The sequence below is a fragment of the Miscanthus floridulus genome, chromosome 7, assembly GCF_019320115.1.
Source record: "Miscanthus floridulus cultivar M001 chromosome 7, ASM1932011v1, whole genome shotgun sequence".
Lineage (NCBI taxonomy): Eukaryota > Viridiplantae > Streptophyta > Magnoliopsida > Poales > Poaceae > Miscanthus > Miscanthus floridulus.
Genome location: NC_089586.1, coordinates 44,289,811 through 44,361,899, shown reverse-complemented (window position 1 = coordinate 44,361,899; position 72,089 = coordinate 44,289,811). Strand labels below are relative to the sequence as shown.

The 72,089-nt window shown below is 44.1% G+C and overlaps 4 protein-coding genes across 6 annotated transcripts; 1 reads left to right on the top strand and 3 right to left on the bottom strand.

The window, feature by feature from the left end:
* Positions 1-37,595: 37,595 nt before the first annotated feature.
* On the bottom strand, positions 37,596-43,296 carry LOC136466945 (protein phosphatase 1 regulatory inhibitor subunit PPP1R7 homolog). 2 transcript variants are annotated; one of them, XR_010761511.1, is made up of 7 exons: positions 42,875-43,296; positions 39,906-40,136; positions 39,588-39,734; positions 39,374-39,516; positions 39,125-39,239; positions 38,629-38,723; positions 37,596-38,166 (listed from the first exon to the last, which is right to left on the bottom strand). XR_010761511.1 is itself a non-coding variant. In XM_066465479.1 (6 exons), exons 1-6 carry the CDS (start codon positions 43,190-43,192, stop codon positions 38,086-38,088), a joined length of 1,035 nt encoding a protein of 344 aa, XP_066321576.1. In that variant the 5' UTR covers positions 43,193-43,289; the 3' UTR covers positions 37,596-38,085. The 2 variants fall into 2 exon arrangements, 1 of the variants encoding a protein (XP_066321576.1); XM_066465479.1 differs by lacking the exon at positions 38,629-38,723 and having other exon boundaries at positions 42,875-43,289.
* Positions 43,297-43,321: 25 nt separating this feature from the next.
* On the top strand, positions 43,322-47,625 carry LOC136466946 (protein NONRESPONDING TO OXYLIPINS 2, mitochondrial-like). 2 transcript variants are annotated; one of them, XM_066465482.1, is made up of 3 exons: positions 43,322-43,600; positions 43,686-43,807; positions 47,329-47,625. In XM_066465482.1, exons 1-3 carry the CDS (start codon positions 43,488-43,490, stop codon positions 47,352-47,354), a joined length of 261 nt encoding a protein of 86 aa, XP_066321579.1. In that variant the 5' UTR covers positions 43,322-43,487; the 3' UTR covers positions 47,355-47,625. The 2 variants fall into 2 exon arrangements, with proteins under 2 accessions (XP_066321579.1, XP_066321577.1); XM_066465480.1 differs by having other exon boundaries at positions 43,686-43,874; positions 47,329-47,621.
* An 8,258-nt stretch (positions 47,626-55,883) lies between these two features.
* On the bottom strand, positions 55,884-56,798 carry LOC136463130 (uncharacterized). The gene has a single exon (XM_066462158.1). The coding sequence runs from the start codon at positions 56,759-56,761 to the stop codon at positions 56,117-56,119; it is 645 nt and encodes a 214-aa protein (XP_066318255.1). The 5' UTR covers positions 56,762-56,798; the 3' UTR covers positions 55,884-56,116.
* Positions 56,799-63,917: 7,119 nt separating this feature from the next.
* On the bottom strand, positions 63,918-65,390 carry LOC136463129 (uncharacterized). Its single transcript, XM_066462157.1, has one exon. It carries the CDS (start codon positions 65,169-65,171, stop codon positions 64,269-64,271), a length of 903 nt encoding a protein of 300 aa, XP_066318254.1. The 5' UTR covers positions 65,172-65,390; the 3' UTR covers positions 63,918-64,268.
* Positions 65,391-72,089: the final 6,699 nt, after the last annotated feature.

The following is a 72,089-nucleotide window of genomic DNA, read 5'->3' as shown; positions in this document are numbered from 1 at the left end:
CTCATTTGTGTCATCCATTAAACCAAAGAAGATAGAAGAAGCATTGATAGATGATGATTGGGTGAATGCTATGCATGAAGAATTGAACAACTTCACAAGAAATCAAGTATGGGAATTAGTGGAAAGACCAAAGAGACACAATGTGATTGGAACCAAATAGGTCTATAGAAACAAGCAAGATCAAGATGGGATAGTAGTAAGGAATGAAGCAAGATTGGTAGCACAAGGCTATACACAAGTTGAAGGTCTTGACTTTGGAGAAACTCATGCCCTGGTTGCTAGATTGGAAGCAATTAGAATCTTGCTAGCCTATGCTTGTGCCCACAACATCAAGCTCTATCAAATGGATGTCACGAGTGTATTTCTAAATGGCTACATCAATGAAGAAGTATATGTTCAGCAACCTCTCAGTTTTGAAGATGATAAGAAACACACCCATGTGTACAAGTTAAAGAAGGCATTGTATGGCTTGAAACAAGCACCTAGAGCATGGTATGAGAGGTTGAGGGACTACCTACTCTCTAAAGGGTTCATAATGGACAAGGTTGATACCACTCTTTTCACTAAGAAGATTGGCAAGAACTTGTTTGTGTTGTAAATATATGTTGATGGCATTATCTTTGGATGAACCAATCAAAATTTTTGTGAAGAATTTGGGAAGATGATGGCTAATGAGTTTGAGATGTCCATGATTAGAGAGTTGAGTTACTTCTTTGGACTTCAAACCAAGCAATTGAAGAATGGTACATTTGTGAGTCAGGGCAAGTACATCAAAGACATGCTCAAGAAGTTTGGCATGAATGAAGTAAAGGCCATTAGTACACCAATGGGAACAAATGCCAATATGGATAGTGATGTAAGTGTTAACATGGTGGATCAAAAGTTGTATCGCTCTATGATTGGAAGCCTACTCTATGTGACCACATCAAGGTTGGATGTCATGTTTAGTGTGTGCATGTGTGTAAGATTCTAAGCCTCACTAAGAGAAAGTCACTTGAAGGCTACAAAGAGGATATTGAGGTACTTGAAGCATACACAAAATGTTGCTTTGTGGTATCCCAAAGGAGCCAAGTTTGAGCTAGTTGGATATTCAGACTCCAATTATGCAGGATGCAAGGTTGAAAGAAAGAGCACCTCGGGCACATGTCAACTATTAGGAAGATCACTTGTTTCATGGTAATCAAAAAGAAGCAAAATAGTGTTGCATTATCAACCGCCGAAGCTAAATACATATCCACCAGTAATTGTTGTGCACAAATTCTTTGGATGAAGGCCACCTTGAATGACTTTGGAATCAAGTTCAAGAAAGTGCCATTGTTATGTGACAATGAGAGTGCTATCAAGCTTACCAATAATCCGGTCCAACATGCAAGAACAAAGCATATTGATGTCCGCCACCATTTCATAAGAGATCATCAACAAAAAGGGGACATTTCAATTGAGAGTGTAGGCACCAAAGATCAACTTGCCGACATATTCACCAAGCCATTGGATGAGAAAAGATTTTGCAAGCTAAGGAATAAGTTTAACATATTAGATTTCTCAAATATGTGTTGATGTACCCCCACTTATATGACGTGCCTCTCCTTTGAGCATCCAAGGTAAATTTTGTTTGGCATGCATACATCCCTTGCTAAGGACATGTGTAGTGCACCTAATCATTCCTCATGTTTTAGAGGCTTATTCATGAAAATCAAATAAATTTGATGCTTGTATGGTACCACTATTGCTTCTATGCTTGACTTGATCTAGTGGTAGCAAATGACATGTTTGTGGGCTTGTGAACCTAGTGTTTGATCAAGAAAATGAGCTATAAGTGTTTAACTCAACATGGTACAAGATAACCCTTGAAATGAGGTGTGAAGAAGCTTGTCCTTAGATAAAATTGAGTTAAATATCTTTGACAAGTATTCTAGATTGAACCAAATTTGGGAAAATGATCCTCACCCTATTGATTGACATTGTAATATTAACCTATCTAAAATTGCACCTTTGTGGTCACTGATGACAAAGGAGAAGAAATAATGCACAAAGATAGTGAAAAGATGACATAGGGGGAGGAACTTTGACATAGGGGGAGAAATATGAAAGTAAGGGGATCAATTAAAATTTGAGCACACAAGTAGGGAGAGCAAGCTCATAAACTTGGATTGATGCATTTGAATGTGCATTTCATATGTTTGCTTGCATGGCACAAGTTTTTTAAATTAAAATTCCATGCTTGTGTGGTGTATGCTAGTTGTAGGTTTGATTGATGAAATGAAAAACTAGTATGCATAGGTGATAGTTAGATATGCCTTGCTTACTTGCTTTGCTTTAACAAGTGGTGCTAGAGCCTTGCTTATAGTGTTGATCTCACGAGGTATCTAGTGTTTGTGTTTTGCAAGCAATTCCATGTGGTATCTAACTAGCAATGGTGCTAAGGATGGTATATTTGGTGCACTTCGATTGGTATCATGCTTCAAAGGTCCATATCTTATACCTTAGCATCATTTGGTAGACATTACTCTCCCACAATTCAAATCTATGCATATGTCCAAGCTTTCAATCCAAACTCTTAGTACATATGTAGGGGGAGAAAATGCTACCAATAGGGGTTCATGAAACTTGTCCAAATCCTTTTACACATGGTAAATATGCTTGGACAAGCAACATGGATTCAAATTTGAATTTATTTCATATCTTTGTAGAGGTTATCATCAATAACCAAAAAGGGAGAGATTGAAAGCCCTAGTTTTGTTTTGGCTAATTGATGAAACCTATTTGGACTAACCCTATTGTAACACCCTAAAATTTGCTCTTTCGAAAATAGGTGTAAATTGAGGTAATTTTGATTTTTTGTGCTCATGAAAACATAGGAAAATAAAATTTTTCATTAAATTAAAATTCATCCTAAGGATTAGCAACATGTTTGAGCATACATGCCTTTGCATTTGATGTATTTGGTTGAGTGGTTTTGATATAAAATTTAAAATAGTTAGAATTGCTTTTGCAAAAGAAATTAAAAATGGTTTTGAAGTAAAAGAAAAAGAAAATTTGAAAATAAAAGAATTTAAAAAGTTGTAAAAATTATTTTTGAAAACTTACTAAAATTTGCTCACTTTTATTTAGAATTGAAAAGTATATTCAAAACTTTATTTGAAGTTGCACTTGGTTTACATTTGAATTTGGTTTTTAAAACAAACTAGAAAAAGGATTTGGAAAAAAAAAAGAAAACCCTCTCTCCCTTTTGGTCTGTTGGCGCAGTTCTAGCGCCGACTGCCCACTCTCTCCCATGCTGGCCTGTTTTCCCCTCTTGTGCATAGGCCCAGCTGCCGCTCCTGCTCCTGCTTTCCTCTTTCGCATAGTCTGGCCCAGCTGGCCTGTTTCTCTCCTGCGCCCGCTCCTTCGCGGCGGCCTAGCCGAGCGCCCGGCCCAGCCGAAGCTACCGCATCGTGCGCCCCCTTTCCTCTCTCTTGCGCCGACAAGTGGGGCCTGCCTGTCAGCTCCGCCCCTCTCCTTCTGCCCATACCTGAGACGGACTCCACCGCCGCCATCACCTGGGAGTCCGTGCACGCCCCGTTCCATGTCGTTGCCGTGCACGCCAAGTAGCCCGGTCCGATATAAGCCAAGCCGCACCCTGTCGTGCTGCCCATGCCTCACCCGATTGAAGCCACCGCAATGCCCGAGCTATCCTAGCGCTGCCATAGCCACGCCGCTGTGAGCTCCACTCCTCCCAATCGCGCCCGAGGCCGCCACCGCGCTGTCATAGCTTCCCCCGAGCCATCCATCGAACTCGCCTAGAGCTTCTCTTGCTTCCCGAAGTCCTCCCGTGCCCTGTGGTAACCAGTAGCGTTGAAGCCGATGTCACCGGCAAGGTCTGGCCATGGCGCCACCATCTAGGTACTGTTCCGGCCGGCTCTTCTCACTTCCTTCCCTTCAGATCTAATCTGAGCCAGTTAGTGGAGATCCAACGGCCTCCAGTTGTTGATACCCCTTCGGCTGCTATTTTTGCATAAGAGCCCTTGAGTTTTTCTATTATTGAACCCGCGGTCCATTGCACAATCCGCAGATTACGCCTTGTTCTTTTAAAAAGTGTATTTTCTTCGGTGGACTTCTAAAATACGTTTTCAGTTATTTACATATTTGCCACTGATTTTGTTTTAGCCATAACTTCTCCGTTTTAACTCCAATTTGATCCGTTCAACTTGCGTTAGGTTCGTAATTTCATAACCTACATGTTCATACTACTGTTAGATATGTTTTCAGATTTTAAAATTCGTTATTAGATTTAATTTATTATTTTATTAAAGAAAATCTTGTTTATTTCATATCTTTTGCGTTTTAGATCCGTTTTAGTCCATTCAAATTGCGTTAGATTCATAACGACGAGATCTACGTGTTAGTGACAATGTTTATCATGTCACTAATACTAGAATATCATGGTTTAAATCATATCTTGAATAACAATTATGCAACTAGATTTTATAAATAGAATATGATTTGTTTCACTTTAGTTTTATAAATCAAATCCAAATTTGACTTAAATTATAATCTCTATAAAATATCTTATATATGTTTTTATATAATTAAAACACATGAAGCTAATAGTTTTATGAGTAGATCTCTCAGTAGTTGTATCTTTTCAACCGTAGTTCTAATTAGAGTGCTTCTCGCGACTGTGTGTTCATAGCGATGCGTAGAATCGTATTTCAAACTCTTTTACTTATTTTTCTAGGATTGGTGTATTGTTCTAATTTAGATCTATTGTTTGCTTTGTGTATGATTGTATGGATGCTTGTGTGGTGCTTTATGATTACGTCCAGTCGATGAGATATAAGTGGTGATTAAGAAGAAGAAGAAGAAGAAGAAGAAGAAGAAGAAGAAGAAGAAGAACGCTGAAGATTAAAGCTTACTGAAGGATCGGTGTTTTAAGGCAAGTATAGCATGGGATCTTCCTTGTTGTCCTATTCACCTATAATCATTTAATTCATACTACATGTGTCTACCTTGACTGTCACTAAGGATTTCCTAGTGCTTTGTTACCTTGTGCCTTGTTACCTATGGGGTATTGCATTGGGTAGTTTGATGATAGTGCTCAACTACAACTGTGATCTTGTAACTTGACTAATGGTATATGCAATAAACATTTAAAAGATGCTTTTTAGCAACATGGAACAAGGGAGCTAGAGCATTGGGCTGTTTTATGGTGCTCTAGATTCCTCTCCCTAAGGACTTATATGCAAGTGATCATCCGGGACTTACAGTACAGCTGTGAGGGCTATATGGCTTTGGCTTTAGCTCTGTATGAGGACCTTTTCTAGCTTGTTAGTGGTTACCTTTATTGGCGTAAGAATGGCTTGTCGAATCGGGTATAGTGCGGCCTCTGTCCCCTTGTGTATAGATTGCGCGTCATTGTGCCATCAGGAAGGGGGCTCTATATCTATTTGTCGAGTGAATCTAATAGCCCTAACTTGTTAGACAAACCTTTGAAAGGCTTCATAGTGAACCCTGCCGACCTTCCTTCGAAGTGGGTCAAGAGATTAGCTACCTCGAGCAAAAGGGTAAATCACGACTCACAGTGAAAGTGTACAACCACTGCAGAGTGTAAAACTGGTATATCAGCCGTGCTCATGGTCACGGGTGGCCTTGGAACATTTACGGAATAGATGATCACTAATGGTTAATGATGATGGTACTGATGATGAAGATGCTCACTAATGATTATTGTTTATGCTATTCATTATTCATGTTTACTTAATCATGTGTTTACGGGCTTGTGATAAACTTGTTGCTACCCAATTATTAAAAGATGACTCATTAAAAGCTAATCGTAGTTAAGCCAGTGTCAGCCTTTTGAGCCTCATGAACCCCATTTGGATAAAAATCCCAGATGGGTACCAGATTGCTAGAGTTTGGAGGAATTAGGCTTGTGATCAACCAGTTAGTTGCCCCTGTGGATTTGGAGTCTTCGCACGAAGATCGGAGTTGTCTTTCCATTGTTTGCTATCTAAGGTTAAATTCTTATACTAAGTATGTTATATATTGAGCATTGTCTATTGATATTACCCTTATTTGTAGCTATATGTGAGATTTGACTTCCTGGTCTCACATATGGTGTGTATCCGGTTTTGTTCTTAAAACTAGGTGCTACACATATGCTCTAAGTGTGGATGTGAGATAGGTTGGTCCAACCCAAGTGAAGGAGCTAGGTGGCACTCATGAATGGAGATGGCCACATGACATGAAGATCATGGTGATGGTGTGAACACATGTGATGATCAAGCTCCTAACTTTGAAAAGAAGAAAGAGAAAAACAAAATGGGCTCAAGACTAAGGTGATATCCATAGGGCTATTTTGTTTTTGGTGATCAAGACACTATAGAGAGTGTGATCATATTTAGGATAGATGGTTGTACTATTAAGAGGGGAGCTCTTATCGGATAACTCGATCATCTAGTGCCACTAGGTGTTGGAAAACATGCATATGCATTTTAGGCCTAGTGCACAATCGGTGAGAAAGTGATCAATCTTTGAAAAATGATTGTGAAAATGCTAACACACTTGCACGTGATGGTGAAACATTTGGAGTGTTAGCACATTTGCAATGGTGGTGAAAAAGGTGAAGAAAAGGAGGCGTTGTTGGGCTCGGGGTGCTGCCCCGAGGGCACCGCCATGCCCTGTCCGGTGCACCACCACCCTTGTGGTGGTGACCGAATGAGAAGACTGAGAGGTGGTGCTCTAGTGGGGCACCGCCACCCTGTCTGGTGGCACCGCCACCCCTAGGGCGATGCCCATCTAGATGTGGCTAAGATACAGGAGAGGTGAAGTGGGCACCGGTATGTCCAGTGTGCACCGCCGCCATGAGGGTGGTGCACCGCCGGGTCACCACTATAGGGAGGGTGGTGCCACCGCCATTTTCTTCCAGAGACTAGGTGAAATGGGGATGGTCACCGCCACGGGCACCGCCGCCCTAAGAGCGGTGCACCACCATAAAATTCCAGAGGCTGGGGTTTTCGGACAGTTGGTTGGGTGGTCACTACCACCCTAGGGGTAGTGCCATCGCCACCTATCCGGTGCCCCAATGGCTAGTAATGGAGGGGCAGTTGAAAGCTCTAGTTTGGTTTTGGTTAATTGATGAAACCCTAAGTGCTAACCTAGTTTATCAAGATGATTATGAGATAGGTAGCACTACTCCAAGTGATGAAGCAATGGCAAAGATCATGACAATGGTGATGGCATGGTGATGGTCAAATGCTTAAACTTGGAAAAGAAGAAAGAGAAAAACAAAAGGCTCAAGGCAAAGGTATAAAATATAGGAGCCATTTTGTTTTAGTGATCAAGACACTTAGTGAGTGTGATCACATTTAGGATAGATAGTCGTACTATTAAGAGGAGTGAAACTTGTATTGGAATGCGGTTATCAAAGTGCCACTAGATGCTCTAACTCATTGCATATGCATTTAGGATCTAGTGGAGTGCTAACACCCTTGAAAATATTTGTGAAAATATGCTAACACTTGTGCACAAGGTGATACACCTGGTGGTGTTGGCACATCTACAAAGGAGGTGGTGTTTGCAGGGTTGAGATGGGTTTGGCGCTTTCGGGAAAATGAAATGCCTATTTTCTATTGCGCCGAATGCAAATTCTTGTTGTTGGCACATTGGATCAAGGGTGAAGAAGTTAGAAGTGAAAACGAGTTGATCGCGAAGACGCTGGCGTCGATCAACTGACCGGACGCTGGGTCTGAAAGCACCGGACGCTGGTTTCTGCGTCCGGTCAAACTGATGGGTGTGCACAGTACCGAGGGTATTGCACCGGACGCTGGTCTGTGTCTGGTCAAGGTGGACCGGACGCGTCCGATTGAAAAAATATGCCTCGAGGAGCTTACTGGAAACGACCGGACGCTGGGGCTTCAGCATCTGGTCAGTTTTATCGGAGCGTCCAGTCAGCTTCGTAGCCGTTGAAATCTGACGAACAGCGTTTGAAGCTGGTGACGCATGGCATCCATCGGGCGACCGAACGCTGAGGGCCAGCGTCCGGTCAGTATGACCGGAGCGTCCGGTCAGAGCGCGTTTTGCCCAGTGAAGGGGTATAACGGCTCTATTTGATGGGGGCTCTATTTATAGCCCCATGGCCAGCTCAAGGGAGTACTCTTGCACATTTTCATTGACATAGCAACCTTGTGAGCTTAGCCAAAGCCCTCCCACTCATCTCCATCATTGATCCATCATCATTGTGAGATTGGGAGAGAATCCAAGTGCATTGCTTGAGTGATTGAATCTAGAGGCACTTGGTATTCGTGTTGTGCTACGGATTTCGCTTGTTTCTCTTGGTGGTTGCCACCACCTAGACGGTTGGAGCAGCGGTGGAGGATCGGCACGAGTTGGTGATTGTTCGTGGCCGTCTCCGGTGATTGTGAGGGGAGTTATACCTTCCCCGGCGGAGCGCCGAAAGGTAACTCTAGTAAATTGCTCGTGTCATTGAGTTACCTCACTTGTGGGTCGGTTCTTGCGGTGTCCAATCGTGTGGACGAGGTTTGTGAAACACCTCTTAGCCGTCGAACCACCAAGTGTTGGTCGACACAACGGGGACGTAGCGTGTTGGCAAACACGTGAACCTCGGGAGAAAATCGATTGTCTCTTGTCTTTGGCATTCTCCCGGTGATTGGCTATATATTTATCTTGTGATTGGTTCATCCCCTACACGTCGGTATAATCACTCTACTTACCCATTTACATTCTTGCAAACTAGTTGATACAAGCTCTTTAGTGTAATTAGAATTGAGAGCTTGCTTTATTATTTACATTCATCTAGTTGAGCTCTTTAGAGTAGCAAGGTTGAGAGCTCTTAGTGAGTAATTACATAGTAAGTTTGTGTGCCTAAGTATTCATTGCAACTAGAATTATTGGATAGGTGGCTTGCAACCCTTGTAGAGCTAGAGCAAGTTTGCATTACGCTATTTGTCATACTAATCAAATTGCTCTAGTTGATTTGTAGATTTTTAAATAGGCTATTCACCCCCTCTAGCCATATTAGGACCTTTTAGTAGTGCCACCCCATGTCTGGTGCCACACCAACATGTCTGGTGCCCCCACAGAAGCTGGCTCAACAGGGTAACGGCTCTATTTGCTTGTGGACTTATAAATAGAGGTGGTGGTCAGCCTTGGTCACTCTCTTAGCACTTCTAATAGCTGCATACACCCTTTGAGAGCTGAGCACACCACTCCACTCACTTGCACACTTGATTTGTTCATCTTAAGTGAGATTGGAGAGCCTCTAGTGCATTGCTTAGTGGTCTAGCATCTTGTGGCACTGGTTGGGCAATTTGGGCTGGCGGAGATCTTTTTACTCTTAGTGTTTACTGATACCTAGACGCCCCAGTGATTGGTGGATCGTCGAGCGGGGGAAGATGATTGTCTCCGACTTCGATCATTGGGATTGTGAGAGGTTCTTGTGTCTTCCCCCAGTGGAGCGCCAAAGGCAGTTCTAGTGGATTGCGCGTGGCTTGTGGATCCTCATCTTGTGTTGGTTGTGCGGCACCCGGTTGCGGGTTAGGCATGTGATGCATATTAACGCGTGAACCTCCAAGTGAGTGAATCGCCATAACGGGGACTAGCTTGCCGGCAAGCAAGTGAACCTCGAAGGAAAAATTGACTGTGTCATCACTTGTCTCCTTGGTATTCATTATATTTCTTGATTGATCACTTGCCATGGTGGTATATCATCTCTACCTCTCTTGCATTACTTTTCTAGTGTAGCTAAGCTCTGTAGTGTAGTTAGTTTTGAGAGCTAGCTTGTATCTTGTTAGTGGTTAGTGAGGCTCTTTAGTTAGTCTTTGAGAGCTCACTTAGAGGTAGTGACTTAGCCCTTTGTATATGACATAGAGATTATAGCTACTAGAATTGTGATAGGTGGTTTGCATACGCTAGCGCAAAACTTACTTCGCCTCATATTTTTCTAACCATTTGGCTCAGTGTTGTTGTAGTTTTTTTAATAAGCTATTCACCCCCTCTAACTATTAGGACCTTTCACTAGGCGCTAGGTTGGACACAATTTTTAGCCAGTTAAAATCAGGCACGTACACGTCATAGGGTCCCGTAGGGGCATGGGCCCACGCAGCTCGTGCTGCCTCGGAAAAGCCTAGCAAAGTGTCAAACATGTCATGCAGGGGACGGAAGATCCATGGCAGCTGTGAAAACACACGTACTGTATGGCAATTGACAATGCATGCATGGGCTGGTGGTTTGTATTAGATCTTAAAACCGCACCTTATACAGTAGTATCTTCTTCTTTGGTTATCCTGTATCGCCGCATCGGTGACCAAGAAATTATGTTTGTTCACTTATTATATTGTATTGCGTGTAATCGCCTCTGTTTTTTAAAATCACAAAAAAGTTTTCAAACTATGCCAAAAAAATAGAAAAATATTCTTTTGTTGAGGCAGCCATCTCACTTCATGCGTCCTAAGTCTCACATTTGTTGCACAAATTTCTCTTACTGCGTTCTTGAGTATTCAAACTCACGACCTCTGCCTTACAAGAGATTCTCCTACCATAAAAGTCACATATGACTAAGTATAGGCTGCTATCTTTTTGTATTAATTAATGTTATCAAATCTTGTTTTCAATATTTTAGCTATTAAATGATATCAAATAAATCAAAGTTTTAACTACAAAGTTTAGATCTCGCCAAGTACTATAATTTTAGTACGGGGAGAGTTTTCATCTGAGGTCTTTTGAAATTTTTGAAGATTTGTATTTCAAATTATGAGAATTAAAACATATATTTAGGCTTCTAAACAAACTCAAATCAAATGTCGCCGACTACAAAGTTTTAGTTCTTGTTAATGTATATAATTTAATATAAAGTTTCTCTTCATCTGGATCTATTTGAGAAAGTTGCGAATTTAACCGCTCAACAATTATTTATATGGATGGTTTGGTCAGCTACACCTAGAATCCACCTATTTTCAGGGGCAGTTTGTTTCCATAAGAAACTGTCTCTAAAAATGTGATTTTTAGGGACGTTTGTTTATGTCAACTGCTCCTACAGATAGGTAGATCTTTATGGGATGGTTTTATTAAGCCAACGAAAGTTGTGTAGAAAAATGTTTGTAGAGACGGTTTACTATATAAAGTGCCCTTAAAAAAGGGAGGCGATGTAGTAGTAATGGGAGGTGATTTTTTTTGTGTGCCCACGTCGACTTGTGCTAATATGCATTGCCTATGTTGGTGATGTGCCTAAGAAGCAATAGACACTTTAGATTAGATTCATGCATGGACCAAAATAAGACATTGATCCACAAGAAACATAATGAGTCTATACGATAGAAACTTATTAGTGGAGTCTATATATATATATATATATATATATATGAAAGACTGTGATCACCCAAACACTACCGGAGGCGGCTTCTTTGTCGAGTGCATGAGGTACTTGGCAAAGCCTTTGCCGAGTGTTACACTTCGCAAAGGACGTTCGGTAAACAGTTTATCGGCAAAGACCTCTTTGCCGAGTGCACTTTATCGGGCACTCGGCAAAAGCTTTGCCGAGTGCCAATCTGACACTCGGCAAAGAAAAGTGACCGTGACGGCGAGCGCCACCGCGGCGACATCTTTGCCGAGCGTCACGGTCAAGCACTCGGCCAAGGTACCTGCTTTGCCGAGCACCATTGACTTAGACACTCGGCAAAGGTGGCCACATTGCCGAGTGTCGCCGACAAGACACTCGACAAAGTGGCGACCTTTGCCGAGTGCCTGGACCATGGCACTCGGCAAACCTGTGATGTTTGTCGAGTGCAATGACCATTGCACTCGGCAAAGCATGTTCCCATGTTGTTCCCAGATGGTCACTTTACCGAGTGTCATGGCCATTGCACTCGGCAAAGTGACTGAAAATAGCCTTTTTTATTTGTTTTTTACATCCCATCCGAACAAACAGAAGATATATATAACAAACATCACCAACATCACATATATATCATCAACATCACATATATATCACCAACACCACATATATATCTCAAACGTCACATATATATCACAAATGTCACATGTCTCACAATATATCACAAATAAGTTCACAAGCAATCCAAGTGCTCCATCATCGTCAACCACAATTGCAAATAGAAGTATCATTAACAACCACAAGTATCATCACTGATTTGGTGAAGGATTCGCTGAAGCGTGAGGATCGTTCGATGCCGCCGATTGATTCTGCACAAAGGAGAAGAGATTGCATATGTGAGACAAGATAAATATATACCATACATGAATAAAACTTTCATACTCCACTAGGTTTGACCGTAAGCATAAACATACAAACTAAAACATTTATACTCACAGGAGTAGAGTAGTGAGGAGGTGGAGGTGGAGCTGAAGCGAATAGCAAAGGTGGCGGAGCTACACCCGTAGCGGCGCCAAGACTTTGCATGTACTGAAGAATCTCCGCCATCCTCCGCTGCTCAGCCTCCTGCTCGGCCTCCACCCTCTCCATCTTCGCCTGCATCTGCTCCCATATCCTCCTCTCTTGTTCCAGCTAGGCCTACAATATATTCACCCCAATGTTACAATAATGCAAAGGAAAGGTATGAAAAAACCAATGAACGATGAATAAACTAGGAATAACCTCGAGTGCCTCCACCCGGTGGTGTGAAGTGTCCTGCCAAGGTCGTATGGCCGGGCTCCTGCTCGTGCTGCTTGCTCGAATCTAGGAGAGACTGGGAGTAGCGGCCGAGTCGATTGCGCCATCGCCAATCTAGTACGGCCCATGCTTCTTGCCTCCTCCCACCCTCATGATGACTTCTCCATCAAGGTCATCGGTGCTCGGATCGTACTCTGACCCATGGACCTCCCTTGCCATCGATGTGTACTCACTAAGGTGGTTGTGGATGGTAGCATTGTTGTACGCCTTGGGCCCATCCTCTGGGTTGTAATCGATGTCGGACATCGCCTTGCCCTTGTGGGCCATAGCAAATGCCTTGAAGATGGAGCAAGGCTAGCCACCATGTGATGCTGACTGTGAGAAAAAATGCAAGATGATTAGAAATCATGCAGAATTGAGCGTTAGAACAAATAAATGAATTTGCGTACCCATGTTTCTATGTATCCGCTAAGGCTACGGCTGCCTTGATGGTGTGCTACACCTGGCATCATCAAATGCCGCTCCCGGCATAAGTTGTGCATCTCCTCCCACTCATGTGAGCACCACCTGTCCACCATCTGTTCCCAGCACTAGGGATGCGCGGCGCACCAATAAGGAATCATCTACAAGCCATCAAGTACATGACATATCAGAAGATGAAATTAAGCCTACTTAATCTCAAAAGGAATCAGTGTTAATGTTCTATATTTACCTACAAGTACTGGTCCCGGGTCAGCGGCATGGATCTTGCGTCCCTTTTGGTGACCTTCATTCCAAGGACGGTCCCGTGGTAAGTTAGGATGGCCTAGATACACGCCTCATAATGCATGTCCACGACGAGTTTTTTGCAGCATTTGGTAGCCACCGCATCCACCCTGGCCTCATGTCTGTCCTAGCATCTGAAGAAATCCTACATACAAACACGATGTATCTATTCATTATTTCAAGAATGTATTGAGCAATGTAGTGCGAGGAAGACTTACCCACAGCTCTTGCTTCACCCGCTCCGCCTTTTTGTTGAATACCCTATGGGCCCGATCTGTAGCATCGGGGGCGGCGGCGTAGTGGTCAAATGAGTAGGCCGGCCCCGTCACTTCAGCATACTCAACCAGGCCAGGGAAGTGCTCCTTGTACAGAAGACTGAGGATGTCATTGACTTGGCATGTGTGACCACCTCCACTCGCCACAATCATCCAGTTCCTGCCCAAGTGATTAAGAAAAATTATTAATTTCTATTTTGATTTTCAACATATCATATAAAGTAGTGATAACATCTAAAGTTACTTACTTTTACCCCTCGGGTCGAATCAGCGGGCGTCTCTCACGAGGTATCGGTCGCTGAGGGAGGCTCACGGGACCTCGCAAGTAGACGCTCGACGAACTAGAGGAAGCGAAACCCCCCATTGTCGCCTCATCCTCATTGTCCTCCTACGCCTCCTCCTTGTCCTCCTGTATGTCCTCCTGCGCCTCCTCGGTGTCCTCCTAGGGCACCTGCTCCTCCTCCTCCTCCTCCTCCTCACGCTATGGGGCAACAGGCGATGACTCCCTCCTGCGGCTGCTCCTCCTCCTACTCTCCCCCGGTGCAGCAGTCCTTGTCCTTTGGTACAAGGACATTAGCTTCCTTATCCCACCGCCCACCATCTTTGTTCAATCACCTGCAATTAAAAAGTGTAAACCAATAAGCACAGATAAACAAGAAGTACTTAGAAATAGATGCAAAATAAACAAAATGTAATTACAAAATAACATAGTATTACATGTATTAGAAATAATCTTCATGATCGGGATTAGCTAGATCATAAGTCTCATCATCACTATCAATCATGTTGAAATAATCAACACTATCCGAATGAGCATTGTTGTCATTGTCATTGTCTAAATGTAATCGCTCAAGCATTTGTAAGTCCTTCACATTTTGCACCTCATCTCCAGCGTCCTCTTCAATAACCGTTTCATTGTCTACTTCCATTCCAATCATTTCGGTTAAGTCTATCTCAAACCTCCCTTCTAGTCCCTCTTCTTGAAAGAACTCTTCGTCATATGTGTTTGGGTCTAAGTTGTAATCTTCATCGTTTGGGACAGTCACTTTACCGTGTGGCGATACCCTGTGCACAATATCCCAACCCTTAAGATGCCTTATGGTTTGACATGCATATGGGAGATAATAAACTTGCGTGGCCTGTTGGGCCACAATATAGACATCGTCTCCTGGTAAGATGGAATCATGTCGAATTTCGACTAGCCCAAGATTAGAATATGTCTGTCTCGTTACTTCAGGATCAAACCAATGGCATTTGAATATGACAGGATTAAAAGGTTTGGAACCATGAAACTTGAGTTTGTATATTTCTTCAATTCTTCCATAATACTCGACCTCATCAACGCCGGGCGTAAAAACTCTAGAACTTGTGGTTCTTCGATTGGGCCGACTATGCTCGTAGCTTGTTGTGCGAAAGCGATATCCATTCACGTTATAACCAAAAAATGACCTAACCCTATAGGCAAAGCCATCGGCAACCTGTCTCAAGCAGGATACATCGTTATATTATTCGCGCGTATGATTAACTTAGAATGTCAAACTAAGTACGAGCTAAATTGGACGGCACCTTCCGTTTGAACCAAGAAATGAAATCAGGCATTCCATTTCCCACACCCTGTCTAAGAAGGGTATCTACCTGCTACGGGGTAGGATCCCTTGATTGACGCCAGAATTCATGAAGAAATTCCCTGTACCAACGAGAAACAAGGGGGATGGATGTAGAATAGTGATGGTGTATTTAACAAGTTCGTTGAGAACTTACTACATGTACGGTGCCACTTCATCAAGGTTGGTCAACACGTATAGCATGATATGGCGCCACTCTTCATGATTCAAGGTCTTGGGGGTCGATGCACTTGTGCTTCCAAGTTGCCCTCGAAAAAGGCTGAGGTTCGATTCATTTTCGCCAGCATTGTAACGAGGGGGTGGATTATGCACGCTAGGGGGTTGTCACCATAGTATGTTGTTGTGAAGTTCGCTACCTCCTCCAGACTGTATGCCTCTACAATGGAAGCCTCAATTTTGCATTTATTTCTACATTTCTTTCAAAGAACCTTTAGACATCTCTCGATTAGATAGCACCAACGGCCCTGCACGGGCCCCCCATTCGTGCCTCATACGAGAGGTGCAAAATCAAATGTTGCATCGGATTGAAGAAGTCAGGTGGAAAGATCTTCTCCAACTTACAGAGCAACACAGGTGCCATTCTTTCCAAGTCAGCAATCACGGTCCGATATAACTCCTTGGCACAAAGCTGGTGAAAGAAATAGCTCAACTCTGCCAGCACCAGCCAGACAAGCTCAGGGACATAGCCTCGAACCATCGCTGGAAGAAGCCGCTCAATCCATATGTGGTAGTCATGACTCTTCATCCCTAAGACTCACATAGTAGATAAGTTCACTCCCCTCCTCAGATTAGCTGCATACCTATTAGGGAACATTAACGTCTGCATCCATTCTAGTACGTCCCTCCTTTAGGGCTTGCTCAAGACAAAATCAGCCTTAGGCCTTCTCCATGTCTTGCCACGACCAGGAGGCTTTATATGTTGGTTTGGTCTATCGCATAATGTTGCCAGATCCACTCTAGCCTTAACGTTGTCCTTTGACTTGTCAAGAATGTCCATGATTGTTGCCCAAAGTGCCTCGGCGACATTCTTTTTAGTGTGCATTACATCAATGTTGTGTGGAAGGAGAAGGTCATCAAAATAGGGGAGCCGAGTCAAGCCCGACTTATGAGTCCACATATGTTGCTCTCCATATCCCACAAAACCACCTTCTGGATTGACCACAAGACCATCTATCTGTTCATGAACCGTGACACCAGTCATTATCGGTGGTGCAGGGTCTGTCACTATGACACCTTTCATAAAGTTCTTGATGTCTCGTCTGAATGCATGGTTAAGAGGGAGGAATTGCCGATGTTTGCCAATCACAGGCTCCATGAGCATACCCATATTATTCCCCGGGTGTCCAAGAATTATCAACGACAAGAATACATTATGTCGTTGAAAGCATACGCCGGGAGGGAGATTGAGGGGGATAACGAACACGAGCCAACATGTGTATGGGGCAGCCATCATTCCATAAGGATTGAACCCATCTGTTGCCAGTGCAAGACATACATTATGAGCCTCTTTAGCTTTCTCATGATGAATGCCATCAAAGTGGGTCCATGCTTCACCATCAGATGCATGTACCATCCTGTCAGGATTGTATCATTTGCCATTTTTGTGTCATGTCATCTGTTTCGCGGATTCATCGGTCATGTATAGCCATTGGATCCTCGGTATGAATGGAAGGTGTCATAGGATTGTCATGGGAATGTTGAGCTGCCTCTTCTGGCCATCATCAGAATCTACCTCCAGGAACCTAGAGGATTTACACTTTGGACAGTACTTTGCTTCCACGTATTCTTTCCTAAATAGGACGCACCCCTTCGGGCAAACATGTATCTGCTCATACAGCATCTTAAGTGCACGAAGGAGTTTCTATGACTCGTGCATGCTCTTTGGCAGAAGGTGACCCTCTGGAAGCATGCTGCCAATAATTGTCAACATACCATCGAAGGCGTCTCGACTCAGGCTATACTGGGACTTTAACGCCATTATGCGTCCAATGGCATCCAGTTGAGAAACCTTTGTCTGGTCGTGAAGGGGTTTCTGTGCCATGGCAAACATGTCGTAGAACGCCATTGTGGTTGCCTCTGGCTCCTCCTCCGTACGTCCTTCAGCGGACTGTGCCTCGTGATAGTCATTTAACATGTCTGCTACCCCTGCATTAGCATCATAATCCTTGATGCATGGTTTCACCACCTCCTCTCTCATACGATCGGCTTTACCATGGTAGACCCACCGGGTATAGTCTGCCGTAAATCCATTCTTCCAAAGATGTTCCCCCATGACCTTCTTTATTTGTCTTTTCTTGTTTACACATTTGCTGCAGGGACAGCAAATTTTACTCGCTCCTTTAGTAGCCACACCAAATGCCCGTTCCAAGAAAGCATCGGTCTTGTTGATCCATTCATTGGTGACCTGACCCTGACTTGCGTGGCCCGTGTACATCCACTCATAGTCCTCCATCCTCTAACATATATAGAGATGAGTAATACAAACATCAATTGCATCTACACGATGTTCCTACTATCTAATAGGTGAGGATAGGTCCTAATCCCATGTGAGGATGCGTATGTGGGGTTAGTTTTCATGCTCTACTCCTATCCGAGACAGAATTTTGGTAGCACCTCCCTGTTGTTCTCCAAATACGCGTCCTACCAGGGAGAGTGTGTATCCGGAGAACAACAGGGAGATGATGCCGAAACTCTATCTCAGATCGGAGTAGACCATGGAAACTAACCCCACCTACGCATCCACAGGATGTCCAAAAAATGTGGACAATTCAAAACATATATGGTTTTAGATATGGAAATATCTGTATATTTCCAACCGTATCTCTTTCGAACGGGAGATGCTTAACTAGGTTACGTGATCTATGACCATGATACGGAAAGAGGGGTTATACCTAGGGTGGTGGTGGAGTTAGGCTAGCAAGGCCATGGCGGGTTGGTGTAGTGGCGAGGCGACGCGGTGTAGGCAGACCCACAGCGGCGAGGAAGGCGATCGGGGCCATCGAGGTACTCTAGCTCCGCTCCGACGGGCTCTTCTCTACAAAAAAATAAACATAAAACTATCAATACAAAATTTCTGTAGCACCTCCCCTGCACGGTGAGGTTTCCAAAACCTACAAGAAAACTAACGGCATGATGGCCGACATGCACATATATATGAACGGCACGATGACCGACATGCACAAGATTATATCCAATCACAAATATATAACAATGTCACAACCACTCCTACGACTACCACCACTTCTACTCTACCACTACTACTACCACAACTACTAGTAATACTACGACGACGACGGTAGGGCATACCTAGTGGGCGTTGTAGGGCAGCGGTGGTGAACAGGCTAGGGCGCCGGTGGACAAGGCGATGGCTAGGGAAGTATCGAGGACGGCGCGGGCGTGGGCGCAGCCGGCGCTGGTGCGGGAGGGGGCAGCGAGGGGCTGGCGCCTCCTTCTTCTTCCTCCTTCCTCCTCCTTCTTCTTCACTTCCTCCTTCCTCCTCTCCTCCTTCTCTCTTTCTCCTCCTCCTCCGGCGGCGCGGCGCGGGGGGCGGCGCGGGCGAGGGCGGCGGCAGGGCTGGCGCATCGGCGTGGGCGTGGGCCAGGGCGACGACGGCGCTGCCTCGGGCGGCGCGAGCAACGATGGCGGCACTGACGCGAGCGTGCGTGTGTGCGTGCATGCGGTGTGTGGACCGGCTGGGCCTGGAGGTTAAATCCCCTCTTTGCCGAGTGCCCCCGATCTGGCACTCGGCAAAGTTTTTTTATTTTTTTTAATTCTTTGTCGAGTGCCACCTGGTCCGGCACTCAGCAAAGAGGGGTTTTTTAATTTTTTTTAAAAAATCTTTGCCGAGTGCCATAGGTCCTGACACTCGACAAAGAGACTCCTTTGCCAAGTGTCTTCTTCTGACACTCGGAAAGAGGCTCCTTTGCCGAGTGTTATTTTTTTGACACTCGGTAAACCATATTTTTTCACTTTTGACCTCCAAACTTTTTCTGCAGTCCTCAGACAATACCTGGTACTCCATGTTCCAATGTGGCACATTTCTCGAACTTTTTCTATATTTTTTTAATTTATTTCATTTAATTGAATTTTCTTGGATAATTCAAATTATAACTGCTAGTCATTCGAATAGTGAAAAAATGAATGGAAAAATGATATTCATGTTATTTAGTATAATGTGAGGCCATATCCACGAACAGACCACCAATTTCGAACATCTTGTTCACGAAACATGACCACGAACTTGTGGTCCAGTTGTTTTTAAATTCTATAAAAAGCAAACGAAGTCCGAAAATCATGAAACTTGTCAAGATGTCAAGATATCATATGTGGAGGCTATGATAAAAAATTGAGGAGGTTTCGCACAAGTTGTCACTTACGATGCTTGTGGATCATCGAGCCTCATCTTGTGTTGGTTGTGCGGCACCCGGTTGCGGGTTAGGCATATGATGTCTATTAACGCGTGAACTTTCAAGTGAGTGAATCGCCACAACGGGGACTAGCTTGTCGGCAAGCCAGTGAACCTCGGAGGAAAAATTGAGGCCCTGTTTGGTTGAGCTGTGGCTGTGGGAAAAAGCTGCTGTGGGCTGTGAGCTGTGGAAAAGCTGCTGTGGGCTGTGAGCTGTAGAAAAGCTGAAAGCTGTTTGGTTAAACAAGTATAAAATATACCTTTTATCTTTATCTCTCTTGAAACAACTATGGAAGAACTTTTTATTCCACCAATTTCGAAAAGCAGAAAGCCAAAAGCCAAAAGCAGGGTCAAACCAGCTTTCAAAAATGAACTACGGAAAAGCAACTGCTTCTGAAAAAGCACCCTCCAAAAGCAGCCCCTTTGGTTGGGCTTTTGGCTTTTGGGGCCAAAAGCCAAAGCCAAAAGCCCAACCAAACAGGGCCTGATTGTGTCATCACTTGTCTCCTTGGTATTCATTGGATTTCTAGATTGATCACTTGCCACGGTGGTATATCATCTCTACCTCTCTTGCATTACTTTTCTAGTGTAGCTAAGCTCTGTAGTGTATTTAGTTTTGAGAGCTAGCTTGTATCTTGTTAGTGGTTAGTGAGTCTCTTTAGTTAGTCTTTGAGAGCTCACTAACTTAGAGGCAGTGACTTAGCCCTTTGTATGTGACATAGAGATTATAGCTACTAGAATTGTGATAAGTGGTTTGCATAAGCTAGCGCAAAACTTGCTTCGCCTCATATTTGTCTAACCATTTGGCTCAATGTTGTTGTAGTTTTTTTAATAAGCTATTCACCTCCTCTAACTATTAGGACATTTCAATAGACGGTAGGTTGGACACAATTTTCAGCCAGTTAAAATCAGGCACGTACACGTCGTAGGGTCCCGTAGGGGCATGGGCCCACGCAGCTCGTACTGCCTCGGAAAAGCCTAGCAAAGTGTCAAGCATGTCATGCAGGGGACGGAAGATCCATGGCAGCTGTGAAAACACACGTACTGTATGGCAATTGACAATGCATGCATGGGCTGGTGGTTTGTATTAGATCTTAAAACCGCACCTTATACAGTAGTATCTTCTTCTTTGGTTATCCTGTATCGCCGTATCGGTGACCAAGAAATTATATTTCTTCACTTATTCTATTGTATTGCGTGTAATCGCCTCTGTTTTTTAAAATCACAAAAAAGTTTTCAAACTATGCCAAAAAATAGAAAAATATTCTTTTGCTGAGGCAGCCATCTCACTTCATATGCGTCCTAAGTCTCACATTTGTTGCACAAATTTCTCTTACTGTGTTCTTGAGTATTCAAACTCACGACCTCGGCCTTACAAGAGATTCTCCTACCATAAAAGTCACATATGACTAAGTATAGGCTGCTATCTTTTTGTATTAATTAATGTTATCAAATCTTGTTTTCAATATTTTAGCTATTAAATGATATCAAATAAATCAAAGTTTTAACTACAAAGTTTAGATCTCGCCAAGTACTATAATTTTAGTACGGGAAGAGTTTTCATCTGAGGTCTTTTGAAATTTTTGAAGATTTGTATTTCAAATTATGAGAATTAAAACATATATTTAGGCTTCTAAACAAACTCAAATCAAATGTCGCCGACTACAAAGTTTTAGTTCTTGTTAATGTATATAATTTAATATAAAGTTTCTCTTCATCTGGATCTATTTGAGAAAGTTACGAATTTAACCACTCAACAATTATTCATATGGATGGTTTGGTCAGCTACACCTAGAATCCACCTATTTTCAGGGGCAGTTTGTTTGCATAAGAAACTGTCTCTGAAAATGTGATCTTTAGGGACGTTTGTTTATGTCAACCGCTCCTACAAATAGGTAGATCTTTAAGGGATGGTTTTATTAAGCCAACGAAAGGTGTGCAGAAAAATGTTTGTAGAGACGGTTTACTATATAAAGTGCCCTTAAAAAAGGGAGGCGATGTAGTAGTAATGGGAGGTGAATTTTTCTTTGTGTGCCCCCGTCTACTTGTGCTAATATGCATTGCCTATGTTGGTGATGTGCCTAAGAAGCAATAGACACTTTGGATTAGATTCATGCATGGACCAAAATAAGACATTGATCCACAAGAAACATAATGAGTCTATAGGATAGACACTTATTAGCGGAGTCTATATATATATGAGAGGAGGTGGGGAATGTGTGAAGGACTTCGATCACCCAAAAGTCCTCACCACCACCTCCTCTTGCCCTCCCACGAAACCCTAGCCACGCACGCAGATACTATGGAGACATTGTTGTTGTCACTGCAGTTTTGAGTAACAGCGAATGCGAGCGGGCAGACGTGAGAGGATGATTGCCTACTTCCTCTACACTGATGAATATACTAGCACTGGTAGAGAACCGAGCTTTACTCCCGGTGGGGAACCCCCTCTAGTCCCGGTTCCCCACCCGGGAGCAAGCATCCGGGACTAAAGGGGGGGTCCTTTAGTCCCGGGTCAGGAACCGGGACTAAAGGAGGACCTTTAGTCCCGGTGGGTAACACCAACCGGGACTAAAGGTGCCTCCTGACATGCCACGATGGCCGGCACCTTTAGTCCCGGTTGGTAATACGAACCGGGACTAAAGGTTTTTTTCTTTTTTCTTTTCTTTTCATTTTTTTGTTTTCTTTTCAAAATAGGTTTTTGAAGTCGTATTGTACGCTGCTAATTATACATTTATATGCGCATATAGTATGTTTCGGTTCAAGCACAATGAACGTATTAAATCACACAATTCAAGCATAGAAATATATATATATATATATGCATGCATCATATATATATTTACATGCATGCATGCATATGTGTATTTTACATTATATTATTTCATATGCATATATTACAAAAGATTGCATTATAGTTGTTGTGACATAACAAGTTTCTTCTCATCCTCTAGCTTGGCTTCAATGGCAGTGTTGGGTCGAAGTAGAACTCGCCCTTGGAATCGATGACCTGCTCATTAAAAAATCCGGCTATAGACTCTTGAATTGCTTTGATTTGGTCTTGCCGTATGACCTTTTCCTCCAACCATCGAGTCTACAGGTTTGAATTAAAGGAAAATAAATTAATATATGTACATATATATATATATATAAAGACATAGTAACACAATCAATAATAATAATTAAATGAATATATAGTGTATTTTTAACGTACTTTGAGTCTCTCTGTAGGAGTTCTTTGGGAGAGCACCTTGATAAACTTGCAAACATAGTAACCACAGTAGTTGTTCCCCTGTTCCTGCCTCAGACACCACTTTACGAGAAAAAGATTTGTCATCCAATCTGGTGATCCGGTGAAAGCTATATGTTTAATTAATAAAGATGATGCGATTCAGGGGACTTACTTTCAATGGGATTACATTCAGTGGCGCTTTGCATTTTTCCATGTGTTGCTTCTCAATAAAGGTTTTCCAAACACTGCCCAATAAAAAATTTGCCACGTCATCAGATATAGTTAATCATCATGTTTGTGTGTATATATAGTTGCTAGAGATCCCGAAATTACCTCTGGATAATATCTATCATATCTTGGTAGTCTTGTTGTGGTTTTCTCATCGAGTCATAGATTATCAAGTGACTTTTCACCAGATCGATGTCCATCAATATCCAGTGATTGCTGCATGTGTTTATAGGATATAACGCATAACACTCATTAATTAACTAGAATCAACATATGAGCCATTAAGGCTATGATCGACATGATTAACACTCACTTGAAGTTATAGGGAAAGAGTATATCCTTCTTGTGGCGTTGGTTCACTAAGAAGTTCATGATGTTACTCTCTGACTCAGACTTCCAATTAGTCATTGGAGTAATTGGGTCTTTGAATACTATATGGGGATCAACAAAACCAATTTCATTGCAGCCTTCCTTTCTGAGCTCTGTCATTGTAAATCTGCATATATATAGTACTTGTTAGGATAATTTATATGCATATGCACACATATGATGAGTTTAATAATAGATCGAAAGAATTATTACTTACAGGCAATAGCAGCTAATGATAACTTTGTCCAGAGAGGTAAGGTGGCATAGTTGATGAAATTCTGCAAAGTCAACATACATAACATCATCGCCACGGAACCAATGTTCGTCTCTAATTCTGACACCAACGCAGAAGTCTCCACTGGTAGACGCCTGCATGTACCACTTGTTTAGCAGGTACATTTGCGTCCCCAGATCAGATAAGGCTTGAGGGTTGTATAGACTCTGGCCTAGTACAAATTTTTTCTTCCAAATATCAACCTCCGCCGCACTCTCAATTTTTCCATCACCAAACATCTGGTAAAGGTCGAGACCAGTCTCATCAAGAAATTCACCAAGGTGATCCAAATCGACATCCGGAGGTATGTTTGCCTGATGCATTAATCCTAAATTCGAACCATATTCATTACCAACAACTAGCGGGGGGATTGATTGGTGCGCTTGTTGTCCGAGTTGGGCAACTCCTTTCCCTGCCCGCTTCTTTTTCTGTGCCGCCTCAATTGACTTGGTGAGAGTGCGGTCATAGTCTGATAACGTTGATTTGGACGGCTTACGAGATTCCCGCTGTTGATGCTGGTAAGAAGTCACCTTTTTTCTTAAAATATCCGGAGCTACGAAGAAGTACGGTTTCTCTGGGTTTCTCCTTGCTTCTTGATTCATTTTAAGTTTGTCATAGAATCTAGACATGTCTTTTTTATATGCATCAGTTCCTTCTTCCTTCTCTTCAGATATTATTTTGGGAATAGCCCTTGGTTTCACGGTGGCTTTCTTTGCAGGCGGGGACTGATTCTTCGTTTGAGGGGCTGGCCTCTTGCTAGGCTTCTTGGTAGGCGGGGGCGGGGGAGGCGTTGGAGACCTCCTTGGAGGTGTTGGCAGCGGCGTTGGAGACCTCCTTGGAGGTGGCGGCTGTGGCGTTGGAGACCTCCTTGGAGAGGGTGTGGATGCAGCCTCGTCTTCCAACACAATGTCATCGTACAGAGCACTATGATGATCTGGCGATTGAACAATTGGATTTAGGTTGGGGGAGGATCTGCTACAAAAAAAGGAATGACATATTATTATGAGCAGATTGTTAATTATTTAAGCCAATACAAATTAATGATGTAGTGTTTTCATCCGCACGTACCTATGGTGAGGTAGTTCAGAAGGAGGTGGAGCCGACATCCCTGGAATGATGATGTAGCGCTTGCGCCATAGAATGAATGTCTTCTCCGCTTCTCCTAGAGTCTTCTCGCCATCACCTCCAGGAATGTCAAGAGGCAAATCACTAAAACCTTTTTCAGCTTTATCTACCGAGATGGTGGCATATCCTTCTTGGATTATATTCCCATGAATCCTTGGTGTCTTGGTTCGGTCGATAGGATTAACAAGACCGATAGCCACCTTGATTGTGGAATTCTCCTTCGGAATGTGTAGCTCACACGTTGTACAAGGTTCAGTGACGTCATCCACAGGGAAGCACAGTCCTGTGTCCCCTTGATTTGGTATCTCCGTGGAAGCGCAGCTGCTTTTCAACTGAACAGATTGGCTAATGTTGATTCCTGGCTCTGATGCCTGCTTGCTTGCACTCACTGCTATTTGCACTTGCCTTTTGATTTCCTCCTGCATTCTCGCTTCAAGGTTTTTTTCCCGCTCCTGTGCTTCACGCACCGCTTCCTCCAACCTCTGGAGCCGGTGTGCCTCTTCTTCCTTCTTTCTCTGGCGACTTCTGTAGGAAGGTCTGTCCTGAGGGAATCCATGCTCCCACGAGACACTTCCTTTGCCTCTAGTTCGGCCACCATGTTCAATAGTCCCGATGGCGTATGTCAGCTCATCCTTCTCTCTGTTGGGCCTGAACTCACCACTAGCAGCAGCTCTCTGAGCATAAAACAATCTTTCTGCTGCTTCTTGCAGTCTTGCGCCATAAACGCACTTCCCTGTCTCCTGGTCTAGTGTTCCCCCATGAGCGAAAAACCAATTCTTTGCACGTTCTCCCCACTCGAGTGATTCTGGTCTGATACCCTTGGCAAGAAGGTCTGCTTCCATTTTGTTCCACTTCTTAATGGCAGTCGGGTAGCCACCTGATCCCAAGGTATGGTGGTATGTCTTCTGTTGGGCATTACGTTGGTTCTTTATCACCCGACTCACACCCTCTTCTGAAGTCTTGTACTGTACAAACTCATCCCAATAGGGCCTCTGCTTTGAGATCGGGCCTGGGACAGTAAAATCTGGTGCTATGTTCTTCTTGACATACGTCGTGTATAGGTGTTTCTTCCAAGTCTGAAACTGGGTGGCCATCTTCTTCATTGCCCAATCCCTAACTCGCTCCTTCAATTCATCACCATCTATTATATCATCATAATCATCTGTTTGGAGCGTGAAATGTACCAAGACATCATTCCAAATTAACGCCTTATCACGATCGGAGACAAAACTGATATGAGGAGCATTGGTCTTCTTCTTCCATTCACGGGTACTAATCGGGAGCCGGTCCCGTACAAGGTAACCACAGTGGTGCACAAATTTCATTTTATTCGGCCCCCCCGGTTCTCCTGTATCCACATTGAACTCCGAGATGATGAAGCGACCCTCCAATGGCTTTTTGGGACCTCGAACATTTTTACTCTTCGTTGTAGTTGTTGATGTCGATCCAGAGGGCTACAAAACATAAACATTATTTTTAATGTCATGAGCACACATAAGACATATGATAATATATATATATAGCTAATAATAAAAAATATATACTTGGCCAATATGTTGTTGCTCATTTTGTTCAAGAGCTAAGTACTGACTCCCGTCATCTACATCCTCTTGCACGTTATTTTTAGCACCATCATCGCCGGCAACTTGAGTGCCAGTGTTGATCAAATTCATCATCAACTCCTCCTCATCCATATTTCTCGGGTCGGCCATCTAGCTTCAAAAAACAAAACCAATATATAGTACGTCAAATCTTTGCTTATTACATGCGTAAAATCTACAAACAATATGCATTATTAAATCTTGCCCCTCGATCACGGACGCAATTCGCCACACTAGGACGAACTACGTCGGTACTAGGGCGAATTAGGGCACGAGAAAGGGCGGTGTGACAAGAGTGGCGGTGCTCCACTCCGCCGTATATATGTCTGTACACATGGGTGAACGAGGGCGGCGGTGCTCCGCCGTATACATAGAAACGCATGGACGAAATGCATATGAATACAAATGACGTATATATACATGTCGGCGCGGTGGCCGGTGTGCTGACGACGATGACGTGAGGCGGGCTGGCGTGCTGACGATGACGACGACGTGAGGCGGGCCGGGGCGGTGTCGGTGCGTGATGTTGTGATCCTATGTACCATGTGATCAACCATGTAGTCATTCATCATATGAGAAAATTCTATGTTAATAATATAAGTATAAGCCATTATGAAATGTAAGTATACGTGTCTTATTGCTCATATAACCATTACTATTTCCGAAATGATAAGAATTTATTTTCTTCTTCTACAGGCGATCTCTGATGCTATGATATAAAGTTTGAAGATAGTCTTCCCGGAAAAAAATATGTAATGCTCATATTACTTTAGCAACATTAATATATTATATCTGTATATTCAAAGTTCACAAATGAAGAAACATGTGATATTTTTGATAAACTAAAAAACGCTTAGTTTATAAACTGGGTATCAAAATTGAGTTCCTATTTGACCATTATATATCCTACAACAAATCCTTCAAAAAAAAGACCCTACATGAATATATTTGGATAAAATTTCGTTAACAAACATTGATCTATGAAGATAGAAAAAATTCTTCTATTGAAACTGCATCTTGAAATAATGGCATATCATATAGTGATGAATATATGGCGGTTGATGGGCTGGATCATTAGCGGATGGTTCGTAGCGTTGTTTCCAAATAATATATAGCGTGTTTATTATACAAGCCATGGATTTACATCGATCTAATTAATTTCTAAAGTAATTTCATTGGTGATCCTTAATTATACTTGTCATTTAGAGTTCCAAATATTCAAAACTTGCCTTAAGATATATTTTTATTTAAAATCATTTAGAGTTCCAAATATTCATTTTTAGTTTCTATAGATTTTGTGATTCAAAATTTGGAATTTTCAATCGACCTCGACCGTTGACATGGCTTACACCAAAGTTGTAGTTTTCGACGTGATCTATAACTCGGCAGTGGAGGGCTCGGACGAATGTACAAAGAGATCGACGAATATATCACCTCGAAGCTCGGCAGTGTACGTACTGGAGGGCCTCGGGCCGGCGCGGTGGGGCAACGCGCGGTGGAGGGCCTCGGGCGCGGAGGAGGGCGCGGTGGAGGGCCACGGGCAAGCGCGGAGGAGGGGCACGGGCGCGCGCGGTGGAGGCCGCACGAGGAAGAAGACGGCGGCGCCGGTGTCACGGAAGGCGAACGGACGCGGCGCGAGGTCGAAGAAGAGGCCGGGCGGCGGTGTTCGACGAGGAAGAAGACGAGCAGATCGATCTGCCAGGCGCTGGAGGTTATATAGCAGAGGAGAATTACTCCCGGTGCCAGCCACCAACCGGGAGTAAAAACCCTTTACTCCCGGTGCGTATTACCAACCGGGAGTAAAGGTTCCTTTACTCCCGGTGCGTGTTACCAACCGGGAGTAAAGGTATACCTTTACTCCCGGTTGGTAACACGCACCGGGAGTAAAGGCTTTTTTTGGCGGGCCACGAAACTGCAGCCCACCTTTACTCCCGGGTGGGCTTCCCACCCGGGAGTAAAGGTGGCCTGCAGTTTCGTTTCCCGCCTGTTTTAAGCAATAGTCTTGTTAAATACAATAGAAATGCAATAGTTTTTATTAAATACATAATAAATTAAATAAAAGGCATAAAATTATTTTGTTAAAAATATGAATTTTATTTTTGTTTATTGCACATAGGAAAAATCGATAACCTAACTTTTTTTATTTTTTGTTAGAATTATAAAACATAATGTAACTAATATTTATTATTTCGTTAATGCAAAAATGTAGTGTTTAATTAAAATTATTAAAATTATTGGTTTTGGACAGGAAATTTGTTTTCACATCATTTTAACGTTAATATTTTAATTTTTCATCACTCAGTATCCTAATTTACCTTTTTGAGAGAGAAATCCCACCAAATCAAACATTGATTTAATTTGAAATATGACATAATAAACATCTGAATTCACAATTATTACATAATATCTCAAACACACACTATATTAAATCACTATATCATCAAGTGGGCACAGCAGTGAACTTCTTCTTTACGTATGTCCCTTGGTTATGATCGCTTCGTAACCATGGAGTGTCCTCATCATTTACCAAGATGCTAGGGTCTTTGTTCACTTTGAAGGGCGGAATTCGGTCATCCTTTTCATATTCTTCTGACATGTCCGACTTGTCCTCAATTCCCACGATGACTCTTTTCCCTGAAAGAACTATGTGGCGCTTTGGCTCTTTGGTTGAGTCATTATCGTTTTTCCCTCTTTTTGGTTTGGTAGACATATCATTGACATAGAACACCTGATTCACATCCTTGGCAAGGACGAATGGTTCGTCTTTGTACCCAATATTACTAAGGTCTACTGTTGTCATTCCATACTCGTTGTCTACTGTTACTCCGCCTCCGGTCACCTTGACCCATTGGCACTTGAACAATGGGATCTTCAAAGTAGGTGCATATTCTAGTTCCCATATTTCATCTATGCGTCCATAATATGTCTGCTTATTCCCATTCGGGTCTGTGGCATCTATGCGGACACCACTGTTTTGGTTGGTACTCCTTTTATCTTGGGCTACTGTGTAGAATATGTTCCCATTTATCTCGTACCCTTTGTATGTGATGATATGCCATGATGGTTGCATAGCCAATAAATACAGTTGCTCATGGATGCTCTCATCACCTTGACATTTTTTTCGCAACCAACCGCCGAAAGTTTCCATGTGCTTATGCGTAATCCAAGCTTCAGTCTTGCCTGGAAACTCGGATCGTAAGAGATCCTTGTGTGTCTCAATATACGGATCTACCAAAGAGGAGTTCTGTAGAACTGTGTAGTGCGCTTTATTGAAATAATCATCATCCGTACCAATATATGTTTTCCTCCCTAGTGTCCCCTTTCCGCTTAGTCTCCCCTCATGTCTCGATTCAGGAACACCAATCGAGTCAAGGTCGGGAATAAAGTCAACACAGAACTCAATGACCTCTTCTGTTCCATAGCCCTTGGCGATGCTTCCTTCTGGGCGAGCACGGTTGTGAACATATTTCTTTAGGACTCCCATGAATCTCTCTAAGGGGAACATGTTGTGTAGGAACACAGGACCGAGAGTGAAAATCTCCTTGACTAGGTGAACTAGGAGGTGTGTCATAATATCAAAGAAGGAAGGAGGGAACACTAACTCAAAGCTGACGAGACATTGAACCACATCATTCTGTAGTTTAGCTAGATCAGTTGGATCAATTGCCTTCTGAGAAATTGCATTGAGGAATGCACATAGCTTTACGGTGGCTAGACGTACATTTGGAGGTAGAATTCCTCTTAATGCAACTGGAAGTAATTGCGTCATGAGAACGTGACAGTCATGGGACTTTAAGTTACAGAATTTCTTCTCTGTCACATTTATAATACCCTTTATATTCGAGGAGAATCCAGATGGTACCTTGATGTTGTTTAAGCATTCAAACATGATTTCCTTCTCCTCTTTGCTTAGAGTGTAGCTAGCAGGACGTAAGTAATGGCGTCCATCATCTGTCTTCTCTGGATGCAGGTTGTCTCTTTCTCTCAAACAACGCAGGTCCTGTCGTGCTTCAAATGTGTCCTTAGGCTTTCCATACACACCCATAAAGCCTAGCAGGTTCACACAAAGATTCTTCGTCAGGTGCATCACGTCGATCGAGCTACGGACCTCCAGGACTTGCCAATAGGGTAGGTCCCAAAATATGGACTTTTTCTTCCACATGGGTGCGTGACCGTTAGCGTCTTTCGGAATAGGTTGGCTTCCATGTCCTTTTCCAAAGACGACTTTCACATCATTGACCATATCGAGTACATCCTCACCGGTTCGGTTGCGAGGCTTGGTCAGGTGGTCTGCTTTCCCTTTAAAATGCTTACCTTTCTTTCTTACGGGGTGATTTGCAGGAAGAAATCGACGATGGCCAAGGTACACGACCTTTCGACATTTTTTCAAGAATACACCTCTAATATCACCGAAGCAGTGTGTGCATGCATTATATCCCTTGTTTGACTGTCCTGAAAGATTACTTAGAGCAGGCCAATCATTGATTGTTACGAACAACAATGCTCGCAGATCAAAGTGTTCCTGTTTGTACTCATCCCACACACGTACACCTTCTTTATTCCACAAAATGAGAAGTTCATCAATAAGTGGTCTCAGGTACACATCGATGTCATTGCCAGGTTGCTTCGGGCCTTGGATGAGCACAGGCATCATAATGAACTTCCGCTTCATGCATAACCAAGGAGGAATGTTGTAGATACTTAGAGTAACAGGCCAAGTGCTATGACTACTGTTCTGCTCTCCAAAAGGATTGATACCATCTGTACTTAAAGCAAACCTTAAGTTTCTTGCGTCATTTGCAAACTCCGGGAATTCTCTATCGATTGCTCTCCACTGGGACCCATCAGCAGGGTGTCTCAACATATTGTCTACCTTACGGTCTTCTTTGTGCCATCGTAACAATTTTGCATGTTCTTTGTTTCTGAACAGACGTTTCAAGCGTGGTATTATAGGAGCATACCACATAACCTTGGCAGGGATTTTCTTACGTGGACGTTCGCCCTCAACATCACCAGGGTCATCTCGCCTGATCTTATACCGCGACGCATGGCATACCGGGCATGCATCCAATTTCTCGTACTCTTTGCCACGGTATAGGATGCAGTCATTAGGACATGCATGTATCTTCTCTATTTCTAGCCCCATAGGACAGACAACTTGTTTTGCTTCGTAGGTAGTGGCGGGCAATTCATTGTACTTCGGAAGCATCTTCTTTTGGATTTTTAGTAACTCTCCAAATCCCTTGTCAGATACACCATTCTTTGCCTTCCATTGCAGCAATTCTAGTGTGGTTCCCAACTTTTTCTGCCCTGCATCACAAGTTGGGTACAACAATTTCTTGTGATCTTCTAGCATCCGCTCGAACTTGATCTTCTCCTTTTCACTTTCACATTCTCTTTGTGCATCACGAATGACCTGACAAAGATCATCAGCCGGCTCATCTTCTGCGACTACCTCTTCTTCAGCTTCTCCCATTGCAGTATCATTGAAGCACGCACCATCAGGAATAATATCATTGTCGTCCCATTGTTCTTCTTCATCTTCTTCCATTACAACACCGGTTTCTCCGTGCTTTGTCCAACAAATATAGTTTGGCATGAAACCCGACTTGAACAAGTGTGAATGAAGAGTCCTTGAGCAAGGATATTCCACCGTATTCTTACATATGGCACATGGGCAGCACATGAAACCGTCGCGTTTGTTTGTCTCGGCCGCACGTAATAAAGAATGCACGCCGTCAATGAACTCTTGTGAGCGGCGATCAGCATTATACATCCAATGACGGCTCATCTGCATTACATGACATAAATATCATATTAAAACCTAGATCATAATTAATTATTTATACAACATGCGTGCCACCACAAAAGATACAAATTTATGAAAGCATCGCTACAATGTAGACAATCCCAACTACCACTAAAAGAACTAAAGCTAAAATACATTTCAGGAGCACAAGGATTTCGCGACCAATCTCAACTAAAACAGACAGATCCTCCGATTGTGCAACATCTTTGGGCTTCTTCGACTGGATCACTGCCTCATTAGCCGCCGTATCTGCCTGTTGTGCAAGATATTTTTGCACGAGTTCAACATACTCTTCCTCCCAGTAGAAGCCTGAACATCGTCCACTGCCATCCCACTGAAATTAAAACAAAAAACTAGAACTTTAATCACAACCATCATGAAAATAGGTATAAACTAACCATAATCATTAAATACGATAAAATAACTCACATTGCGATCCGGACACTTGTAGAAGATACGATCCTTGTTGGGACCCTCCTTCTTCACTCGGTACTCCATCACAATCTTTATCTCATCACGACACTTGCCGCATGGAATGAGAGGAAGGCCCGGCCTAAGTCGCTTTGGAAACCCATGAGAGGCCGAGGACCCGGAAGCAGTTGCCATCTACTCTCTATACTCATTTTTTAATACACTATAAATTTCTTCTTTTATAAACAAATAAAATTAACAAACTATAAAATTATCTAGATCTCTAAACAATGATATTTTTAATGGTCATTGTGTTCTCGTCTTTTACTGCGGCAGGTAAGTAATTCATATGATATTTCCGCAAATTAACAGAAGAATGGGAATGTACACACATAACAGACTACTACGACGATATCGGGACGTGTGAATAAATAACCATCCGTACTAGTTGACCTTGCTTACGTGATCATCTCGGCGAGCATTTCTCCACCGGACAGCACCGTACTTGGTCAAGGAAGAGCTCCGATTCTATGAGGAAGGGAACACGGTCTCCCACGACCGTTGTCGCTCTCCCTCGTAGAATCAAAGCTCCTCCTTGATGTCCGTTACCGCTCGACAGAGAACATGCTTGCCGAGCTGAACACGGTCCGCAAGTTCAACTAGTACGGATTTTTTATAATTTTCTAACTATTTTCTAAGTTTTTATTTATATATACTACGTTTAGGTACGGTGATTGACAGACTACTACGACGATATCGGGACATGTGAATAAATAACCATCCGTACTAGTTGACCTTGCTTACGTGATCAGCTCGGCGAGGATTTCTCCACCGGACGGCACCGTACTTGGTCAAGGAAGAGCTCCGATTCTACGAGGAAGGGAACACGGTCTTCCACGACCGTTATCGCTCTCCCTCGTAGAATCAAAGCTCCTCCTTGACGTCCGTTACCGCTCGGCAGAGAACATCCTCGCCGACCTGAACACGGTCCGCAAGTTCAACTAGTAAGGATTTGCTATAATTTTCTAACTATTTTCTAACTTTATATTTATATATACTTTAACCTTCTTTCATGTAAATATGCAAGCTTAAAGTGATTTTGAGCTCAAATTGCTTACAAATGAAAAAAAAAACCACAATAAAGAACCATAAATATATATAGTGAATAAAATGGCATAAGAAAATGGTAAAAAATGAGAGTATGAGATTGGTAACCTTTACAACTGAAGAATCGACGGAGGAATCGAAGAATGGATGGAGGAACAATGGAGGGAGGGAGGAAGCAAGAACACTACTGCAGTGAGCTTCAAAATGTGCTGAGCTCGGGCTCGGGGAGGAAGGAGGAGACGGCCGATTTATAAAGGGAGAACATTTAGTCCCGGTTGATAGATCCAATCGGGACTAAAGGTAACTTTCCAACCCCGGGCGCAGCCACGACCCGGGAGTAGACCTTTACTCCCGGTTGGAGCCACAAACCGGGAGTAAAAGTATACCTTTAGTCCCGGTTGGTGGCTCCAACCGGGACTAAAGGTCCCTGCCACCTCTGTCTGGCGCAGTAGCCGTTGGGCAGGGACCTTTAGTCCCGGTTGGAGCCACCAACCGGGACTAAAGGTATTTCTAGTCCCGGGGGCAAAAAATTCCGGGACTAGAGCCCATTTTGGCCGAGGATCAAAGGTCTGTTCTCTATTAGTGTAGCGTAGCATACTCGTTCTCCTTCAGCCTAATACGACAAAATCTAGCATGCAAGAGCTATGTTGTAATGGGTCTATTTTGAGCATTGTACAAGTCTATATAAACTGCACTACTATATATGACAAGCAAACAGGCCGTATATACGTTAGTTTCTATACTATGCATGAGTGAGGTGGAAATAAATAAATACTCCTATTTTACACGTCTAATCTAATATATAAATTGAGCTAATTTGATTTAACCACAGCTCGATTTAAAAGAGCACGCACTCCATTTGGTTCGAGGACCTGTACGATACAAATACAATACCCTTCTCAACACAACAGTTAAATACGAAACAGAGAAACCCTCGCCCCAACAACAGCAAAGGACTCAACTATGCTCAAACTGAAGTCTGAAGGGGACGCACAATATAGTTTCGTTTTAGCGATGGGAGGACCTAAAGTTTTTTTTTTAGATGAGAAAGAACTGGGCTAGGTTCTCTCGTAAGCTGCTCCTTTTTTTTCTTTTTTTCTTTTTTTTTTTTTTTTTTTTTTTTGAGGGAGGCGAACTGCTTCAAATGGGGAGCGATCTCTCGATTTGGTCTGTTTACACTCGGCCCCAACTCTACAGGCCCATAAGAATTTAGGGTGGGCTTCGTAACAGAGAGTTCCGTGTGTTCTTTGGGCCGGGCTTTGAGTATATAACAGACTAACAGAAAGTTTGTTTGGTCCAAATGTGTTTCAGTTGCATGAGTTATCCATATCAATAAACTACGCCGTTTACTAATATGTATTTATTTATCTCCGTCAGCATACCTCATCATCCACAAAAATAATTTATGTTCTTTGCGGCAGCACGCGATATGGCTCTAATACTCTACTCCGTGGCACGAGTAGCAGCAGCAGGATCAGGTGTCCCGTACTCCCGTCCGTCCGTCCACCTTACTCTGTCTACCAACCGGCAACCGATGCACCTCGCCGTGGCACGCCGGCCACGTGCGGGCGACACCGCCTTGGGTCCCGCCGGCCGGAGCTCGCAGGCTCCACGCGCCCCTCATGCCATCCCCTTGGCCTTGACCTCCTTACCTGATGGCCACCGCACCGCGCCACTCCGGGCTCCGGCCCGGTAGAAATATCATCGCCCTGTCTGTCGCTACGGTCGCGCCGTCGTCACTGTTAAGTTAACAGATTAGTATAGTAGCTTGCTCCCGCCATTATTGCCTTAAAAAACAACCCTCGCTCTGTTTGTGTGCTTAGCCCATTAACTACTATTAGCAGCTATAAACACACACGGCGTCAACGTCTCTGCGCTCTGCACACCGCCTCCTCGTCGAAGCTATAAATTCACGGGGCCGCCATTTCCAGTCCTCCAAGACTAGAACAAGGCGTCTTCCCACTTCCGCACGAGAAGGAAACGACCACCTCCTCTCCTCCTGACTCCTGAGTCGCGCGAGTCGCGAGTAGTAGTGCATCCAATCCAATCCACAAAAGGAAAGGCTAGCTAGCCATGGCGCCGCCGACCGAGGACTGCGGCTGGCTGCTGTACCACCATCTGGCGCGCGATGACGGCGCGCTGCGCGGCGGAGGCCGCGATCTGGCGCGGCGAGAAGAGGTGCGCGGACGCGACGCGGCGGAGCGCGCGCCAGTAGGCGCCGTGCGGGGCGAAGCCGATAGCGCGGTGGAAGAGGAGCCCGTACGCGGACTCCTTGACGGGGCGGTCGGCGAAGGCGGCGCTGGCGAGCAGCTCCCTCGCGACGTCCGGGTCAGCGGTGACCACCACCCGGGTCTCGCCCAGCGACAACGCCATGAGCCGGCGCCTGCTGGCCTGCGTCTCGGCTGCCGCCGCGAGCATGCGGTGCGCGAGGCCGGTCATGAGCGCCATGCTGCCGACCACCGGCAGCCCCCGGGGCCCCGGGATGGCGGCGGCGCGGACGATGCCCAGCCCGGCCCGCCGCGTCCACCAGTACCACCCCCAGGCGGGGCCGCCCAGTGCAGGAGCGACGTGACGACGCAGGCCACGACGAAGACCGCCGCGAAGCCGAGCAGGCGGTGAGGGTCGCCGCATTTGGCGGCCAGGGAGAGGTACAGCAGCCAGCCGCAGTCCTCGGTCGGCGGCGCCATGGCTAGCTAGCCTTTCCTTTTGTGGATTGGATTGGATGCACTACTACTCGCGACTCGCGCGACTCAGGAGTCAGGAGGAGAGGAGGTGGTCGTTTCCTTCTCGTGCGGAAGTGGGAAGACGCCTTGTTCTAGTCTTGGAGGACTGGAAATGGCGGCCCCGTGAATTTATAGCTGCGACGAGGAGGCGGTGTGCAGAGCGCAGAGACGTTGACGCCGTGTGTGTTTATAGCTGCTAATAGTAGTTAACGGGCTAAGCACACAAACAGAGCGAGGGTTGTTTTTTAAGGCAATAATGGCGGGAGCAAGCTACTATACTAATCTGTTAACTTAACAGTGACGACGGCGCGACCGTAGCGACAGACAGGGCGATGATATTTCTACCGGGCCGGAGTCCGGAGTGGCGCGGTGCGGTGGCCATCAGGTAAGGAGGTCAAGGCCAAGGGGATGGCATGAGGGGCGCGTGGAGCCTGCGAGCTCCGGCCGGCGGGACCCAAGGCGGTGTCGCCCGCACGTGGCCGGCGTGCCACGGCGAGGTGCATCGGTTGCCGGGCTCGTGCACAGAAATTCGGTCGACTAAAATCAAAGAAAAGATAATTTTGGGTTCTCAACAGGCTGTAAATCATGTGTTCATTCAGCCTTGCAAGTAACACAGAGATGTCTACGTTCAGAACTTACACAAAAGAACTGCTAGCTGTTCCTAGCCTCATTTGGAAAAATCAACACTAATCTACAGGGAAAGTTAATGTAACATCTTAAAAAGTAGCAACATGGATATGGATCCTGTGACAATCCAGCTACACCTCTGATGTTCAAACATCTTTCCCTGATTATTTGATTACCAATCACTATTCAGCTCATTGGCGGTCAGGCCTGCAAACTCCTAACCAACGTCTTCCCCTGAACACGCGTGGAGCCTGCGAGCTCCGGCCGGCGGGACCCAAGGCGGTGTCGCCCGCACGTGGCCGGTGTGCCACGGCGAGGTGCATCGGTTGCCGGGCTCGTGCACAGAAATTCGGTCGACTAAAATCAAAGAAAAGATAATTTTGGGTTCTCAACAGGTTGTAAATCATGCGTTCATTCAGCCTTGCAAGTAACACAGAGATGTCTACATTCATAACTTACACAAAAGAACTGCTAGCTGTTCCTAGCCTCATTTGGAAAAATCAACACTAATCTACAGGGAAAGTTAATGTAACATCTTAAAAAGTAGCAACATGGATATGGATCCTGTGACAATCCAGCTACACCTCTGATGTTCAAACATCTTCCCCTGATTATTTGATTACCAATCACTATTCAGCTCATTGGCGGTCAGGCCTGCAAACTCCTAACCAACGTCTTCCCCTGAACACGGAGCAGAGTTGGCAATGAAAAAACGTAGGCCACAAACAGGTGCACCCATTAAATAACTAGCACCACAATGCCTACTACACCTTAATGATCAAATAATGTCTATTATTCGTTCACAACTTGATTGCTGCTAATGACTTCTCCGGGAAACCCCAAGCCTACTTCGCCTTAGTATCTGTGCAATGATTAGCTAGTTTTCATGCTATGATATCTGAATCGATTTGCTCGAGATTTGGAAATATTTTCTTCAATGTCGATGAGTAATCTGGAGTTTTTGCCTGTAACAAAGGAGGGAAACAAACATGGGTAAGTTCATCAGATAGAGGGAACAAATTCCAAAGGGGTCCTATTGAGTATATAGATTAACAGCATGGTAGTACCCTGGAACACAAAATATTGTACCAACAATCCAGCATTACCAGATGAGGCATCAATTTCCGTCACATTTCTCTGATAGCATATATTTTCAATGGTCTAAGAAAACCTTAGTGCATGTGACTTCCTTCTCACTAATGCCTTTATAGTTTATTTTCTGTTTCATTCAATAAATTGCAATGAAAATTTCAAAATTGTATCACACATCAAATAAATGGTACAATGAGTAGCACCTGATCCATGCGAAACTAACGGTGGATCAATATCTCAAGTAACATAGCAAAGACACTGCAAGAGTACAAGGATCCAAAAATACCCACAATCAATGGAAGCAACTGTCATTAAGGTCCCAGCTTTATAAGTACCTTGATTCAGTGTAGAGTTTTTTTCCCAAACTGATTCCATGCAGAGTTTCTTTTTTGAAACTGATTCAGTAAAGAGTTTGTACTAGCTATCTTAACTGTAGTCAAAAGAAGAAGAAAAAAGATTCAAGATAGCCAAAAAAAAAAGGTAGTAACTCATAGTTAGAACTTTTTTTCACTTTGGAATTCACAGTACCACTGAGTTTTGGAAGACACTTCCCTAATCAACAGTTTTACTTTTTACAATACACAGAAAACAAAAACATAGAGATACTATCAAATATAAACATCAACAATAGGGAACTTGTAATAGCAAACTAGCAATATTTTTTTACAAAAAAAAAATGTACTCTAGCAACAGGGCACAGAGCAATGGATGGCAACAGCTTAACCATAATAAACTGTGAATATGTTGAGCGCAAATGATATGAATCTTGGCTCTTTTCCCCATCTATATAGAAACATCAAGGATTATATGTAGAAGTTATGAAATACTTACACAGGGATCTCGCTCAAGATATATTGTCGTCAACTTCTCCCGCGAACCAGCCAAAGCAGCCTCTATCCCATCTAGGGATGGTATTTGGTTGTCATTCAACCACAGGTCCTCCAGCCTATATAGCAAGTTCACATGATAAAGAACCAGAAATAACCATTCTCTCCAGCTGTTTATATTCTTAGAATAGCTGTTTCTATTTATTTTGTTACTCTGAGAAGAAGAAGCTATCAGACACATGGTATCATTTACCTGGTTAAGGTTTCAATATTTTCTATAGTAGTTAGCTTGTTAGATGAAACATCCAAAATTCGGAGGTTCTGCAAGGTAGAGAGGCCTTCCATCTTTTGAATTCCATTATGGCTGAGGTACAGCTCCTCTAATGCAGTACATTCCTGAATTGCAAAACAGATATATTACCATGCAGCAACTACAACAGGCGATCAGGGAAGTAATGAAAGAGTACCTGAAACCCATCCATTGAAGTCAGTCTGTTACTTTGCAAACTTATTTTCTTAATTAGCTTCAAACCACACAAGTTGACAGCTCGAATTCGATTTCTTCCCAACCACAGTTCTTGTAGATTTGTCAAGGTTTCAAGATTTTCCATTACCTGAAACAAGATAAAACACATAAGGCTATAGGAAATAACAGGATCTAGATATAAACAAATTAGATACAGCATGAAGCATTACATATGACTCTATTCACTGACCAGAGAAGCTAACTTTCTAGACAACATGCAGTCACCAGGAGTCATACGCAATTTACTCTGAAATCTTACCCGTAATCTGTTGCTACCAAGTTCAAGAATTTCCAGCGCATGGAAATGCTCAAGCTCTTCCATCTTTGCCACTTCATTTTTTGAAACATAAAGTTCCTTCAATTTGCTGGAAACCTTAGACAGACCAGTCAAGGAAGATATCTCATTGAAAGATACATCGAACACCAGAAGACCCTTGAATATGCCAGCATCAGGAATCCTTGTAAGTTTGTTATCTCTAAGGATCAACTCCTGAAATATGAAAGGGAGACAGTTAAATAGCATTATAAAAAAGTGTTTAAAGAAAGCATCTTTGTTTCTAAGGTAAATCAAATTAATTTGCCAGCATCACTAATACTGGAGCAGATGCAAAGTTCATGCATAGAATCTTGGAAGTGTGAGCATCTATCCTACAGGGGCAGATCTATTTTGATTAACACCAGCCTGTCAAGCATTCCTGTGTATACAATGGGTTTCTACTGGTTAAACGAGAGGTTTGATTCAGATAGAGGAAGGTTCTTTTGGGAGGGTGTGGGGAACAAAAAGAAGTATCACAGTGGGGGCTCTGGCTAAACACAAAGAATTTTGGGGTTTAGGCTTCATTGGCACTAGGGCCATGAATGCAGCTCTTTTATGCAAATGGATTTTCAGCCTAGACAGTGGAGATGACAGTATGTGGATGAGGCTACTCAGCCAATTATCTTCAGGGCAAGAGTTTTAGTCAATCACACAGCGTACGTGGATCTCAATTTTGGCAAGGTCTTCATGCAGTTAAACCTTGGTATGAGAAAGACAAAGGGATGATAGTTGGATGTGGGCAATGGATAAGATTTAGGGAAGATGAGTGGATTGAGGAAGGTCTCTAATGACTCTATGTACAAACCTGTATAGGATTTCCCTGGACCAGGGCAAGTCACTTGCAAATTTGGGGAATAAGGAGGTGGAAGAATGGGAACAGATGATGACTATGTTAGAGGGGGGTAGTCTGACTGAGAGGACAGATACAGATGTGTGGATGCTTGAGAAGTCTGGTAATTTGACTACTAAAACAGTTTATAAGATGATCACTTTTCCGGAGATAGTTGACTTGAGAATGAAGGACATTTGAGAAACCAAGTTACCATTGAAGATTGAAATTTTCCTTTGGATGGTAGCTCATGACCAAGTACAGACCACTGAACAACTCAAAAAGAGAAATTGTAAAGAGGTAAAGGTTGCAGCTTATGTGGAAAGAAGGAGACCATTGATCACCTTTTCAGATGCCGCCTGGCCACTTTTGCTTGGTGTTAGATTAGAGATAGCCTAGGTGGGACTCAATCCCGGTAGATAGAGGGGATTTTGAGAGTAAATTCACAACCACCCCGGATAGTAGTAGTAGTCATTGGAGCGTGGTGTGATGATCATGGCGACCAACTCTTGGGCGCTGTGGAGAACTCGAAATGATTTAAAGGGCGTACCCAGTGCAGAGAGCTCCCGCTCTGTGCGGGGTCTAGGGAAGGGTGTCAGTGGCAAGCCTTACCCTCGCCTGTGCAATGTGAGGAGACCGCGACTCGAACCCGGGACCTTCCGGTCACAGGCGGTAAGACTCTACCGCTTGCACCAAGCCCGCCCTTCAGAACTCGAAATGATTTAGTTTTCTCAAATCATATTATTAAGAGACCAAAAGAAATTAGTTATGAAATCTTTGGTTTTCTTCAGCATTGGAAGAGCCTGCTGAAGGGGGTGCAACTGAAACTCATGGAAGGAATTCTGGAGAAGCTCAAGGAAGGCCTGTCAAGATGCTGAAGACAGGGAAGCTGTGAAGATGTGGATATCCTCTCTGATGGACGAATTAGGAAGTTGAAGATCGGTCTTTTGGTCTTTTGCTGTGCTAATCAGGTGTTCAGCTCAAGAAGGCCTCAATTGTAATTTCTCTTTTCTAGGGAGCATTTTTGTGGCTGGTTTCATTTTGGGTGCTGGGGTGTTTTGTTAGACTATGGAGGGGTGCAGTTTAAGAGAGGAGAGTTTAGCGTTTGTGGTTGATCGTTTGGATGAGTAGCTTGTGTTGGATGTGCTAGATTGTAAGCTGGTTTTCCCCGCAGCCACTCTCTATTCTTTCAGTAAAAGAAGGGCTTATGCAAAACAAAAGAAGGTACCAAAAGCCTATACTAAATATACTCAATACTACAGTGGCCTCCAGCTCACTGAAGGAAAAAGTGGTGACTCAACTCTGTCTGATCTTGACAATCCCTCAGTTCAAACTTCGAAGTGAGGACTCACTTAATCCATCTCTCCATAAAAGCTTCTAACTGTAAATGATTTGGGCACTTGGGGTATGTTGTGAAAGTATCAGGACTGTTACAATGCCCTCAGCTATTATGAGGTCCAGCAAATAGTCATAAGAAATACTCCAGATAGTTGTCCACACAGCTGTCAATTTTCGTGAAGTAGACCAAAATTTAGTCTACTCAGTAAGTTTACTTGTATTGTAGGAATAAATGAAATGTCATACATAAACAATATTACGACTGCTTGTTCTTACAGTAACTGAGCCAAGTTACTGCATATCACAATCTATTGCCTAATAATACCAATTACATGACTTGATATCTCAGTGAAGGGAACGAGATCATAACAGCACTAAACTTCAAGTTTCATGAAATTTCTATCTTTCACCACAAGATGATCATAAACAAACCCTCTCATTTTCCACTGATAAATGTCGCTAGGCTTTCTACATAAAAAATGCAAATTACGTGCATTTAGTTTTCACCCATTTACAGGAAAGAAGAATTAATAATAATAGACAAATAGTTATTGACCACGCTACCAAGTATTTGTAAAACATGCGTTCCTGAACAACACGGGTTTGGTAGTCATCATAAGATGATTTATAATCAAAGAAACTGCAGGAATGATTTAACACAAACATCTAGTAGGCAAAATTGGGCATCACGATCGTGAGCGATACAACAACGACTCGCCACTACAGATTCCAAGTCAGTAATTACCTGCAATCCGGCGATAGTCTCCCAGGACGAGAGCGGCGCGACGGCGCCGTCGTCCAGGAGGTTCTGGCGGAAGGAGAGCTTGCTGAGACGGGGGAGTTGGTCGATGCGTGGGTCGACGGAAGAGAGGCGGTTGGCGGTGAGGTCGATCTCCTCCAGCGTGGGCGGGATCTCCACCTCGCTCAGATCGTGCAGCTGGTAGCTCGTCAGGTCGAGGTACGGCACCGGCCCCTCCCGCTCCCCGTCCGTCTCCATCTTGGCCTCCGCCTCGCCGCCAGCCGCCCCGGACAGCTGATTAACTACACCTTCGCCGGAGGCCATGGGGACCGCTGGGTGAGGGTGGATTCAGGTCTCGAGAAAGTTCTGCGCTCGAAGAACGGGGAAGCGAAGGCAGGAGAATGAAAATACGCAATTGGTTTCGTCTGGGGAAAGAAGAGAGGTGATTTTAGTAGGCCGGGCCTGAATAGTATGTGGGCCAATTAAATGGGCTGACAATACTACCATTAAGGCCCATCGAAGCCTTTTCCTCAAATGGCAAGGTCCAAAACCCTAAAAACCCACACGACCTCGCCGCCCCTCCGCCGCGTGCTCGTTCCCTCCCTGTCGCCGGCAAGCCATGGCGTCGCGCCTCCGCTCCTTAACCCGCCCCGCCGCCGCCGCCTTCCTCCGCTCTGCTGCCACCCGGAGCCCCGCCGCTTCCCTCCCTCGCACCCTCGCTCCTGTCCCCATGTAAGGGGTCCTTCCATTTTTGTTCACGGCCTGTGAGGATGTTTCCCGATTAGGTGTTGTTTAACTGGGGTTTCATGTGGCGCAGGGCTTCGGCCTTAGGGCGGCGGATGGCTCTGGCGCGGTCATTGCAACCGCTGCACAGCGCTGTCTCGGCGGCACGGCTGACGTCGCGGCTGGGGCCGGAGGTGGCCCGGGCCGTGTCGCAGGGTACGCTCTGCAGCTCCTACCCGGGAGTCTGAGTCTGATACAGTCTACTAATCTTTGCAACGCTACAGTGAGTTGTGGCTGCCCGATTGCTTGCTTGCTTGCTTGTCTATTATTGATCATGTGTTGTCTGTCTTGATTTAGGATGATTTTGGTTGACTTGGTGAGATCCGTTCACTTGGATCGATGCAATGAATATTAATCTCTAGGTAGGAGTGGAGAGTGAAAGTTTGACATTAGTCACTGGCTACTTCTGTAGTTTCATTCACTGATTTCTCTACTGTCATATATGTCCATGATATAGCCCTTGTTTAGTTCCACCCCAACTTCCAAAAAGTTGCTACAGTACCTGTCACATCGAATGTTTGCGGCCCATGTATGGAGCATTAAATGTAGACTGAAAAGAAAAACTAATTGCACAGTTTGGTGGGAAATTGCGAGACGAACGTTTTGAGCCTAATTAGTCCATGTTTGAACACTATTTGCCAAATAAAAACGAATAGTGCTACAGTAGCCCCAAAATCCAAATTCCTGGAACTAAACAAGGGCATAGTTATAATGTGAGATGATTAATAGAACTTTTCAAGTTATGGGAACAATCTTGATAAACTTTTATCAGGATCGGTATCACGGGGAACATGGTATAGACATAGTACCACGTTCCTCGTCCCAGGAATGACAGAAGTCAGATTGTCAGAACATCATTCCCGTTGGAACAATGTCGTCCGGAACTTGGCAACACCTTTCTCAAGTGGTGCACCGCGTCCCTTGGACCCCCTTTCCTTGACCCAGAAACGTGGTGACTATGGTCAGGATATTACAACATAAACACTTTTTCGTTCATTAATATGTTAGAAATTGGTGCATGCTATACCTGAGACAGCCCATGCAAGCTAAAATGGGTGTCAATAGCTTCTGGATGTCATCGATTCATTCTTAATCTAGGATATTAACCTATTTGGCTTTGGATACAATAAGTTGACAATACATTTATTTTTTTTGTGATTGTCAATTGTATCCTTTATATTCCTCAGCAATTGAGATTATCAACTTTGTCCTTTAGGTCTTATCTCCTTTTCTCCTCCCATTTTGACAATGTAAGTAGATACAGGGTCAAATACCTATTTGGTCTCTTGACTAGTTGACCTTCGCCTTTGGTTCATTTTTAGTTCTAGACAATCCACTTTTGGTTACCAAAGTTTTAAGTTGGCCAAATATGACATCATATGGATTATCATACTGCTCAGCATGCTTAATCAGCGTGACGAGTCTTTGTTGATTCAGCTGATGCATTATTATTTGGATAAAACTCTATTTTTCAACCTCCAACTTGCACTGTAGTTTGATTTTCAGCCTTGAACTACGAAACAGAGTACCAGACACCCTCCAACTGCCAAAACCGGACAAATTTGTCCCTCTTGCTAGTTTCAAATGTGGTTTTCTATTTTGTAAAAATAATAAAAATCTGGTTTAGTGTTAAAATGGTATGTGCCTGTTTGAGATCTATTAAGAGTTATTTGGCATATTTATTTATGTTGCAATGCTTTATTGCTTGTAGTTGTGCACTCATGCTCATTATTTATTTAAAACAAATAATTTATTTTAAAGTAGAAAAATATGAAACCCGAGCCAATTTTGTTAAAATGGTATGTGCCTGTTTGAGATCTATTAAGAGTTATTTGGCATATTTATTTATGTTGCAATGTTTTATTGCTTGTAGTTGTGCACTCGTGCTCATTATTTATTTAAAACAAATAAGATCCATTCCAAATAGAGCACCAACATATAGATAACATGTTTTGAAGAAAATTGGTGCTAGTTTCATATTTTTCTGATTTAAACTAAATTACTTATGACTTTTTGGAGATTAAACCAGATTCTTATTATTTTTACAAAATATAAAACCAGCCAGAGGACCAAACTTGTCAGAGTTGGAGGGGGTTTCATAGTTCAGGGTTGAAAATTGGACTGCCATGCAACTTGAAGGTTTAAAAGTGGACTTTACCCGGACTATTTTATTATGCCATTATGCTACTTGCCCAATGATTCAGTCCACCAGGCGCTGGCCTTTCCTGTCTTTACCCTCGAATCATTCAGGCAGAGAATTTCTTCTAACGCTAATGTCGTGGGGGCGGCTTTACCCCTACCGGCCGAGTTTTTTTCCACCCTTTACAGGAAGAGATCACTTACCTTTGTGCCCTACTCTTTAAGTTATATAGAGACTGGAGCAACATCATCTGCCTCCCACTGGTTTCCCCAGTGTCGCAGTCAAACTTCTTGAGCATTTATTATGTTTTATACATATGGTTTGTCCTTTTTTCATGTTAGTCAGTTTTTTTGTGCTGAAAATTATATTTCATTCTATTTGATTTGAATGGGTTCAAATTTCTTGCACATTGGTCCCAAGGTCAGGCGAGGTGTGTTGATTTCAAGAGCTCGATAATGTAGATGTTAGGAAGCATAGCCTGCCAAGAATGAGATTCTTGCCTGACCAGCACTTGGATGTGAGTGGGTGGGTCTGGAGTCATCACTCAGTTGTCTTCATGACAAAACATGTCACTTAACGGGTTTTCTTGCCAAGAATTGCTTCATGGTCAGCTCAATTGTCTTCATGATCAAAGTGGTCGTTGACCCATAATAAAACACAAAATAGTGGAAATTAAGTAGTACAGGTATATACAACATGGAAAATTACATTGCTAGCATAATGTAATTGTAAATCAGTCGTAACTGCATGATAATTCCTGCCAATTTGTCAAGTCAAATTGGTGGTTGCTTAAGTTCTACCTGTATGTAGTATATTTAAGCTATGTCCTTACACATATCAACTGTCGCATTTACTTTTGCTATGTCCATCTCAGTTTTGATTTCAGATCTAACTGTACTGAGAAGATCCTTTTATTCGACCCATTTCTTTTGGTTCTGATTTTCAACATACGTCTCAAAATTTGATTTTTCTTGTCTTTATAATTTAGGAAAGAACAATGTGCTCCTGCCATTTGTGCCCTCTGCACCGTCATGAATATGTCAATCGTGTTAAATCCTCCTCTGGCACTTTCATTGTGCATAAGCCCCAATACTAATGTGATGTTGCCAAAATGCTCCACTTGAACTCTATTGCTGAACTGAAGTTCATGCGATTTGGTTTCGCATTAGCCAAGCCACTCCCTGGGGAAAAGAGTTACAGTGACAAGGACATTTGGTTCTTGGTTTTTGAAGTCTGAACTTGCACTCTTAGGCCTTTTTGGATGCACATGTATTCTTCTCAATCCACATGTGTTGAAGTGGATTGGAGTGGAATTAAACTAAATTTCATTCCATTCCACTCCAACACATGTAGATTGAAGTGAATACACATGCATCCAAAAGGCCTTATATGGACTCGTTCTATGGTAGCTTCACTTATATTAGCAACTTCATTGCTTGTGTTATCCTTTATTGTGCCTTGTGTGTGCATGGGTATGTTAGATAATTTTACTGCAGTACAACCAAAAACTCATGTTTTCCTTGATAATATCTTGCAGAGACAGGTCTCAGTGTCCCTCGATAATGAAAGAAACTGCTCCACATGGCAGCGACATCAGCAGCAGATAGTTGGAAGACTTGGTTGTCATAATAATCATACTTGTTAAATGGTTTCCTTATTTATTTAGGGGCACTTATTTTGTGCTACGTGCCAGTGGCGCATGTTTGACCTATTACCGTAATACATTCCTGGTAACGGCTATTCTTTTGAATTCCGTGTGAGGTCGAGGTTTTAGAGAACATAGTCATTTTTCTTGTAAGTGTTCTTGCACGCCGTCTGACTAGAAAGGATGAAATATACCTAAAGACTTAGCTTTAGATAGGAGTGTTTGAAAAATAGCTATTTACATGTCTGAACCTTTGCTTCTGTTGGGTTTCAATTCTAGTCTATCTCAACTTGTCTGGGACTTAAAGGCTTTGTTGTTATTGTTGTTTTTGCACAGCCGTCTCCATCTATGTGGGGATATGGGCATCAGTTGAAAGTTGAGAACAAATTTTTGGGTGGCATCTCGAGAAAATGTGATATTTTGTTGCAAACATTGTTTCAGTACGCTAAAGTGTTTTTCTTGAAATGTTGCGAAGATTGAATTGTAGTTGATGTTGGAACATTCAATCTCGCGGCACCTCCAACTGTTGTTTTTTGGAAAATCAAAACAACTGTCATGAAAAAATCTCCAAAATTTTAACATTTATTTAGATCATTTTTACTGGAGATGCTTGGCGTCATCTGACTGCAAGCCAAATACACATGCGGGTGTTACGACGAAGCACCATGAAGACATGGCATGCAAAGTGTTGTGAAATGGTGTTTCCAGGCGAGGAGGCACCTGCACAACACATCTTCTACTGGTGATCTCAATCTGTGGGACAGTTAGATTAGCAGTTAATCCTGTCACCAAGGAGCCTGTCCTTTGGTGGACGGTTGTCTCTTGGAGACAACCCCTCAAATGTATATAATCTATTTTACAGATCAATGAAAAGCAGTTGTTTTCAAATCTTGTTCATTTCATTCACTATTCAACACGTTATCATGCACATGCTCTCCCCTGCAAGCTGAGAAGCCAAGAAGAGTTCGCCGGCGCTGTTGCTACCCTGCAACACGAGAAGAATGGTGTGTCGCTGAGTTCGCCAAGAACAGAAGCCTTCTCTGTCACAAGTCATCGTTGAAGCAGTAAGACATCTTTGGTTTTCATCTATCGATGATGTTCTTACCTCGAGATGAAGTCGATCTGCGCCTTGCACGGCTCGTGCGGCAGCAGGCCCCAGCGCCCTATGGCCAGACCGACGGATAGTTGTTGCCGGCAGCCCCAGCGCGGCTCTGAGCCCGCGCGGCCTGGCGACCCGTGCGCCCATGGCCCCTGCGCCCGACAGAGGCAACCCTGTGCTCGCCTCACGCGTCCGGCGGCTCGCGGCTCCACGTGCCAGGCCAGACTCTAGCGTCCGGTGGCCGACGGCGGCTAGGATCGAGGCGGCTAAAGGCCCCTCCCGCACCCACGGAAGCGGCTCCGTGCCTGCGTCTCGCGCGCGGTGGTGGCTCCGTGCCTGCGTCCTCGCCCCGGCACTCGAAACTGAAGACCGACGGCGGCGGCTGCTTTTTACATGGCTGCGGCGGTGGGTGGTTACCCTAACCACCGGCTGAGCCCCTTTTAAAGGCCGGCGGCTGCAACTAGGCCGGCCCACAGGCCTATGCCTTGCCACCCCCTCCATTTCCACTGTGCGTGCCTGCATGGACCCGCATGGGCCAAAATCAAGGATGCCGATGGATTCAAGTTTGGTAGATCAAGCTATTTACTGTTTTTGTCAATTTAATATTTTCAGCATTAATTCGTATAAGACTCTGTTAGTCTCTTATAATTATGTGCTGTAAAATTAAGTACTCTTGTGTTTAATCGCTGACTTTAACTATAGTTGTACTTGTGATATTTTATCATTGTAAAATATCCATTTATGATATTATTCAAAGTATTTGTCCCTGTATGTATGGCAAATCCAATAAATAATATCCTTGTTATTACGACCATGATCTTGCAAATTATTTATTCATTAATCAACTTTGCAATCGATCATTTTATTTAAGCCTCTTTTATGTTTTTTACTTTAAAGCACTACTGCGCTTAAATAATGGATGCGACATTTTATGTATATTTTCTCATCAATTGTATAACGCGTATGTTCCCTATTTGTTTGTTGGCCATACACAAGGTAGCACCATTGTTGCTACTACGGGATCTACAGCTAAGTAAACACTTAGTGACTATCCTCAACGGGCGTACCCAACATCACAAATGGAAACATTTGGTCTACATCTTTTCACAAAGATGACTACCATTAATTCGAATTCCTATTGGCCATACACAAGGTAGCATAATAGTTGTTACTTGTGGGATCTACACTAAATTCACAACTTAGTGACTATCCTCAACGTGTGTACCCAATTTGTTTGCGAATTGACTAAGGTCTACATCATTCTTTATGACAACCATAAGACGTGTTTATACAACTTGCATAATTACTTGCCATCTACTGTTAATACAGACTATGCTCAATTTGAGGTCTACACTTTTATGGTGACTACCTCCATTATTTTATTTTGCACATGAGATCTTTACATCATTAATAATACAAGATTTATCTTGTCTCTATCTTGCATCCCATAATTACAACACACCACAACATTTTAATAACTTAAAATGTTTTGATGGTTTGCCTCGTGTAGGATCAATGACCATCAAAGAGTTTGATTTGCTTGCTCTAGATGGCCACAATTATCCCAGATGGGTTGTGGACGTAACGGTTAGTCTTACGTCCCGTGGACTTTTATCGAGCTGTGTTACCACCCGAAGAGGGTGTTGCACCTCTTGATGGTCAACATGTATACACGGCCCTATATCTCATTAGGAGCCATATTCATCCTGATCTTAAGGCTGAATACTTGTTGGAAGAGAACCCATAAAATCTATGGAATTCTCTTAAGCAACGCTATGAACAACAAAAGACACTTGTCCTACCTGTGGCCAACTATGAGTGGACGCAACTTCGCTTACAGGATTTCAAAACTGTGAGTGATTACAATCATGTTGTTCATACGATTTGCTCAAAGTTGCAATTGTGCGAGAAAGAACCTACAGATGCGGATAAAATAGAAAATACTCTGTCTACTATGCTTTCCTCTGAAAGGATTCTTCAACAACAATACCATGAAAGGCGTTTCCAAGTTTATTCTGAGCTTATACAAACTTTACTTGAGGTCGAAAAACATTCTGAACTTATGGTTTGGAATAATCAGCAGCGCCCCGTAGGGTCTGCTCCATTGCCTGAAGTACATGCTTACACTCAGAATAAACCCAAATTTGATGGTGGATTTTCTAAGACCCATCCTCAGGGAAATTCCGAGAAAGGTAAAAAACAACTGCAGACGCAATAAGAAATCTCAAACTCGTGTTTCCAACAAGGGTAAGAACATTTCCAAACACAGCAATGACAAACCTGTGTGTCAGAAGTGTGGTTGTTATAGCCATATTACAAAGAAATGTCGTACCCCTAAGCCATCTTGTTGATCTCTACTTAAAGTCTGTGGGTCACGGACGTGCTGCACCAGGACAGAAGTATGAAGCCCACTTCAACATTCGACCTGACACCACCAGGAATGAGGCTGGTTGTTCGCAACAAGTTCCAATGGAACCAAGCAGCAGCAACATATGAGGAGGCGAGGATCTTGTTGATACGGGGAATATGATCGTGGAATATGCATCCAACGATATATTTGGAGACTTTGAATAGGCTCCCAATCCCTTAGATGCTAGTGTCTTTATGTCCTAGTGATTATAATAGTTAAAATAATTTATGTCCTATGTGTTGTAAATATTTAATAATGTCATCACTATTTGGTTTGAATATCCAATAAATATAATGTACACATTTGATATTCAATAAATAAAGTATGTATTCTATATATCATCAAAGAGTTTTATATCAAATTCTTTATTGATATATAGTTTCTACGGGGGTCAATCTGATGGAGGAAGAATTATGCCTAGTGGACAGTGGTACCACTAATTCTATACTTAGAGAAACAAAATATTTCCAAACTCTTACAAAAAGACAAGGACATGTTTTGACAATCGCCGAGCGCGATGCTACGATAGTTGGCTCTGGTTGTGCCACTATTGTACTCCCCATTGGTACCCAAATTACAATTGAGGATGCATTATTGTATCCCGATTCAAAGCGTACCTTATTAAGTTATAGAGATATCTGTCAAAATGGTTTCCATATCGAAACACGTGATGACAATAATGAGGAAATTCTCCTTGTTACTAAAAATAGCGGATATGACAAGCGAATTGTTGAGAAAATTCCATCTTTTCCGTCTGGATTGTACTACACATACATCAAACCCATACCGCATGTTGCGTACAAGGTAAATTTTCATAATGTTGACGCATTCAAAATTTGGCATGAACGCCTTAGCCATCCTGGTATAGGGATGATGCGAAAAATTATCAACAATTCTAAAGGTCATGAGTTAAATACTACTAAATTCTCAAAATCTTCAGATTTTATATGCACTTCATGCGCTGCAGGGAAATTGATCGTACGGACCATCGCCTGTTAAGATCCAAAATGAGCCACTAAAATTTCTTAAACATATTCAAGGAGATATTTGTGGTCCCATACAACCAACGTCTGGACCGTTCAGGTACTTCATGGTTCTAATAGATGCATATACTCGATGGTCTCATGTGTGTCTTTTATCAACACGTAACCATGCTTTTGTAAAAATTATTGCTCAAGTTATTAGACTTAGAAGCACATCATCCTGAACATCCAATTCAATCAATTCGAATGGACAATACTGCTGAATTTTCCTCAAAGGCTTTTAACGATTATTGTATGGCTTTGGAAATTCAAGTTCAGCACTCTGTCCCATATGTCCATACACAAAATGGTTTAGCAGAATCTCTTATTAAGAGAATTAAACTCATTGCAAGACCGTTATTACAAAATTGTAATCTACCAACTTCATGTTGGGGTCATGCAGTCTTACACGTTGCTGACTTAATTCAATTGCGACCAACTGCATATCACGTAGTCTCCCCATTGCAATTAGTACGTGGGAATATGCCAAATATTTCCCATCTGTGAAAATTCGGTTGCGCTGTATACATACTGATCTCACTGCCTAAGCGTACTTCTATGGGTCCACATAGGAAACTTGGTATTTATGTGGGATATCAATCTCCATCAATTATCAAATACTTCGAGCCTCTTACAGGGGACTTATTTATGGCCTGATACGCTGACTGCATATTTAATGAGGACCATTTCCCGGCATTAGGGGGAGAAGTACCAAAACGAATGCCAGGAAATCATCTGGAATGCCCAAGGCATTCCCCCCTCAGATCCACGTACTCTAGAGACTGAACAACAAGTTCAGAAAATCATAAACTTGCAACATATTGCAAATAACCTGTCAGAAGCATTTACTGATTATAAGGGTGTCACTAAATCCTCTTATCCTACTCGCAATGTGTCCGAAAGAGTGGAGGTACCAATAAAAACCATTCAACTCCCACTTCCAAAGAAGAGGAGGAGAAGTACGGGCACTTCTAAGGATAATGCTACAAGTAAGCATCCAGGGATATCGAGGGCTAAATCCTCCAAATCAATAAATCCAAGCCAACCTCAAGTTGGTAGACACCCAATAGTAGATAAAAATCCAACATCAGGAACAAATCCACAACCCGGATCAACAGTGCATCCAAATTCTGATCCTGGAATATTGGAACACCCTGACTCCATAGTTTTGGGAAATGTTGAGTCAAATAATGGGGTGAAAGAAATTTCTATCAATTACATAGATTCTGAAGAATCATACGATCGTAAGACTACTGTTGTCGACATGTACTTCTCCGCAACAATTACAGAAATCTTTCTCAATGATCCAGATCCAAAGACCATGGCAGAGTGCAAAAAGAGCTCAGTGGAAAGAAGCAATTCAAGCTGAGATAGCCTCGCTTACTAGAAGAGGGGTATTCACATCTGCAATACCTACACCTTCCAAAGTCTTTTCTATAGGCTTTAAATGGGTTTTCGTCCAAAAACGGAATGAGAATAATGAGGTGGTGAGATATAAAGCGAGACTAGTAGCACAAGGGTTCACAGCAGAGACCCAGCATTGATTACAATGAAACCTATTCTCCAGTAATGAGTGGAATTACTTTTCAATACTTAATATCATTGGCAGTTCAAAATCATATATCTATGCAATTGATGGATGTGGTGACAGCATATCTATATGGGTCACTTGATTCGGACATATACATGAAGGTTCCCGATGGAATCCAAATTCCGAATCCAAACGCAAATCGCAACATGTATCGTGTAAAACTACAAAAGTCATTATATGGCTTGAAGCAGTCGAGACGAATGTGGTACAACCGACTGAGGGAATTCCTTCTAAAGAAAGGATACTCTAACAATGATGATTGCCCATGTGTTTTCAATAAGAAATCTCGAACAGGATTTTGTATTATATCCGTGAGCGTGTTCGGCTGGCTGGTTCTGCCACTCACGAAAGCACTGTTCACGTCCTGCCAGAACTAGTATTTTTCTCTCACAACAATCAGCCAAAATAGTATTTTTTAGTCCTACCGAACAGGCCCCATGTATGTTGATGATTTAAATATCATTGGCAGCCCAAAGGATATAGATGAAGCACACAAACATCTAAAGAGGGAATTCGAGATGAAGGATTTGGGTAAGACCAAGTATTGCCTAGGCTTACAACTTGAGCACCATCCTTCAGGGATTTTAGTGCATCAATCAGCCTATATCCAGAAAATATTAGAGAAATTAATATGGATAAATCATACCCTAATAAAACTCCGATGGTTGTTCGTTCCTTAGAAATAGGGAAAGATCCATTTAGACCATGGGATATTGGGGAAAAGATGTTGGGACCAGAGATCCCATATCTCAGTGTCATTAGGCGCACTTATGTATCTTGCAAATTGCACCAGGCCTGATATCGCATTTGCAGTGAACTTACTAGCTAGGCATAGTGCTGGACCCAACTCGCCGTCATTGGACGGGAGTGAAGTGTATCCTCAGATACCTTAATGGCATAAAGGATCTTGGTCTATTCTTCAAGAAAAAATCATGATCCTAGTATGATTGGTTATACTGATGCCGGTTACTTATCTGATCCTCATAACGGAAAATCCCAAACAGGATTTGTATTCCTATATGGAGGTACAGCTATTTCATGGAAGTCTTCTAAGCAGACTCTGACATCGACCTCTACTAATCATTCTGAAATTATTGCTCTATACAAGGCATCACGAGAATGTGTATGGACTTCGCAGAATGATGAACCACATACAAGAGTCATGTGGTATTGGTTCAATTGAATCACCTACAATTGTCTATGAAGATAATTCCGCTTGTGTTACACAGATGCAATCAGGTTACATAAAGAGCAATATCACTAAGCATATTGTTCCTAAACTATTTTATCCCCATGAATTACAAGAAAATAGGGAAATAAACATCTTGTAAATCAAGTCATGTGATAATCTCGCTGACCTATTTACTAAGTCCTTACCAACTTCTGTGTTTCAAAAACTTGGTACATGGAATTGGTATGCGGCGACTTCGAGATTTGCCAGAATTTGGGGGAGACATCTCCTAAATGTTGACATGTACCAGCATCATATTATACTCTTTTCTTTCACAAGTTTTACTTATAAGGTTTCTTGTTAAAGTTTTTAATGAGGTAATATTAACATAAGCATGTGTCATATCTCCTATTTTCCCTACCGGGGTTTTTGTGGGAAATATCAAAGACACATATTGCCCTTACAACTCATACATGGTTTTTCCCTGAAAAGGTTTTTCATGTGAGTTATCCAAGAGGCAATACCAATAATATGTCGTCATATTTTCTCCTAATTTTCTCACTGGGTTTTTACAGGAGTTTTAACGACATATCACTTTATATTGCTTCTCATATTTTTCTTGAAAAGGTTTTTGGGGAAGTAATCTATATGTCGTATCTCTAATATTTTTCCCCACTGGGATTTTTAATGGGATACCAATGACATAGTGATTTATTTAAATCACAGTCATATATGCTATTTTCTCCTTATTTTCCTATAAGGTTTAAAGGAGTTTTTATAGCATATCTATACATACATATTCCTCAGATTTTTCCCATAAGGTTTTTTGAGGGATCCAAGCTTACGGCTGCATTGATCTCAAGAAAGATTCGATCAAGGGGGCCAGTGTTGTGAAACGGTGTTTCCAGGTGAAGAGGTACCTGCACACCAACAGACACCTCTTCTACTGGTGATCTCATCTATGGGACAGTTAGATTAGTAGTAGATTAGCAGTTAATCCCGTCACCAAGGGGCCTGTCCTTTGGTGGACGGTTGTCTCTTGGAGACACCCCTCAAATGTATATAATCCATTTTACAGATCAATGAAAAGCAGTTGTTTTCAAATCTTGTTCATTTCATTCACTATTCAACACAAAGCATGTGTAGATGAAGACATGAAATTAGCTTGGGATGGGAAGATGGAGCTCTTTACACTCCCAGCTCAGCTCTCAGCTAAAAGAGCTAGCTGAAAGAAGGAAACAAAAGCCCATCCAAAAAGTTGTATACTCCAACAGGCACTGAACCTGGAAACAAATCAATCTATACATACACAAGGTGTACCTACGTTACGTACACCCTGAAGTCGCAAACGGCTTACTGTCTGGCTGTACACTCCTTAGCCATCGATCTAGCTGGTGACCACCTGATCGTTGCGTACGCCGGCAATGAGCGCCATGCCGTCGACGGCGGCGGTCTTGGCACCTTCACCGATGACGATCCTCGTGCCAGCAGCGCTAGACTTCGTTGGCGACCTTGGCCCGGACCCCGAGAGCTTCCTTACGATGTCAATGACGGCGTCCGCCTGGAACAGCGCGGGATGCGTCCTCCCGAAGCCGTTGAACCGGCGGCATACGGCCATGTGCGCCGCCAGCGCGGCGCCGCGGTCGCCGCCGTTCTTGGCGGCCTCCTCGGCCACGGCCTCGGCGCACAGGCCGCACACCCAGCGGCCCGAGAAGCGGCGGCGCACCGCGGCGATGTACGACGGGGTGCACTCCTCTGACATGCCGCAGCACTCGCACTCCGCGTCCTCCACCTCCGCCGCCGAGTGCACCGTGGCGCCGGCGTCCCGCGGGTCGTCGGGGCCGCTGGCGTCGTCGGGGCGGCTGAGCAGCTCCACTTCCTTGTGGTCATCGCCCGCGACGCAGCTGCGGAGCTCGTGGCAAGACGGGACCCTCTGCTGCCGCCTGTGCTCGCCGCTGCCGAAGCTGCCAATGATCGTCGCCAAGAGCGGTGCCACGGCGGTCATGGCGGGTGATTCTCCATTGAGTGCCATGGACTGAGTACTGACTACTCTAGCAGTTTGCGTTCTTGACGTGTGTTGTGCTTCGTTTTTTATGGAAGAAGTCGTACTAGTCTGGCACCTATTTATAGAGAGGCAGAGAGAGATTAGAATAGAAAGTGACCTTCTTGACCTCGTGATCACAATTAGTATTGAGGACGGACGAGATTGTTGCAGAAAACCAGGTACCGAGTCGATCTTGGACGTCTCTCTAACTAAACACAGGATTTGATACGGGCACAACTTGTGGTTGTGATGCGTGGCGCGTGCTTATCAGTTATCAGCTTATCATAACGGTCGTGTGTTACCTCATGATTGGTGGCACACGAGTAACATGAACATGAAGCTACCTTTGTGCAAGTATCTGCTTTTTTTCGGCCTGAGGTTAGGTTTTAATCTCACGTATGTGATGACGCCAGCTACGGTGTTGAAGGAGGAATATGCTATATATAGATGCCCAGATACTTCACCAGGCAGCGTACACGTATTGGATACTCCAATACCCGATACGTACACCTCCGATATGGTATCGGAGTCATATAGGGAAATATCATCAACAAAAATAATCAAAGCTTTTTTTATGACCATACAACAGCATTAGAGATTGCATGCCGCAGGTGTCCAAGATGTACTAGGAGGGGAAGTTTCACCCAGGCACGATGTAGCAAAAGTGTTCATAAATTTATTCAGTTTTTAATATAAAATATTCAAACCGGAAGTGGCAATCAAACCTATGAATTCAATTGTTGCCATATATTTTTGCCAAAACATGTATTGCTAGTTTTGACATGTATGTTTTGATCCATTTGGTCAAACAAATTTCACTAAGGGGCTGTTTGGATCCTTTTTCATTTGGAGGAATTGAAATCTACTTAATAAATTAGGCTACATGGCTTAAAATTTGACATTCCACCACTTTCAAAAGTTCACATATAAGTTTATCTCAAATTCATAGGGTGGGAGATGGAAATTGATTCTATAGATCATCATTCTATGTTTCTATTTTACAACTTATAACACGCTCTTCAACTCGCTCCCCTACGGTAGAATTGCAACACATATGTATCTCTCTTGTATAGCCAATAATAATGTACAAATATAATCCATATGCAACAATATTAGCTTAATTAATATGTGTCTAAATTATGATTATTAAAATGAATTCAATTCCAAGAATCAAAATGGGGCCTAAAAGTGGATTGGAGTGGCACGATATGTAATTAATTCAGGAGGAGAAATGAAGGGCTTGTTTGCCTCCTAGGGCTTATGCAATTAGCCTCTCTTTTCCCATGCTAAATAGGAGAGCTAAATGACCTAATTATGGTCTAATAAGAGCTAATGGGGACTAAATGGTAGTTAGATCCATTTAGCCCTTATTATCTTATATTTAGCCCATGTTTATCCCATTATCCAAACATGGGCTAATTTTTAGCCCTAGAATCAAAACACCCCAGAACCCAGAAGTAATAACCATGAAAACATAACTCAATAACCAACTACTTGCATTCCTAACTAAGTAGAGTAGCTGGGAGAGAGAGAGTGCCATTTACATTTTCCGGTGTAATCTAATGATGATTTGCGGAGCTACCATTTATAATCTCAAAATTTATTGGCTTAGTTTTAGTCTTTTAGAGGTGTTCATAGGGGTATGATGCGTGTGCGTGTATTTATAGGGGTGAGTGTCCATGAGTACTTCGTACGTCCCAAAATCGACGATATTTTAGGTTTGAACACGAAAATTAAGGAAAAGTTAAAAGGTGGTGTGCACAGAAAACAAGGATAAGAGAGAGAGAGACGTACTACTAGGAATCGAAAAAGGTGTATTGGAAGAAGATAAATGTGTATTGGAAAGTGAGAGTGTCAAGCATTTTGGGATAAAATTTGAATGCTACGGAGTTAAGTATCTTGGGACATAGGGAGTATCTGTATCTGTGCTGTGATTTGTCAAAAATATATAGCACGGTGGTTTAACTTAGAAGGTTTTGAAGGTTCAGAAAAAAGATTCAGCAATTCAAGTTTGCGAGACCAATAAATACGTACCTGATCGAGTGATGTGATGATCAAGAAGATGTGTTGTATCTAATAAGGGCGCTAGGTGATCACAATTGTGTTCGCCATCATGACGACCTTATCAGGTTTGCCTTTCTCATGACTTATCACTTGAACTCTCTACCAAAAGTAGTGCTAGCTACTGCGCGCACGCCGCAGCTGATATTTTTAACGGTCCAGCTGTCAGTATTACTCCTTTAATTAATCCGCAATGCATGCATAGGGGTTCATCTATCAGTCATGCGATGAGGAGTGTGTGATCCATCAACATCAAGCACACCTTTAATTAATTTGATATAGTCAGTCACGTGGAAGCTATTCCGACCAGGTGTGTGTGCCCTCCTTATGTATCAAATGATGATCATCATCGCTAGCTACATCGTTAATTATCTGATGGTCGACACTCGACAGCGTTGCTTTCACGGTCACGGTGTCGCGTGTCTCGTGACATACTACCACGGCGACGGTGGTACATACGTACATATGCAACCAACAAGTAACTTGGAGTCAACGATAACGTACAGACGGCGCTATAGCAGCTGGAGTCATGCATATCACTATATTAGAGGCTTAGGGCAGTCCAAATGTGAAAAACTATATATAGTTTCTATATCTATTAATTTTTATAGACACTATATATAAAAATTATAATTCCAATGGATAGTTTCTACAGAACCATTTTTTATCAATCACATACATTCTCTCTCCATTCTCTACCAATCATATCCTTTCATGTCTTGGTTCTCGTGTAGACATAGTTTCTAACTTAGACCTGGTTTCTATAATTTTTGCTCTCTCTCTCTTCAATAACTACTTTGCCACATTAGCAAAACGCTTATGTGGCAGTACAATTAATGTCTATAGAAACTATAATGGTTTCTGCATTGGGAGTGCTCTTGTACTGGAAATTAAAGAAGAGGGGTATTGTAGCTACAACAAGTGATAAGCTAGTGACCAGCTGGATCTCGTGTATATATATGCGCACGGGCAATAATCAAGAGAGTGTAATTTGATCCTAAGAGCAACTCCAACAGAGTTGGTAAAAATAGTTGGCTAAACTCATGATTTAGCCAACCTCTAAAATAAAAAACCCAGCCAAAAAACAGAAAACTCTACCAACAGCCTTTCCAATAAGGTGAGGTGAATGGCTAGCGGCACATGCAAGCTATATCTAGCATGCGAGAATTCCGGAATACATGACTTGCTATTTTAGAAAGCCAGATACAATAGCCGTTGGGCTCTTTTTTTAAAAAAAATAGTCAAATATAGATTACACAATATGGATAGTTCTTCTATTGGAGTTGCTCTCATGGATTTAAACTTTAATTTGAAAAATCCAGGTCCAGACGGGCCGGGCTGGAAGGAGCGAGGCCATCGTCCATGGATACGTATCATCGATAGCTGTTGCGACTGTAGGCGCAGTCGACGCTCCTCCGATCCATGCATGTCATTGTCATCCAACGTGACGATCTGGGCAGCGTCCTGCGTTTGACTAACAGTAACAATCGCTGCCCCGCCGCCCACTTTAATTATGTGATACTAGTACACAGGTCTGGACAGCGTAGGTTGCATTGCAGTACAAAATAGCTACAGAAACTACGTTAGTTTTTGCGTTGGGAGTGCCTTTATACCTCGCTCTCGATCGTGTGCTCGGACGAAACTAGTCAACGACGTTGTACGTGCCAACCAGCAAGGCATCAACGATTCGGTCGTGTACGTGTTCGCCACCACCACCACTCCGGTACATGGTAGATGGCGTGGTCGTGCTCACTCTGCTTGAAACCGGCTGGTCGAGTGTCGATACTGAGCGTGGTGCCAAAGCTTTGTGTGTTCTGTTTCATGCCCGCAGCGCCTGCCCGTACCTACACCATATATAGAGGGAGGGCTAGCCAAAACGCAAAACCTTGCCCCTCGTCTCCGTGCGCGGCCGGTAACCACAAACCCGAAGGTTGCTTCACGTGTTATTATGGAATGGAAATATGGACTGGGTCGCTACTCGCTTAGTGGGCCTTCTCTTTTATGTGACGTTGAATTGTTCAGAGCAGCAGGCCGGCTTCCGTCCCGTCTCATGTGGGTACTGACATTTTTTTTTTTTTGCGAAACTCATGTGGGTACTGACAGGATCGAACATTTTCAACCTTTGTGCACCGCACCTATATATATATATAGACGACCATACATGTTACGATCCACACAATATTTGAGGTCTCAATTCGATCGGTTTCATATTTGGCACATGCATTGCATTTAGATCTGAATTTTTCATAAAAAATAATATAGGTCTCTTTTTTAAACCGGGTGAAATTTAAACCTCAAATCTTACATAGAACAACAACACACACGTTGGTGATGTACCCAATAGGCAAACATGCTCGTTGTGGACTGAATTCATAAGTGGTCTAAAATATATAGTACTGATGGGCTTTTTTTAGGGCAACTTTACCATTTAAAGCCCATGAGTGAAAGTGAAACACAACGTTGATGTAGAGATAGAGAGTTCACCTCCCTATATAAATGTAGCAACACCCCCATGAAGAATAGAACGTAGCCATTCTAAGCCTAAGCTTACCCCCCCCCCCCTCTCTCTCCCTCTTGGACGCGCACCAAGAGTGCTAGCACAGCACACCTAGCATTCTAGCTCCGTAGACGTTGTTGCTGTTGCTGTTGCTGCTGCTGGGGCGTTGATAGGTGACGAACATGAGGCAAGCCGACATGAGTGGACGTGGTAGGAGGTACACCTACTTTCACTATATCAGTGTGCGCACGATGTTGGATCTTACTACTTTAATTAACTCTTCTTCTCCTCCGTTGCGCGTAAGTGTAACGATCCACGGCCTCTTACTCACATATGTTTCTGGTCAAACACGGTAGAAATAAATTGTTATATATATATATATATATATATATATATATATATATATATATATATATATATATATATATATATATATATATCATTGCCTAACCACATGTTTTTTTTCTGGTCGAACGCGGTAGAAATAAATCGATATACATCTATAGATATGACTATCACAGCCTAACCGCTCCCGTACGACACCGTGGGTCCAAATATGCACCCTGTTCCATCTATGAATAGGAGCTGAACACGGCCGGAACCCATCCGAAACTAACACATGTCATGCTCCTACTCTATGATAAGTAGTAGATGGAACTATGGAGGGAACATGTAGCACTGTTGGTACTTGGTAAAGATGCCATAGCCTGTCTACTACTATCGTAGCGTCATCGGCCGGGCGGGAAAAGGTGACTCCAGTCCGGTACGTACCCAGCCAGCTTTAGGTAAGCTATTCGCTTTATCGTGGATTATAAGTTAAAATAGTATTTATTATGGATTATAAATTAAAATAGTATTTTTCTCTCGTACTAAATCAGCTAACAATAAATAATTCGCGATCATTTACGACGCACCGCAGCGATCGAGTCAGCCTGTACAGCGGTACGGAGTACTTGAGCGCGGTAGCTAATACTCACCGGTCTGCCACTAGCACCGGTCCGGTCTGAGTCCAAGTCCAAGCGCGCGCATGCCATGCATGTCAAAGAAGCGCTTGGTCGCCTGCATGCAACGCGACCTGTTCAACGGACAGTACGTGGTGGCACTGGCACCACCGGTCCACCGTCACCGTAGTCCGTAGCAGGACGCGCAACTCTTGTCGTGCCTGGGCTCATAGCTCGTTAATTTAGGGGCCAGATCCAATCGGAGCTTGAAGCTAAACTTCACGATCTCGTGCATGCGTTCGTAATTCGAGACGATCTCGAATAGGAGGATGCCAAACACGAGTTGCAAGTGAGCTTTACCCTGTTTGATTTGATGGCGTAACTGGGATTTAGACCGGATGGTCCCGCATGTCATAGGCCGACCGTACCGGCCGGGCGTCGGGGGGCACCGCAGCGTGGCCGGGCTTTGAATCTGTCCGAACGGATGGCCCATCCACCTGCAGGGAAACGAAACCATCTACCACTAGTGTACAGATGAAACCACAAAGAGCACCACCCTGTTTTCCTTTGTGGTGGCGCTGCCCATCTCAGATGTGAGATGCCACTCACTATGCCAGAGTGGTACACGTACTCCACTGCACAGATCATCAGGTTATATCTGTGTGGGATCAACAAATAATGGCCTTTGCAATCTCACCAATGAATGATAGTTGGGACGCAGTAATACACCCTGGTGCTCCTTTTATCTACGACCCGGCTGTCGAGTTGACGAAACCAAACATGACATGGACCGACCTTGCTAGGTCAAGCCCCATAGCCCTGTACTACTCCTACATGTGCACGATGGAAGCTTATCAGCCAGTGTTTTCTCTCGTAGCAAATCAGCCGACTTATCAGCCGTAGAAACCATCATCCGACCATACCTTTTCGTTGGGATTTGTTGAGAAACAACAAAATGAGACTACAGTACTCCTACCGTGTGTAGACTGGAGAGCGACGGCATGACATGATGGATCTATGTAATCAATACAGGTCCCAAACCTAGCATGAGCACAGCAAACTAGCTAATCGCACAGCTTTGCAGAGTTTTTAGTAACGTTTGACGCTTTCAGTCAACATGAAGACTAATCCCCAGCCCAACCCGTCCTCTTGTACGCGGTCAACACAGGTTGCAACCATAACCATGTACCGTAGGACCGGTGGATGGATTGGATATGAATATGATATGATTCCGCATTCCGGGCGCTAACGAATATTGGTGTACCAGCCGAGCCGACGCACCTCAACTAAAAAGCCAGTGCCCACTGCTTGTACCCGCGCAAAATCCCAACTGTGCAAATTGGTGGCCGCTTGTCCTTGCGTGCGACATGGCATATGCATTGCCCCCTGTTATTATTACTAATAACGAATGCCACATATTTAACTCCTTTGTACAAGCTAGCGAATCAACAGAATTACCAACAAGTAGTAGATTATAAGAGCGAGCAAGATTATGGGAGATGGTAACAAACACGTACTACTAATATACTCGATCCATTGTATACAGCTAGTATCAGAGGGTGTTTGATTCGAGCTACTAAATTTTAGTAGCTACTAAATGGTTTAGTCACTTTTAGTAACTCCAGAGTTATTAGAGAGGACTAAAGTTCTTTTAGTAGCTTTTAGTCGTAGCGTTTGGTTGAAAAGTTACTAAAATAACTAAAAACTATTAAATTTAGTAGCTACTAGGCGAACCAAACATGCCCTTACTCCATCAGAGCAGGGACAGAAAAAAGAACTCGTGTCCTTATCTACTTGCAAAGAAACAAGATTACGTGCAGTGCAACACGTGAAGGGACACATGATTTAGCGGTTGGTGGGTTGGGTGTACAAGCAGGACGGCGGGACCCGGGAGAGTGAACACGAGGAAGGGGCTCATGCAGCTTGGCTGACACATTGGAACGGACCACGGACGACGTCCTTGTCGAATCGATGCAGATGCCCGTCGGCCGGCCAGCTACGCGATGCCGGCGGTGACGGCCCGAGGCGCGCGCGCGGCGCCGTAGGGGCTCGGGCTGGCCCCGGAGGCCGCGTAGCCGTAGTAGTCGGGGGTGGACGCGGCGCTCCTCTGCGCGCGCAGCTGCTCGTAGAACCGCCGGATGAACTCGTCCGCGCGCCGGTCCACCTGGGCAGCGCCGCCGTCCGCCGGCGACGACCCGGTGGCGGCGATGCGCGACTGCTGCTGCCTGCTGCCCGCGGCCGCAGCCAGGCGCAGCGCCGGCGATGGCGTCGCGGAGAAGGAGGCGCCCGGCACCGGCACGGCGTCGTCGCTGAAGAGCCGGCGGTCGTCGCCGTCGTCCTCGTCGCTGAGCATCTCGAGCACCCGCGCCACCTCGGCCGCGTCGTAGCCGCTGTAGTACTGCATCAGGTACCCGTTGCTAGCCTCCGCCTCGTCCCGGTGCTGCTGCTGGCGGCTGCTCCGGCGTCGGCGGCGGCGCCTGGCGGCGGCGCCGAGGAGGCCGAGCCCCCCGCCGCCTGACGCCGACGACGGCGTGTTGCTGCAGCTGAACTCGACCTCGCGCCGCCTGCGCGAGGGCTCGTGCACCGCCAGGCTCGGGTCCAGCGCGCCGCACGAGAACGGCCCCGCCACACTGGCCCCGCCGGAGGCGTAGGAGAAGGTGCCGTGGCCGTGGTGGGAGGCGAGGAAGCGGTCGCCGAGCGCCTTCCCCGCCGCGATCTTGCCGCGGTGGAGGAGGAGGTGGATGTCCATGGCCAGCTTGCGGCCCGACGGCAGGCCACGGCGCAGCATGTACAGCACGGCACGCACCACCCGCCACAGCCGCCGCGCCACGCTCGGCGGCTCCGTCGCCGCGGCAGCCACCGCGCCCTCTTCCTTCTGCTGCTGCTTCCCGGCCGCCATTGCTTCTCGCTGTCTTTCTTCTCTGCGGCCGACCGTGGAGCTGGACGGACAAGGTCAGGTGAGGAGGGGGAGGCCAGTAGCCAGCGGGGGCAGCTGCGCCTTGTGGTTGTGGCTATCTATGTGCGTGGAAGCGGAGCAAGGTCTGGTGGAAGACGGTGGGAGATGGGACACGTATTTAAAGGCCCGGAAAAGGAGTGTCGGAGCTGAGCCTAATGGCACTGGGTTATCTCATTATCTGCTAACACCCAGCAGCTAAAGAATGTTCGCCCTCATGCTGGTTGATTTGATTGCTAGTTGCCGTGGTTTGGGTCCAACACCAAGAGAAGGTTCAGCAACAAGGGATGGGGCATGGCTCATGGCTGGCCGGCTGGGTACAGAATGGTGGCTCTGCATTATTGCCTGGACAGGGTCCAGCTCCAGCTCCAATGGACGATGCGAGAGCAGGTGTGGTGTGGGGGCGCTTGGATGATGCCCAGATGTCCTCCTGCTTTGCAGCTGCTTCGTCTCTGCTGTTTGCACTTGCACCTTGCACGTATCAGGTCTGTTCGCTCTTATCAGTTAGAGTATTTTTTTGTTACGACAAAATAGCTTCGGCCGGTTTATCAGTCGACTTTAATATCAGCCGAAAACTGATAAAGATGTTTTTCATTTGGACTTTCAGCTACATGCCTCCAGCTTGTAGGCAAACAACCAGGGAACTATGTCGCGTGACACACTGACAGACATACTGCACGAACTCTCTTTTAAATACTCCATGGGTCTTTTTTTTTTTTGATGGACTAGCACTAACAACTAATCCGATTAACTCCTATAAATAGATTAGTGAACTAATAATTAGTTCATGATCAGTGAACTAACAATTAGTCCGTCTATTTAGATACTTATAGACTAAAAATTAGTCAACTAGTTGTTAGTTCCATGGATCCATATATTATTTCCTCTTTAATAATGATTTTGTATTTTTTTAAAAAAAAAGGAAAAGAGAGAGAGATAATGGTCGTCTCTCGTCTCACCGTTTGGAAGGAGGGGGGGGGACTATGGAACTGTTACAAGATTTACCTTTGCGCAAATGTAATGTCACTGACTAAATGAGAAATACCCAATCAGGCATGAAGCATATGCCCGAGGGGCAGAAACCCCTGAACAAAGCTTAACTAAAACATGTCTCCACACATGAACACCGCCGAATAAAATTTTGAGTGCACAGTAAACTAATTAAATTGACGCCAATATGTGTAATTATTATGGTTACTAGTATCTATCAAGCTTGCTACCAACTTGGTAACAGCTGGTTGTCAAACATCATCTGTCAAATTGGTAATTGCACACAAAACATACTGAATCACGAAAAACGGGTAGAATTCCAGACTTCAGGTTAGAATACTTATTAGCCCTCTTGAAAATGTTAAAATTACACGAAAACGTACAGGAATTTCACAGAAAAACTGTTGGATTTAGGAAATTGAAAATCTGGCATTCTGAAGGAGGCCTTAGGTATGTTTCCTTACAAGAATGCTAAAAGAACAATGGAGGCAGGTGCGTTCACTGTTGGTCAAAAACAATTTTCTACTTAATCTTTGTTTGATCGAAAATTAGGTGATGCCACCAAGTTCCACCTGCTCCCAATTTCTTCCACCTTGGCATGAATTTCAGTATATCCATACAAGTCGTGGCAGATAACGCGATGATGGGTGCTTTACTTGACCTGCATGTTCCCCACATTCATATACGCCCATCATCAGAGGAAATAAAAGAAAGTGCACCCCCTGTCACTTCATCCGTTGTTGCCTTACTTTGTGACCGAGAGCTGCGTGGCATGAGTCCAACACGACCATAAGAGTGTGAATCAGAATTGAACCCGTTTTACATTGACTCAATTATTGGATATATCTCCAGTTTACTTTGGATAAGGACACTTGTCGACAAAAGAAGCACGCTTTGTATGTGCCACGTAGCAGGCAAAAACCAAGGTCCCGGGATCAGGCCGCCGGCACACGCAAATGTCTCCACGTAAAAAGTTTAGAGAGTGTTACACAGTTCCACTATACGAGCTTATGTTCGACTATAGTCGATATCTACACTATAAAAGACCAATTCAAATGAAGCTTGGTACACCCCACATTTAAGTCCCTGCTGAGATAGTTCAGCTTTTCTGACCCAGGATTTTAACTCAATTAAGGTCAATGGCTCATAATCCTCTCTCAAAGGCTTCAACTCAATCAAGAGCTGCGGTTATTTGAATGATACCACGCCTGGCTTCAACACCCCTGCCCCCTCCCCCGAGCCCACACCCGTGCAATGCTCTATCCGAACCCAACCTAATTCGATCCTCACCTACGCTCTGATTCAATTTATGAAAAAATATTCAACGAAAGAATTTCTCTGCCCACCCCCGCACAGCGCTCCCCTAGCCTCGCAAAATCCTGCCCCCACACCTCTTCGTCTTTCACCGCCGACCATGCAAGACTCCTCCGGTAGGCGACTAGCTGCGGCCTGTAGTCCGGGACCTAGGCCCAGCAAACTCGGCTGCCCCGGCACGGCGGCAGCCAACAGGCTAACTTAGCACCTTGGCTGCCTCGGGTCCAATGGAGATCCAAAGGTAACGCAAATCCATCCCCATTAGACTATGGTTCAAGTTTTCTACACATTAACAACATCGAGGCCTCGATTGCTAGACCTCCATCATCAGGCCATGCGACGCTGCCTCCTTGTGCGGTGCTCTACTTCCGTGCAGTGCTCAGATCTCCGTGGTGGCGGCCGTGTGTGGAAGGGGGAGGCTATGACATCCGGCCCAGTTTGGAATTTGGCCCATGGTGGCTCATGTGCTTGTTAATGAGACATTGTGTGTGTTGGGGTTGGGGGGGTTAGTCCCACCTTGATTATTCAAGGCATGTTAGATCAACTTATAAGGCTTCCAGAGTCCATCCCACCATGCCTAGCCTAATCCTTTTACGCGAAGCGAGGACAAAAGTGTAAGTGGGATGGTGGTAGGTGTGGTCCTCTCAGCGTGTAAAGTGGATCTGAGCCGTCTGGATTCTAGGGCGTTACAAATGGTACCAGATCTGACCTTCGTAGCCACAGGCGCGGACTAAGAGGGAACGTTCCTAGTCATCGTTTATCCGGTTTGTGGGTGTGTTGGGCTGATGAGGACATCGGGCCCTTTAAGGGGGTTTATGTGATATCCGGTCCAGTTTGGAATTTAGCTCATATATAGTGGCCCATGTGCTTGTTAATGGACACTATGGTGGGTTTATTTGTGCCACGGGCGCGTGCAGGACAGGGGCATGGACTAGTGCGGGTCAGGGCGTGTAAAGTGGATCTGAGACATTTGGACTCTGGGACGTTACAAATGGTATCAGATCCGACCTTCGTGGCCACGGGCACATGCGGGTCAGGTGCACGTTACAAATGGTATTAGATCCGACCTCTGTGGCCACGGGCGCATGCGGGTCAGGGGCGCGGACTAAGAGGGAACGTTCCTGATCATTGTTTGTCCGTTTTGTGGGTGTGTTGGGTCGACGAGGACGTCGGGCCCTTTGAGGGGGTGTATGTGACATATGGTCCAGTTTGGAATTTAGCTCATATATAGTGGCCCATGTGCTTGTTAATGAGACACTATGGTGGGTTTATTCGTGGCCACGGGCGCGTGTGGGATAGGGCCGCGAACTAAGAGGGAACGTTCCTGGTCATCGTTTGTCTGTTTTGTGGGTGTGTAGGGCCGATGAGGACGTCGGGCCCTTTGAGGAGGGTGTATGTGACATCCAGTATAGTTTGGAATTTAGCTCATAAAGCGAGGATGAAAGCGTAAGTGGGTAGGTGTGTGGTTCACTCAACGTGTAGAGTGGACCTGAGCCGTTTAGCGAACTCTGGGACGTTACAGAGGCATCGGTCTCCGGTGGAGAGAAGAGGAGGCGACGACCTCCTTGTTCAAAGAGGGGCATGGTGTGGCGGTCGTGTGGGAGGAAGGGGAGGTGGCACCACTGTTTTAATTCCGGGGCGTTACAGAGGCACCGGTCTCCAGTAGAGAGAAGAGGAGGCGACGACCTCCTCCTCCGAAGAGGGGCATGGTGTGGCGGTCGTGTGGGGGGGGGGGGGGAGGCAGCACCAATCTCTAAAAGATAGAGAGAAGAGGAGGCGACAGCCAGTACTCCGATGGATGGCGAGAGAAAGGTGAGGATGAGAAGAAACCCTCATGCTGGCTGATTATTATGGTTACTAGTATCTATCAAGCTTGCTATCAACTTGGTAACTGCTGGTTGTCAAACATCATCTGTCAAATTGGTAATTGCACACAAAACATACTGAATCACGAAAAACGGGTAGAATTCCAGACTTCAGGTTAGAATACTTATTAGACCTCTTGAAAATGTTAAAATTACACGAAAACGTACAGGAATTTCACAGAAAACCTGTTGGATTTAGGAAATTGAAAATATGGCATTCCGAAGGAGGCCTTAGATATGTTTCCTTACAAGAATGCTAAAAGAACAATGGAGGCAGGTGCATTCACTGTTGGTCAAAAACAATTTTCTACTTAATCTTTGTTTGATTGAAAATTTGGTGATGCCACCAAGTTCCACCTGCTCCCAATTTCTTCCACCTTGGCATGAATTTCAGTATATTCATACAAGTCGTGGCAGATAACGTGATGATGGGTGCTTGGCCTGTTTGGAACACGGTTTTTTCAAAGGAAAAGTGAAGGAAATCAAAATGGAGGAAAGGAAGATGGTCACAGCGTTTGGAACAAAGGAAAGGAGCGAATCCTTTCCTCTGGAATACTGTAGCAACGATATGATTTCACGGGAAAAAACATTTGCTCCTGCCTCTGGTTTTTCGATCCTTCGCGGAAGCCCGATGCAGCCGCGCGGTTATCGTCTGCTGGGTGGAGAAGTTTCCTGTGTTATAAATTCCTGTATTCCAAACAGCCTAAATTTTCTGTTCCTGTGTTTTGAAAAATCCCGTAGTTTTTCACTTTTCATCGTACCTTATTCCTGTGTTTTTTCCTATTCCTGTGTTTTGGATTCCTTCGTTCCAAACAGGCCCGGAATAAGGTACGATGAAAAGTGAAAAACTACAGGATTTCAAAACACAGGAACAGAAAATTTAGGCTGTTTGGAATACAGGAATTTATAACACAGGAAACTTCTCCACCCAGCAGACGATAACCGCGCGGCTGCATCGGGCTTCCGCGAAGGATCGAAAAACCAGAGGCAGGAGCAAATGTTTTTTTCCCGTGAAATCATATCGTTGCTACAGTATTCCAGAGGAAAGGATTCGCTCCTTTCCTTTGTTCCAAACGCTGTGACCATCTTCCTTTCCTCCATTTTGATTTCCTTCACTTTTCCTTTGAAAAAACCGTGTTCCAAACAGGCCCTAAAGCACCCATCATCGCGTTATCTGCCACGACTTGTATGAATATACTGAAATTCATGCCAAGGTGGAAGAAATTGGGAGCAGGTGGAACTTGGTGGCATCACCAAATTTTCAATCAAACAAAGATTACTTGACCTGCATGTTCCCCACATTCATATACGCCGATCATCAGAGGAAATAAAAGAAAGTGCACCCCCTGTCACTTCATCCGTTGTTGCCTTACTTTGTGACCGAGAGCTGCGTGGCATGAGTCCAACACGGCCATAAGAGTGTGAATCAGAATTGAACCCGTTTTACATTGACTCAATTATTGGATATATCTCCAGTTTACTTTGGATGAGGACATTTCTCAATTATTGGATATATCTCCAGTTTACTTTGGATAAGGACACTTGTCGACAAAAGAAGCACGCTTTTGTATGTGCCACGTAGCAGGCAAAAACCAAGGTCCCGGGATCAGGCCGCCGGCACACGCAAATGTCTCCACGTAAAAAGTTTAGAGAGTGTTACACAGTTCGACTATACGAGCTTATGTTCGACTATAGTCGATATCTACACTATAAAAGACCAATTCAAATAAAGCTCGGCACACCCCACATTAATGTCCCTTCTGAGACAGTTCAGCTTTTCTGACCCAGGATTTTAACTTCATTAAGGTCAATGGCTCATAATCCTCCCTCAAAGGCTTCAACTCAATACAAGGGCTGCGGTTATTTGAATGATCCCACGCCTGGCCTCAACACCCCTGCCCCCTCCCCCGAGCCCACACCCGTGCAATGCTCTATGCGAACCCAACCTGATTCGATCCTCACCTACGCTCTGATTCAATTTATGAAAAAAAACATTCATAACTATTCCGTCCACAGGTGCGACACCAAAGTCGCTCGCTCCCATGGATCCCCGTGCGATTTCTTATCCTCTCCCCGTCGGTCTACTACTGCGTGCGATTTCTTTCCAAAACAAACCACATCACGTGCTCCACTCCATCCTCTCCCACCGCCGCCACCCTGGCCCCCACAGCGCCTCCCCTCCCCTCCCCTCCCCTCCCACGACGCCTCCAACGATAGCGGCGACGATCCCCGCCGCCACACGCCACTTGCACCGCCTCGTCGGCGACCTCTGGGGCGGCCTGGCTGGGGACGCACCTCCCCTGACCGCGGGCGCAATTGCCACGGTGACCCTGGGTGGTTGCTCGTGAGGGTGCGATTCAAGTCCGTCGCCGGCGACCAGCACCCACCAGGTATCTTGCCGCATCCTGCACTCCCTGCTGTGCGAAACTGAGCACCTAAACCCTAACTTAACCAATCTAGGTATGTATTCAGATCTCATCTAATTACAATTTGTTGTATGTAGTATGCCTAAGAAATGCGTTTTTTGGCTAAAGTTGATGCGCTTTACTGGGTCCGCCGCTGCTCGAGGATTCAACAATTGCCTTCTTCTTTTTTCATATAGTATGTGTCGGTGCAGAAAGTGACCAACTAGTGAATATTTGTAGTTTTGTTGTACGTTGTTATCGGAGGTGGTCTAGCACTCAATGACACAGGA

Bases quoted from the DNA above. Each gene is read 5' to 3' on its own strand.
- LOC136466945 (XM_066465479.1), bottom strand. From the start codon at position 43,192: ATGGCCTCCGGCGAAGGTGTAGTTAATCAGCTGTCCGGGGCGGCTGGC. The intron at 39,517-39,587 runs GTACTCTTTCAT...TTTGCAATTCAG, and splicing joins CTTCAATGGATGGGTTTCAG to GAATGTACTGCATTAGAGGA. The intron at 38,167-39,124 runs GTAAGTATTTCA...CCTTTGTTACAG, and splicing joins ATCTTGAGCGAGATCCCTGT to GCAAAAACTCCAGATTACTC.
- LOC136466946 (XM_066465480.1), top strand. From the start codon at position 43,488: ATGGCGTCGCGCCTCCGCTCCTTAACCCGCCCCGCCGCCGCCGCCTTC. The intron at 43,601-43,685 runs GTAAGGGGTCCT...CATGTGGCGCAG, and splicing joins ACCCTCGCTCCTGTCCCCAT to GGCTTCGGCCTTAGGGCGGC.
- LOC136463130 (XM_066462158.1), bottom strand. From the start codon at position 56,761: ATGGCACTCAATGGAGAATCACCCGCCATGACCGCCGTGGCACCGCTC.
- LOC136463129 (XM_066462157.1), bottom strand. From the start codon at position 65,171: ATGGCGGCCGGGAAGCAGCAGCAGAAGGAAGAGGGCGCGGTGGCTGCC.